This window comes from Topomyia yanbarensis, chromosome 3 (genome assembly GCF_030247195.1).
Source record: "Topomyia yanbarensis strain Yona2022 chromosome 3, ASM3024719v1, whole genome shotgun sequence".
Lineage (NCBI taxonomy): Eukaryota > Metazoa > Arthropoda > Insecta > Diptera > Culicidae > Topomyia > Topomyia yanbarensis.
This window is the reverse complement of record NC_080672.1, coordinates 159,747,955-159,798,982: the sequence shown is the minus strand read 5'-3', so window position 1 is coordinate 159,798,982 and position 51,028 is coordinate 159,747,955. Positions and strand designations below refer to the sequence as shown.

The following is a 51,028-nucleotide window of genomic DNA, read 5'->3' as shown; positions in this document are numbered from 1 at the left end:
GCGATTCATTGACTACTATATGCTGGGTACCCGGTCACTGCGGGATCAGCGGGAATGAGGAAGCCGACTCATTGGCAGCTTGTGGGAGACAGGCCCGAAGATTGCTGACCAAATTGGTCCCATCGACGGATATCATCTCCTACTTCAAAGCAGAAACCATGGCTCACTTTATTAACCACTGGAGGAGCCAACCCGGCCACCTCCAAAAAATCAAGGGAGGACCGGAACGATGGATCGACCGGAGTAACAGACTCGAACAGAGAGCCCTCTCCCGCCTACGAGTGGGGCACACCAAAATAACCCACGCACATACGATCACTCGAACTGACCCCCCCCCCCCCCCCCCCGTCTGCCAGGCATGCCAAACCAGACTCACCGTGGAACATCTTCTGGTAGATTGCCTAGAATTTCAAAACCTCCGAAACCTTCATCAACTACCGTCTTCAATCCGAGACATTCTGGCCAACGACCCGTCAAGCGAGGAGACAACTATTTCTTTCTTGAGAGACGCCGAGCTGCTCGAGAAATTGTAGGTACTTCCACGGACTGTTCGCCTCATCCGCTCTGCAGTATTCCAAACTCCAAAGCACGCCAGCGACCCAGAACGAACAACTTATCAGTCAACCTTTAGAATATCGCCAATGAAATTCACAATGAAATGTAATAATGTAGTGTAATATTATCTTCTCGGGTGAATGACCAAGTAGGTTAAAGCCCGTAATAAACAACCAACCAACCATAGTAACATCACTTACACTCTGATTTAATAGTCCCTACATGCCCACATATCATCAAAGGTTGTTCCTTACACATATCTTAACATGTTTTAACAGGTGAACATAGCTCTAATCGAACAGGTGAACATAGCTCTTTTTCAAAATGTGGAGAGGTCTACTGACCAGTGCCGGCAACCGAACACTTTCCCCTATCTTAACAAGACGAACAACGAACACTGAAGCTTTATCTACGATATATAAGAAGTTATGCTGAAAAGAAGGTTTTAAAAGGTCATTCACAAACAACGGTTAATGACTTCGAGTGTACTATAAATAGAGATTTTTTGCTGCAGTAAAATTGTTCACAAAAACAAGTTCTTTAACATTTCTGAAGACTCCATCCTATTGTTCATGCCTTGAAAAATTTTGTGGTAAAAATCTCACTTCAAGGGGAATTAATCACTATAGCTATATCAACAAAATGAAGGTCTTGGATTTTCATAAAATATCCTAGAAGACACCATTACTGTACGCTTTACCGTTTTCACATGAAAATTTCGCGCGTTTTTGGCGAAAAAAACCACTGTGCAGTTGCGTCAAGTATAACGATTCATTATGTACTTAGTTGAAATGGACATACAAGAATTTATTGATTGACTTTTTTAAAGAAATTATTGAATATACTGCCGCAAAACTTTATAGCTGAGCAATAAGCAAACTACTTGAAACACATCAAAATCAATTTGAAAGCTACAGAATGCATCATTATCTGTAATTTTTCGGAGAATTATTCTTTCGTTGTGCAGGATGCAGTTCAAGGCTTTCATTGGGTGAACGCTCAATGTACTATTCACCCTTAGGAGATTTACTTTTTCTCAGATGGATCAGGAAGCCAATACAAAAATAAAATGACGGCATTTAATTTGTGCATCATGCAAAAAGATTTTGGCATTGATGCCGAATGGAATTTTTTCACAACTTGTCTTGGAAAGGGTCTTGCTTTGGGAGGAGTATTGAAACGAAACGCTGCGAAAGCGAGTTTGCAAGGCAGCTCAAGAACTTTATTCATGGGCTCATGGGCTATTTCTAAATCAGATTTAAAAATACACTATCAGCTTTTTTCGGAATCCGAATACAATAAAATGTTAAATTGTTGCTAAAGTAAAGAAATGCCTTGTGAATAATAAAACGAATAAAGTTATATAAATGTTTTACTTCTCAAGCTTCTTCTGGAATTTTAATACAAAAATAAATAATGCCGAAATATGACCCTTTTAAAATCACCTGGATTTTTAATGAAGTAGAATTTCTAACCAAACATGACGCTCGGTAAAAATATTTTGAACGTGAGGAGAAAGCAGGATCTGCAAGTTTTTTTCTACGTAGTTAATGGACAGCCCCCAGGTTGAAACGAATGTTGCACCCAGCTTGTAAGTGACTCATGGATTTCTTTATTCACAGCTGCTGTGTCTCGCTGGAGATGTATGATGAACGGTTTCATAGTTTTCATGCATGTAGTAGATACATAGATTTTTTATTTTAAAAAAATTGTATCTCCGTATTTCATACGTATTTTATTCATGCAAAACCCAATATTTTTCAAAGTTTACCCTTTTTTCTTGAAACTACTGAAACTACTATTTAAAGACCTTTCTTTTGATCTATATCGGATAAAAATCGGTGCAGCGGTTCAAAAGTAAAAAAATTAACTTTTAAAAAATCACGATTTTTTTAACCAGTCTAACGTGGAAAGAGACACCCTAATGACGAAATAAAAAAATACGCGTTTAATTTTTTTCGGTAAGAAAAGATTTTACCAAATATTACATAATTCTGAGAGATCGTATAACTATTTTTCATGGAATGCAGAGCGAAAATCAAAGATTGTAAACACATTCACGTTTGGATTTATGGAGAGGGTACAACAATGTACGAAGGCAATTGCAATGAAAAAATTAGGGTCAAAGTTTTACAGCTTTTGATGATATCGGAACATCTCGATATTTGTATAGCTTGTTTAGTTCCCCTGATGGACGAATAGACAATTAGTAATTTCGCATTACTTGATTACATACTCGAGCTATTCACACTTCCAGGAGATTATGAATGCTATACAAGCCACATATTTGATCATGCTTCGACTAGCTGTGCTAGCTTAGTTATTCTGACCAAATTAACAACAAGCTAATCCAACTTATTTTTTCACCTAACATTACCTGCTTGGTTGCTAGCTACATAATCAGTCAGATGGTATCTTCGCCTTCATTTTATAACTTCATTAAGTACATGTCACAATTAGAATGGTTGAAATGATACAAGCATCACCCCAAATAGGTAAACCCCTACCTAAACCGGAAGAAACTAATCACAACGTAGTTGAAACTGGTTAAATGTGAAAAACGTCAATCATAGATTATTTCTTACGAAAAAGCAATACACAATTTTTGTAGTTTCCTACTATCCATTAACAAGACTTGTAGTAAATAGCCCACAGATCAACTCAGTTATAGTAATCGATTGACGATGAAAACGTTGGTAGAAGTGAACGAACGGTGCGGACTTGAAAAACACGATCATCATTCATTCACCTACCGTGTGATGCGTCATTGAATAATAGAATTGGATAGATTTATTATTTCTCGAAAATCTTTCGATCTGCAAATTTTATTGACAAACCGCAACAAATAAACTCGGTTGAGAGCAGTGACAATGACCCATAAAAAATACTACAGACCCAAATGCGGTTTTATCACAAATAGTCTGAAGGTTTTCGGACATCTCTCATAGCCTGTAGCACCGCGCATAGCAATCAGAGTACTAAAACCGGTATCTCGCATTTCATACACGGCTGATGCTAAGAGGATCGAGAGAAGCGGCATATTCACGAGTGTGGATATTTGTTTTAGTGCACTATACGAGATGGGACGAATAAGTAGACTTGATTTCCAACGATCATTACGACCGCTAGTAATACCGATCGTCCTTGCCCTCCTTGCTGGTAAGGTCAGTGCGGAAGAGGTTACTTGCCAGAAAGGAGGCATTTGTGTACCCAGCTATCTGTGCGAAAATGGAACAGTGAACACGTCTGGCACAGGGTTGATCGACATCCGCATCGGCGACGATTCCATTTGTCCAGAACCTCTGGTATGCTGTTATTCATTGGATAGTGCAAATTCGGTAGAACCCGATGATACCCAGTGCGAAGGAAAATGTGTTGTACCAGAACAGTGTTTAGATGCTTTCGGCGGATTAGGCGTCATAAATTTAAGATTCATGAGTAGTATGTGCCCAGAAAATCAGGTCTGCTGTAAAAATCTTGTGGTAGTGTGCGATGGATTTTGTATTTCTCCGGAACAATGTGTAGATGATGAAGGCGGCATTAATTTAAGGATTTCCGGCAAGGGTTGTCCTGATAATCAGATTTGCTGCAGCAGTACAAAATCGCCTCAATTGACCAGTTCTATCTGCAAGGGCAGTTGTGTTAATCCCCGACAATGTTCCAGTGCGGTATTTGCAGAAGGTTTAATCAATTTAAGGTTTTCCGATGGATGTTCAGACAATCAAGTATGCTGTCCTAGCGTTATTAAGAACGAATGTGATGGAGTTTGTACAACCTCTGATCAATGTGAAGATAATGCTAATGGGTTTAACTTGCGATTCGCTGACGAATATTGCCCCAGTAATCAAATATGCTGCACCAAACTTAAATCCCTACAGGGACTTCCCAATGAAAAACCACCAGAATGTAATGGAAAGTGTGTCTTACCCAGCCAGTGTCAACCCGGAAATATTGCACAAGATTTGATAAATTTAAGATTCTCTGATAGCGGTTGCCCGTTTAATCAAGTTTGTTGTCAGAGTCCAGAAAAAACTATATTTTGTGACGGAGTGTGTGTTCCTTATCAACTATGTGTTCAACTTCAGAGTCAAACTCAGCATAAAACTATTGACTTAAGATTCTCTGATCAAAGTTGCCCAGCGAATCAAGTATGCTGTCAGAACATAGAGACCGCTCCAAAATACTCGTGTGATGGAAACTGCGTTCCATTGGGTAGATGTCCTAAATTAAGAATGACCAGTTTAATAGATCTCCGATTTTCGAGTACGGAATGTCCTAGTAATCAAGTGTGTTGCAAAAAATCACAATCTGTGCCATTGTGCAGTGGTGTCTGCATAGCTCCGGAAGAATGTGCAGATACTGTAACAATTACTAACTATATTAGTTATATGATTGGTGACGATAGCTGCCCTGTTAACACTATGTGCTGTAAGAAACCGAAGCAAAATAATCATAGGTTTCTCAGTGTGACATCAACTGATATGATTATACCAGATAGTGTTAGTTGCACTTGCGTACCAATTCAACAGTGCCCAGATGTGACAACTGGTCAAAATCTGATAAATCTCAGAATCACAAAGTCAAAGTGTCCCATTAATCAGATCTGTTGTAAGAATCCAGCAAAATCAACATGTGAAGGAACGTGTACCGCTTTTGAGCAATGTCAAGAACCTATAGTCGGTATCAACTTAAGAACGCATGATCTAAGCTGCCCGGAAAACCAAATCTGCTGTAAACAAACTAGAACCCCTATACTCGCTGCTGAGCACAATGCAATCTCAACCTGCAACGGCACCTGCGTACTAATTCAACAATGTCCAGAGATATCATTATCAAAAGAAATAATTAATCTTAGATTTAATGAAGAGAGATGCCCTGTAGGTCAAGTATGCTGCAGTAATCCAAATATTCCGGGATATTGTGATGGGTCCTGCGTACCGAACAGTGAGTGCATCGATCAACCATTTATTGATGTAATCCATTCTGGATGCCCGGTGAATCAAATATGTTGCAGACATATCAAACCACTTCCTGTCGGCATGGGAATACCTTCTTCTTGCAAAGGAAGCTGCGTTCCTGTTCAAAGCTGTCCGTATTTTGATCGAAGCAAGAATCTGATTAACTTAAGACTGACTATAGATGGTTGCCCTAGCAACCAGATTTGCTGTCAAACTGCATTTCAGCCCAACGTTTGTGATGGAATGTGCACTTCGTATAAGAACTGTGACGATAATGTAACTGGTTCTCTGCTTATAGATTTACGTGACTCAGAGGGAATCTGTCCAAGCAGTCAAATTTGTTGTAAAAAATTGAAACAATTTAAAATTGAGCCATCGGCTGTTGATGTTACACAGAAGTTGCCGAAATGTGAAGGCCGGTGCGTTCCTTTTCAACAGTGCCCCGAATATACACTTGACAAAAACACTGTTAACCTCAGAAATGCAGCTGAAAATTGTCCACCGAACGAAATCTGTTGAAACTCCAGTAAAGCAATTTCAACCTGCATGGGTGTATGTGTACGAAGCAATCAATGCGCCGATTCCCTACTTGAAATTAACCTTCGCAACACAGAAAGCGTTTGCCCAATAGGCGAGTTGTGCTGCCAGAATCTCAAAAGTATTGATTCACCCGAGATCGCACCGGCGATCGTTAGTCACCAACCCCCTAAAATAGCATGTATCGGATTGTGTGTCTCTAAGGAACATTGTCCCGGCCCTAGCGAAATCAATCTCAGGCTGAACAATCAAATGTGTCCTTCTAACCAAGTTTGCTGTAAAAATCCACAATTTTTGGCTCCATCAACGGATAAATTACATCTTCCAATGCCTTGGGGTCCGGTAGTACCACCAAGCGGTGATTTTGTCAATAGCCAAAAGTCGACTGAGAAACAGTTTTTTGAGTGTACTCTGCAAAATGACCCCAGAACATCCTATATCAATAAAGCCGATGTTCCGTGGCTCGTTACCATCTGGAGTAATCGAAAATCTATGAGCATTGATGGGAATCAATATGAGTGTGTGGGTACGATGCTACGAGCTGATATGATTCTCACCGCTGCCGATTGCGTTGCTGATGCGAGTCCGGAGTTGTTATATGCCCGAGTCGGTGATTTCAATCTTCAACCTATTAATACGCTCTCAAAGCGAAGGGTGCGATATGATTCCTTTATTGATGTATTCTCCACAACAACAATTAACAATTCTTATTTAATTTCACAGGAATTTTATATCGAAAGAATTGCGATTCATCCGGATTATGATGTGCGCTCTGGACATGCCAATGTGGCTGTACTTCATTTGGGTAAAAATGCAACTAACAAGGGTACTGTATGTCTGTCACAATACGGGGATCACTACTCAGATGCCGATTGTTTTCTAATCGGATGGAACAAATTATCAGTTACTTCGAAGGTCATAGCGGATGCAATCCCCGAAAAACACTTCGTTAAGCTAAATCAAAATAGCAGTTGCCCGGAAAGCGTGATCTGCACCGATCAACATCACACAGCAGAAAAATGCGACAATTTTCAAGGATCGCCGCTCGTCTGTTTCGCGAATGGAGGTCGAAGTTGGAAACAGGTTGGACTTGTTTCCAAAACCAGCAATTGGTGTGATAGTGCTGCAGTTCCAAGCTCATTCATAGCGATCGGTTCGCATGAAATGTGGATTCGTGAACAAATTGCTCCGAGTTTCCAACAGATGGCGGAAGTGCCGAAACCGTCCAGGGTCTATTTGCCGGTTTCAGTGTGACAGTGCGATGAAAAAATCCAAATATTTACGCTTAACGCTTAACATATATACAATAAACCTATAATTAACTGTTATGTGATTGTTTCTGTCTGATAATATTTTAGTTTGGTACAAGAGTTTTATAAACGTTTGCTCAAGAGGCGTATGGAGTGACGTTTTTGAATTATTGTTTTTTTTTCGATTATAGAAGTTTTTACCTTAGGGTCATTCGACTCTTTTTTGGGTTAGGATACATTTTTATAAAAATCGCCAAACCTATTCGCGAGCTTGAAAATAGCACCTAGGTGAGCTGTGTAAGAATTATTGTCTTTCTTGAAGCTTAACTTTGAACAACATTCTTTAACGTCTATCTTTGTGGTAGTATCCGTTATTTATAAAGAAACAGGCCAGCGCGCGCGGGAGGGGGGGGGCGGGGTGGGGGCTCAACCCCCCCCCCCCTCCACGAGCGTTTTGAATTACTTTTAAAAATTTATTATTTTCCTGTCCAAGAAAAAATATACTGCAAACCGTTTGGACACATAAAATGTCATTTGAGTTCTCTGAAGGATCAGTTAACGTTTCGACAAGCTTCGATATTAGCAAAAGTAATGAGTAGATAGCAGATGTCGGTCAGTGGGCTAGCAACAGCAGCTAAGGGGGAAAAACACGAAGTTGGAGAAAATCGGAATATCGTTGTCTAGAGAACTTTTACCTCCGATGATTATCCTGTTAGAGTGGCAGCGAAACGGATCGCGAAAATGGGCATCGGTATAGGGTGAAATACAGCCGCCAAGAAGTTCTCAGCACCAGCTAGCAGATAAATAGGAACGACTAGCACCAAGAAGGATAAGAAACCCGGCGAAGGTGGCTGTAAACAGATGTAAATCGTAATGGTCGACACCCCCGGAACGGTTCATGTACCAACAAGGTACGATATTTGCAGCAGACCTGAGCAGGTGAGATATATCGCGAAGGTTTGACAGCAAGTAAAGAAATGTTGCTATGGATAAAAACATGACGATTCACACAAAATAAACAAGAACACAATCCTCACTAAAGCAGTACTTAACGGTTGCCCCGGATGAATGAGGATTACGGGATACAAGAGGTTTAAGTTTAGTCTGTTGGCTTAACAACTACTGCAAACCAATCCGAATCCACCACGAGCCAGCAGGCAACGCACAGTGGTCGGAAATGCCAAAAAGGTCACTATAGGCCAAACCATTGAAAATATTCATAGGGTATCTTTGGAGGAATTGTTCGTAAGAATATTCCCCACAATCTGATAAAAAATAAACTGAGGCATGGCTTACTATATTTTTATACTGACGAGGTAGAAAGTTGGTGTCTTCGACAAAGTTTTAGAAACGCTCATAATGAAGAATTTTGTTCAACAAATTGAGCTTGTATGACATGTCCAGAGCTAGTAGGTGCTGAGGTCTATCCAGCGATTCCGGGTGGAGTGTAGCTTCCGGTTCTCTGGCGCCCCAACTACCCACTACTAGCCATTCGACGCGGTCAACTTGGTCTAAGGCCCGGTGGTGGATCTAGCCTACTCACCCGTTAAGGTTGAAAAAAGATTCAAAAACCTGGCTTGTAGTGTATTGGCACTGTGTGGGACTCACGACTCACGTTCGTGCCGATCCACGTAAAGCACTCCTTACTCTTTTTACGCCCTTCTTCCCATGGAACTATGTCAAGGTATTACTTCATGGGGAGCTCGTCGTGCTTTCGTCTCACCTCTTTCTTCTGCTCTATCTCGGAGTCTCACTTGGTCCATGAAATGGCTCGACCTTTGAGCTTTGATTTAACACTCGACTCTTTTCTTACTTCTTGGTGCTATTATGTCTATTACGTCGCCGTTTAGCTTTCGTTACCGTGAGCCGTTTAGGTGCTGATTCCTTGAACCATTTAGCTCCTGTTTCCGTGAGTCATTCAGTTCCCGACGTTATCACGAACTACTATGTATGTATGTGTGTATGCGTCTGTGTGTATGTTGCCGCAAATGTCGCTCAATTTTCTCAGAGATGGCTGAATCGATTTTCACAAACAAATTAAAGGTACAACGTTCCCATCGACTGTTATTGAATTTCAAATGGATCCGACTTCTGGTTTAGAAATTACACAAGCATATGAAAAATCGCATCACTGATCATTCATTCGCAATTCACAAGTAAACATATTTCAGTTGTGAAGCGCCCAACTTGCATAAAAACGATGCATAGCAACCAGCTGTCATGAATGTACGCATGGCAAAGCTGAAACAATATTTACACAAGCAAATCGGTTGCTATTAAATAAATTTTAAATTTTGGTCTGTGTATTCCCAATACGGGAAGCATCGCTTGAGAAGCTTTTCGCGAGTGGTTCGCGACGAACTTTTAACGCCCTTTTAGGAATCAGAACAAAACTGTAGTACTCGTGTACGGAACACTCCGTACAACTTTTTTCTACAATTAGACTAGAAATCACATGAGCACAGGTATTGACACGAAATGTTTCTCATTTCAACGGGGGAGGGGTTCTCAACGGGTGTTGAATCCACCACCAAAGAATAAAGGTTAATGACACCTTTGTCTTACGGTGAACATCGGACGACGATGCGTACTGATTCAGCCACTTCTTGCTCTACTAGCTATCGGCAACTTGTGATGTGCACTGATTCACCTGTGTCTTGCTTTACTAGCGATTAGAAATGGACAAAACAGTTCACTTCGAAGAAACATTGCCGTTCGAACAGTTCTGTACAAAGAACTAGTTTCGTTCAGCTGATGTTTACTTGTATCTAGCGAATGGTTCTCAAAACATTCGAATCTGCGAGATGCAATACAATTTCTGAGCGACAGTTCTCACAGAACCATTGCTGCCTTAACTGTTATATTTTTATGCTGAACGGGTTCACCAAGGGTGGCGAGTTCTTTATGATGTTTAATGACAGAAGTAGAGAGTGATATCAATAGTTTTATTTAGCTTGTGTGTCTTTCTTAGCTCGGATCCATACTGGGAGTGCACCGAGAAAGCTGTGTGGGACAACCTACACTTGTATTTATCAAAACAACCTGCTCTATCTCAAACTTTAGAGCATCCATTTGTTCTAGGAATTTGATCAACGATAGTCGTAGTACAATACTGTATACTTAGATTTTCGAGTTTTGATGAAATTTTTTTCTCGACCGTTGCAAACGCTGCCTTAAGGGACAACACAAAAAGGAATACAAACGGTCGCATATGGTCGTTGTCCCCTAACGCGACTGAAGGGTTTGTTGAAGCTCAAACAAAGCGATGAATATTACCTCTAAACCTGTAAATAACTCAAAATAAAGATTTGAAATGCCAAACCAGATGTATTTCTGGTTTCACCTTCATGTGCATTTGACAAATGATATTTTGAAATCAAATTAATCTGGATTGAAAACAGGACACACCACATACCACAGTGTGGCCCGGTATAGAAGAGATTGTAGACCACAACGCCACTTTCTAATGGTTCGAAAAAGGTGGTTTCAAGTAGTTTTGATAAGTTTATTACATTATTGACATAGGAAAATATATGAAAAAAACTGTTTATTAGGGTGACTCAACAATTTTTTATTTTGTAGACCAAATAAGTTTTTTTTTTCAAATAATTCCGATGCGCTGACTTTGTTTTTGTTGACATTATAAAATCTTATAATGAAAATAAAATTGACTGTTGATTATTGTTGCGTTAAAAATAAAAATTTAGATATATTACAGTACAAAAAAATCATTGAAAAATTTCGCACTATTGCGGTCTTACGGGTCAGCTGGCCGGCTTTCCATTGTATTTCCTAATTGGTAGAAAACTAGAAAATTTCGTGATGTGGTATCTTTTATTTGCGAATTCTGAGAAATGCGTATCCTCAAGATAAAATTTTGACTTTAACGTGCTTTACAAATATTAAAAGCTGCGTTAAGTTACGATGTTTGGTTCATGTAGAAGAAAACCAATTCCGAAAAGACAAACCGTAGTTTGTTCCAAGTGGTCATTAATTATCCCGTCAATTTGACAAAATATTTTATGAGGACGAGTGAGTGTTATTCCCTATAACCAAATTCCTCCGTGCGCTCACTTGTTTAGCATTCTAATGCGTTCCATTCTATATCTTTGAAACCAGTTCGAACTCTCTTCTAAAATTATTAATTTATCTATCGTTTATCTATTGATAGATGCAATAAAAAACACGATTATTTTTCGATATTATAAGGTAGGCCTCCCCCTTAATGGCATATTCCCCTCCCTGCACCCCTTAGGCTCCGCATACCACTGCGTGTTGTTGCTGAAATAGGTTGGCTTATATCTTTTATGCTTATATCCTGCTCTGTAGGCTCTCAATGTAGGGGAGCGATTTGTTTGGTGGAAGCTGTGGGTGATATTGTGTTTTCGAGCATACCAAGTAAATTTTCCAAATTTTAAATACGTTGCGTTATTTAGGGTGATTTTCAATCTATTTGCCGAATGATTATATTTTTCGATAGCGTGTGAAAAGAGCTTTCAGTATCCGTATAGATATTACATCTATCCACATACAAAAGTTATTTTTTGAATAGTTTTTAATAAAATATGCGGTTGGGGTAAGTTGGCGGTGCTGCACGCGGGGCAAGTTGGCGGTACTATTTACAGTGCAAAAAAAGTCATCAAAAATTTTTATTTCTCGAATTCACTCCAAAGTATGAAAATCTTTTTCTTGTGTATCTCGTCAATGCAGGAGACATTTATTCCGGCCAGTCGCATAAAAAATTTCGAAAATTTGCTTTTGAATAGGGAGTACACTGATAATATAAATTCGTAAATACAATGAAATTGATCGTACAATACACGAATTCATTCGTCGTTTTCTGCAACGAAGTATTTTCGTGCATTCTAAATAGTAGGTTTCGTTCATTTCATGAAAAAGAATGGCCGCTTGGTCAACGAAATCATTCGTAAATTTTACACGTTTAATGTATACTGCACGAATGTTATCGTTGATAACGACATTATTTTTCGTGAATGAAACGAAATGTTTTGTTTATTTTAATAAACGTGTGTGTATATTACGAACGATTTCGTTTGTCGCACGAATTAATTTCGTTTATCTTAGAAAAGTGTTCGTATTTATTATCCTCTTATTGTTTTCAGTCGATCTTTTGGGATCGATATTTGACAACATAGATTTCTTTTTATTTAAAAAAATCGATGCGGCCAAATCGATTTTATTGTGGTACGAAGAAATGGCCGCTTGATGAACGAAAGCTTTCGTAAATTTTACTTATTTAGTTTACATTGCACGAATGTAATCGTTGATAACGACATTATTTTTCGTGAACGAAACGAAATGTTTCGTGTATTTTAATAAATGTTTATGTATATGATGAACGATTTCGTTGGTCGCATGATTTCGTTTCGTTCATCTTAGGAAAGTTTTCGTATTCATTAGCATATTATTTTTTCAATCGATATTTTAGGATCGATGTTTGACAACAACGATTCTTTCAACCAACTAGAAGGATCGATCTGGCAAAATCGATTTTAATTCAACCTGCTCCCTTCTATTGAGGACTAAAAAGATTGTGGTGTGAAGTAATGGCCGCTTGATGAACGAATGTTTTCGTGAATTTTACATATTTAGTGTACATTACATGAATGTTATTGTTGAAAACGGCATTATTTATCGGGAATGAAACGAAATGTTTCGTTTATTTTAATAAACAGTAGTGTAAATTACAAACGATTTCGTTGGTCGCACGAATTCATTTTGTACATCCTAGAAACGTTTTCGTATTATTAGCCTCTCATTGTTTTCAGTCAATCATTTGGGATCGATGTTTGACAACATCGATTTTTTTTTTATTTAAAAAAATCGATGCGGCCAAATCGATTTTACTGTGGTACGAAGAAATGGCCGCTTGATGAACGAAAATTTTCGTGAATTTTACTTATTTAGGTTACATTGTACGAATGTAATCGTTGATAACGACATTATTTTTCGTGAACGAAACGAAATGTTTCGTGTATTTTAATAAACGTTTATGTATATTACAAACGATTTCGTTTGTCGCGTTCGATGTTTTAGGATCAATGTTTGACAGCACCGATTTTTTATTAATTAAAAAGATCGATCTGTCAAATTCGACTCTATTTCAACCTGCTCATCATTATTGAGTACTAGAAAGATTGTGGTGTGAAGAAATGGACGCTTGATGAACAAAAGCTTTAGTAACTTTTACTTATCTAGTGTACATGGCACGAATGTTATCGTTGATAACGACATTATTTTTTGTGAATGAAATGAAATCATTCGTTTATTTCAATAAATGTTTGTGTATATTACGAACGACTTCGTTGGTCGCACGAATTCATTTCGTTCATCTTAGAAAAGTTTTCGTATTTATTGTCTTCTTATTTTTTCATTCGATCTTTTGGGATCGCTGTTTGACAACACCGATTTTTTTAGTTAAATAACAAATCTGGCAAAATCGATTTTATTGTGATATGAAGAAATGGTCGCTTGATGAACGAAAGTTTTCGTGAATTTTACTTATTTAGTGTATATTGCACGAATGTTTTCGTTGAAAACGACATTAATTTTCGTGAATGAAACGAAATGTTTTGTTTATTTTAATAAACGTCTATGTATATTACGAACAATCCCGTTGGTCGCACGAATTCATTTCGTTCATCTAAGAGAAGTTTTCGTATTTAATAGCATATTCTTTTGACATTGCTCCGGCAGAGAAAAACTCAAAATTATTCATACAAAACCATCGAGCAGTTTGCGATGGCTCAACTGAATCCGTACTGCTCCAGATTCTGGATCATCTAGAAGCGGAAGAGGTTTAGAAAATCTTCCTGAAACCGGCGGACACGGATACGGCTACTAAATAGTCAGACCGAGACCGTCGTGATCATCAACAATTATATGACGTATAGCAACAATGACTCCATATTGAAGCTCTGTTGACGTTGACGGTTCGACGAATGGTGCTCGTAAATATTATAAAGATATTCGTATATAGCACCGAAAAATTCGTTTGCCGAACGAAGCTGTTTCGTAATAAGCCAACGAAAGTCGTTTCGTGATTTTCACGAAAAACTCGTAATAAAAAATAAATGTGTTTCAATAGAACTACGAACGATGCATGAATATGTACGAAAAATTCGTATATTTTATGAAAATTATCTGTTCGAAACTAATGCATAGCAATTTACCAATATATTCCATCAGTGTACGCGTCAAAGTCAAAACCGGGGTATTGAAACTGAAATATAATAGCAAATGTCGGTTGATATACAGTTTTCTTGAAAAGACATTCAGAACGTTCCAAAAGGACCCATCAAGTAATTGAATCTTCATTTAATTGCTTAGTTTTTGGAGTACCCACACATACCGTCAACTTACCCCGGGGCCGGGGTAAGTTGGCGGGTTTTCTGCGTCACATATTTTTGTCTCTAAAAATGGAGACAATACATCAAACACTTAAAAAAAATCAGAGATGTTGCCAACAGTCTGCTCTTTCATGCCTCGGGTTCTATTTTGCAAGATTTCCCTACATCAAAGCGGTAAAAATTGAAAACTGAAAACACCGCCAACTAACCGCGGTTTCCCCTAACTCTGCAGAAGGATTTATCGTAGTGTAACGGAAAGCGTTAGGGGACAACACTTCAGTGCACCCCTGTGAAAGAACGATTTCAAAGCTTGTTATATACAAATAGCACATTTTTAGAAAGGTAATGATGAGTACTAATAGCTTCTGAAAAGACTTCATATATAGCGTGCTTCATTTTCGTGAAAAATAGAAAAACATTATTTTTACGTTAGGGGACAACGCAAAATGGTCAATTTTCGCCCACCTTTTATCCGGCGATCCATTCACTCAATAAATCTGCACCCAAAGATGAAATATTTGTACAATATGTAAACAATAAATTGGCATTTAAGATTACTCCAAATTAATTTTATTACAAATCTGCAGGTGTGGTACAGAAAAATAAATTCAATTATTCATTGACGACCGTCATAAAATTCTTTTAAAAAATTCTATATACCTATGATTTGGGAGCCTTAAACCTATACCAATATATTTCAGAACAACTTTTACTTATATTAGCAGATTTAATTCCATGGGGTAGGCGATACAAGTGCGTGGAATTTGTCTATATATGTTTCTTAAATTTTTTTTCTAAAACTATTTTTATAATTGTTTTGATCCCATCAGTTAATTTAAAAAGTTTGGTATAAAAAATCCTTTCCTCGTAGAAAATATTCCGTAAATCACAAATTTGCGTCAAATGATGTATTTTTTTTATCAAATTTTGTATGGACTTATCTACTCGAGTAATTACTTTTTTATAGAACTTATATATCATTCCATTTCTTATGAAGTAGTGAATAGATTTTACATGAATCGAAATATCGGTTATTTCTAAAATTTACACGAAATTGGGGAGACTTGACCAAGTGGCAATAAGCTGAATAAAGATACAAGATTTCCAATATTTACTATTCCGTGGTACTTACTGTTAATGCTAATCACATCACAAAAAATCCCACTTTAAATACCAGTCTATATCTTTATAGTACTAGTAAACAAAATTAGCAGTTATATGGTTATTTTCGTGATGTGGAACATGCAATGTAAGTAGTACACTTAATCCATAAAAGGAAATGCATTAAGAAAATCAATATTTATGAAAAGCAACTCTTTTATATTTTTACTGGTACCTAAGGATGTTGACAATATGGAAAAAAATATATTACTGCATGTTTTACACCATTATTGTTTGTTCCGATTTTTCAAAATTCTCTTGCTCAAGTCTCCTCAGGCCTTGGTCAAGTCTCCCTACAATGGGGAGACTTGACCTGAAAAAAGATCACTGAAAAACTTTCATAACTTTTGCAAAAGTATATTAAAAATTCTGAAAAAAAATCATGAACACGCATAATACTTTTGCACATCACATTTCAACGAGTTTTGAAGGATTTAAAACTTTTTTAGAGATTTACCAAGGTTTAATTGAAAACCTGGTCAAGCCTCCCCGTGTTTCCCTACACCATGGAAGTGATAAAAACGGGTCTTTACTTATTTATTATTCACTGTGTCCCTCATTAAGGGGGGGAGGCGTAAAAGGTTCCAGCGTAAAAAAATCAGTTTTTGTCAAATTATTTTAGAAAGATGGGTGAAGCGAATTGATCGAAACTTTTGTACATTATACTACATCATTTCAATAACATTCTGTAATTTTTTCATGCAAAAATATCAACTAGCGACTCGGTGACGAAGCTTTTTGTAGAACGTCTCTGGAAAAAAAACATGATTTGCGGTGATACCTGCCATTCTAAAACTACTTAACCGATTTCCTTTTTTTTCCTGAACTATATTACAAAAGCTTATTGCAACTTTCCCAAATAAGGTTGAGAAAATTATAAGGTATTCGAAAATCATTAATAGATTTTTAGGGCAGCGTGCACCCAATGCACTAACGCAAGTGACGGAAGATTACCAAAAAGTTTCGTGAAAAAAAAAATTCCAGTAATGATGATGAGTTTTCCTAACGGGTTTCCAAAGTTTTTTGTTCTTTGGCATGCAAATCAAAGATACTACTGGTTAGTCACTTTTAGTATAAGTCGATATCGAAGTAAAGTTTGAACTATGCACGCATGCACTTCAGAGGAAGCGTGATATCAAGAGCTGAAATTTCATTGCTTAGTTCTCAGTCGCGTTGAAAATTTGAGTAAACTCTATTGAGAGTATGAACTCCAAATCAAATTCAAATTTTTTTTTTTTGATTTTTTGGCCTAGCACAACATATATAATCGCTTTAGGAAAATTCAGTATTTCCTATACAATGCATTGACTGTAGACTAGAGTTGTATAAAAAAACATGCAAAGTGCGGAATTTCAAACCTTGCACATGAATATGATAGTTTGGGTTGCTAATAAGCTTCCCTGAAAATTTCAGCTCATTTGGTACACTGGAAGTGGTTCTGCAAATGGCTCAAAGTTTGTATGGAAAAAATTGACCAAATATATGGAGAAACGCATCAGTTTCACATTTTCAGACCTAGGTGGCGCTGTAATCGATTAATGTTTTTCGTGAGAAAAATTAAGAATTTTCTTGTAACAACAAATCGACACGTGAAGATTGCAAGTCAATCCAACAAAAACTGACAAAGTTATAAGCGCGCAAAGTTAAGGGTGTCATGTGCTGTAGTTGGGGTGGCTCTGTCGAAAGTGAAAAAGCGGCTTATGGTGAACGAACGATTTGCATGAGGTGGTTAACTACATGAATTTCAACTTTTAATAACACGAAATGCTGACCATTTGGAAGAGCAAAATCTTCGGCAAACTAGATCAGAATGTCAAGGGCTTTCCGATGAAGAACAGGCTAATGCAGAATTATCCCACCAGGTGGCGCTAGGGAGTAAGCAAATGACCTATAGTTAACTTATATATTGGGTCATATCTCATGATCCGAAATACCTAGCGGGGTGGACATTTCGACAAAGTAAATCATAAGATCCAGGGCTTTTCGACGGAACATATTTTAATTTAGAGTTCTTACACTGGGTGGCGCTAGAGTACCTGAGAATTTCCTATTCATTTGATATTGGGTCCTATCTCGTGAGTGGAAACACTTGACGGAATAAAGTCTTCGGCAAAGTAAACTATATAATCAAGGGCTTGCCAACGGAGAACAATTTTATTCGAAACTCTTCCCCTGGGGCGCTAACTCATATAAAAATGTCCTATTCTGTTTTCATTAGGTTATGCTAAGTGAAAAAAAAGCTAGAGCTTGCGTGTCTTCAGTAAATTTGTTCTACAACTTTATCGAAGACAGTCAAGCTCTATCTCGAACTGATGAAAAGTTCAATTTTAAAGCTTGATAGAAAATTAGAACCACCCTAGCTTTTTTGAACGAAAATAAGGGCGTTGCAAAGTAAAATAACTTTCCTGGACATTTTGTAAAGCTAAGTAAATACTTTTAACAAAAAGTTAAAATTCCTGCTAAATTTACATCCTGGATCACTGTGTAATGTACCGCAGAAGACTAAAGCGTTTACCACATGATCCTTCTTGGGAAGGGATTTATACGAAACACAAAGGTGAATAGGGTATTATTCGTTAAAATGGCGTGAATCCCTCACCCCCTCCTTGCCCCTTTGCCAACGGGTTGGACTCGCCTCGTCGCCTATGCACAAATTTAAATTTGTTATATTCATATTTAAAACTACAAGTTATATTTTAGTTGACGCGTTTAAAATATTTAGGTGAAAATAATCTGTTTTGATAAAAAGTTACCCCCGATAACGGTATGTTTATGCCATAGTATGTGCTCACAAGCAATTTGAATCGAATGACACTACATGTTGTTGTGTTAGAGACCGTTATTACCTAGACTAGCGATGATCACATTGGTTTATCACAGATAAGCACAATTGCTTTTGTGCCGCTGAATTGTCAGTCTATATAATCGTTGCTTGTCTAAGTAATAACGGTCTTCAACAACGGTTTGGGTGTCACCTGATATAAATCGACGACCAGCAGTATTTTGCGTGATGGCGTCTTGATAGTGTGAAATTTAAGTATAAAATGTCTTATCAACAATTAACGGACGAAACATTTCCGACAAGCCTCCTGATGGAGTTCGACATGTTGGACGACGAAATTCCCATCAGCCCACCAAGAATTCTTGAGGTGGATAAGACAAATACTGCTAATGGTTAGTATCAGTCAATCTTATTTTCAACCCACGATTTTCTACATAAGAAGTTTTCAAAACATTGATTCTCTTGCTGATTTATTTCATTCGTACAGAGATGCTGTCTTCGGAAGTCACCTCGCATACTTCTGGATCTAACACTTCTAGTGGAAACTACAGCTTTTCTACAGAAAATGAAAATGGCAGCGGCTCTAGCAGTTCGAGTAATCCCACAACCAAGTATCGGTCCTACACCAGTAAGCGTGCTACTACGACGAAAGATTCGAACAAAATAGCTACAAAGACGTCGACCAAATCCGCGAATCACCAGAAAAAATCCAAGTCGCTAGAGAACCTTGTAAACAAGACCGCTTTGCTTGTACAAAATAGCTCAACGAAAAATCCAAAGTATAGTCATGTGAAAAGTAAGGTAAAGCAGTTTATCGATGAGACGACCAAAAAACAAGATCGCAAACCATTTATACGTCACAAATCCATGCCGGAATGCAGCCCCGAGCATCCGCTGGAAGAGGTATATTGCATTCGATTGTGCATTTGACAAAGGTAGTTTATAAAGTTTATTGTATTTTAGTGTGATGAAATCGATCCAATAACCTACTCTGAGCTGAAAATTAGGCTTAAACAAAAAACCGAGGAGTTAAATAATTTGCAACGACATCTAATTTTTAATGAAGCGCAATTAGAGGATAATTTTTCCAAAATAGGTGATTTGAAACATAAGATTGAAGCAATGCGTTTGGAGAATTCTAGACGAGAAATGGAACGCCAACGTGAACGAGAACTGGAGAAGGAACGAGAAAGACAACTATTCTTGGAACCCTATTTACGATACAGCAATCCAACACTAAACAAAACTTTCGCCTCGATGAGCACGCAGACCAGTCCAGATACACTTATGGTGTTCAATATAAGTGCTTTGAATAGTGACGATGACGATAGTTTTGAAGGGTTGATGTCCGCGTCGGCTTCTTCAGGTCCAAACGTCAAACGTACACTTCAGTTTGCATTAGAGCAGGAGCAAAACGAACAGCATGAGAATAACACAAATGAAAACGTTAGTCCTGATTCGGCAACGCATCCCGAAAGATCGACAGATTACCCGCCTATGTTGCCGTCGTCTGATCTAGGCCAATCATCGCCAAGAGACGCAGAAAATCGTGCGCTATCAACACAAGATTATGTACAAGTTTGCAATGATTGTGCTAGCAGGAAAGAGAAAACAAAAAAGAAGAAAAACCGGCTGGCCAGTTTCTTCTGCATTAAAAAAAATAATGAATAAGCTTGTAATTTAATGTTTTTATCATCTTTGTACAACAGAATAATTAGCATAGCGACAGCTTACAAGACCTAACAATTATATTAATACATTTTAAGAATCATGATTTTTGTATGTGTAACTTGTGTTTGTTCTAATAAAATAATGTCATCTTGTTTGATTTTTAATTCTCATCAATGGAAACTAAAACATGTAGCTTAAAAAATTAACCTTCAAACAGGTAGCCGACATTTTCCTTCCGATCCTGAATCATTCTGGAAATTCAACACTGCTAAATTTCAATGTGATAAACAGTAACATTGGGAACACCGAGTTCAAGGTGTGTTTTGAATAGATCGAAATTAATCGAAGGCTTATCATTTTGAAACAGATTTACATCGCAGCATTATGAACAGCTTTACTGCTTTGCACATAGACTTCTGAATAACGCTGGGCGTCATGCACAGTCTTCCCAACTACTCATCAGGTACTTTACACAGGTTGTCTACCATTTAAAACCTGTGTAAAGTACGTACATTCCGCTAAGACCTCCGTTCGCGTATATATTGTACTAATCAGGTTTGCCACATGGAAATCTGTGTTTTTTCGTGAAAAATCTGAAAATCACAGGAGAAAAATCCTGTATCAAAAATCTGTATTCATAAGTTATCTAGAAACTTACCAAAAAAAACATTGTTTTGAAAATGAAAAATTAATTATGATAACCGATCACAAATATAACAATCAGATTCATTTTTCAGGAATTAGTAGCGTCTGGTTCAAATGGCATGTTCCCCATGTTGATCGGAGATTTATACCTTCATCATTTCCTGATGGGAAGGATTGGGGAAGTGGTAAGGTTAGGTGAAAGGAAAATAACGACACAGAACAATTAAAACATAGCATTCTGCACCACCGGAGGGATGCTGAACGATCTGCAGGTACTACAATAGCAGGAATCAAACTTTCAAACCCCGGAGGGATTTGGAATTTTTGGTTAAGCAGTGAGCGGATATATCAACACCCCCGAGGGGATATTGAGATAACAGAACGATAACACCCCCAAAGAGATATTGTCATTCAAATACGGCTAAAACTATAGCTATTTACCACACTAGGTTAGGAACAATAGCATATCTTTCAGTTTCAGCTCTCTGTACATAGGTTAATCTACGTATGGAGAACCAAAAATCAGGATACGCAATTGCATTACTACAGAGCAGTTGCATAGAAAATGATATGATGTTCCGTAATCGGATTCACAAAGATCACATGAATAATACTCAGCGCGCTGAATAGTAGCAATGTGATAATTGAGTTTGCAATGTTCAGTCTGTGCCCGGACTAGAATACTGCTGGTGTGCTTGGAAAAATGCAACGAATTCTTTGACATTTTCGGACTCACATCCGACAGAGAAGTCTTTGTATGAACACAACTTTGCAAGCTACGCCAATGGTTGGCATGTTCGGATGTAGCCCAAGAGCGAATCTTGTGCTTTATCCAACACACCAATAAATAATGAAATTTAAACGACATGTATATCAATACGAATGTAAACATACAAAGCTTGAATCAAAAATTTAATTGAACATTAAGTTGAATTTTATGCGCTCAATGGGAGCATCAAAAAGCAAATACATTAAAGTACATTGTCTACTTTTATCCCATTTAATGAAGCTGTAATTTTCAATCAACGTGTAAAATTATAGGAAAATTCGTTGAAAAAAGCACGATAAGCTGTGGTGGAACTTGATTGTATATTTATATTCATGCTCCAAATATGTGCATGAAAATAAATTTAAAATTACAAAATATTTTCGTCTGTGAACTTATCGACAGTGGTAGAACTGGTTCTGGACCAACGAAGTCGTCCGCCTATTCATTTCCAGTAATACCGGAATGACCGGGTATCCAAAAATGCTAAGTTTTTCGATTTGAGTTCGACATGCGGTTACTAATTTCGATCTCGAATCTGTGCTTTCAGGGCAGCCTGGCTGTCAGAGCAAAAATAGATTCTTTTACCACAAATTCCCTGTTGATGTGCTGATTGTACGCCACACAGAATCGACCCTCCAAAAAAGAGTCATCAGTATAACAAACTACGTATTCTTCAAGTTGTCGCTCCATCTAGCCAGACAGCCATTACTCGCGAAGAGGAATTCTCACATTGAAGGTTCTAAAAGGAAAACTACATGTGAGTGTATGGTCACTGGGAACAAGTGTATACTCATCCCAAGTAACCATTTGGGGCCACAATCTTGTGTGGCTAGGGGCACGATCTTTTGGGTTACTGTTCCAGAGCCCAGTAACCTTAAGACGATATGTACAAGAAAGTGCTTCTTGTTTCAGAAACACAAGTAGAAGGCACTTTAAGTAATGTATTTTTACACATGTTGAGCACTATAAGTAATATATTTTTTAATATGAGCTTTTAGCTCGAGTTCACCAAAAGAGGTTTGAAGTTTCTATGGTAATATATATGGAAGCTCGAAAATAAAAAATAAATAAAATAAAAAAATTCACAGTAACTCTGTATACCTCAAAAACTTTTGCCATATACCTTATTTTGTAACGAACAGCTTTGTTGAAGGTTGCATATTGATTGGAGGTTCCCGAACAAAGTTATTTAGCTTTGAAAACAGACCGATTTTTTTGAAATTGCCTATTTTAAGCATGTGCAAGAAAGAGAGGCAACACATGACTTTATATGAGAATATCTTTATACTGCAAAGTCGGATCAATTTGCAGTCTTCGGCAATGTTAATCCTTACATCTGAAGCTATATATCTGCAGATTATGGGATGCACAAGATGATACTAGTATTTTTTAACAATTTTATTGCTTCTCTTCCCGGTTTTTCATATATTTTACAATACAAACTTGAAAACTCTTGTGAGTGAACTAGAGTTTTCAGAAAAAGCTTATATTTGACAAATGGTATGCGAAACCAATTACCTTGTGATTTAACAGTGTTCTGAAAAAAAATATCAAAATTGTTGCCAGTCTAATATACATTTTTATTTGAATAATTCTATGTGTATTCTACTACATGGCGGTTATGTCTCTGACATTATCCACCCATCTTTTTCTTATTTTTGCACCTAGCTATTACACCAAAAATGAATTTTGGCGCGATGGAAGATTATGGCTTACCTTTTGTACAAAATCTGATAACCCTCCAAATGTACCACAAACTGCGTTCAAATGAGGATTTCTGGGATAATTTGAAGCAGAGAGTATATGCCAATAATTTTCGACCTAAAACTAACAAACATGGTAATCAAAATTAAGAAAGAAATTAAGAAAATGCCAACATCAATTTTTTCGATTCCTTTGTCCAAATTTTTATTCCCGCATACGTTAATAGAAATAGAATTTTTAAAGGGGGTGGGCGTAGCGTAGTTGGTAAGTCGATTTTCCTTGTACGTAGCGCACCTAGGTTCGAGTCCCGACCTCGCACATAGGGTTAGAAATTTTTCGTAAGAGATTTTTTTAACCCAAAGAGGCGAATGACCTTAAGGTTAAAACCTCTATTAACGAAATAAAAAAAAAAAGAATTTTTAAAAGTGGTGATATATCTGATATAGAAGTTTTGGAGATTTGTTCACAAAGACAAACATGGACCCTCATCATTGTAAATATTCAAGTGTTTTCGTAAGCCCATTCATTTTCCATGTTCTATAAACAGTCGTGATTCGCCGATTGATCACTTTTCAACTTGACTGCCTTTTAGTTGGACCAGTTGAACCATTGTCCAACTAAAAAGTATCCTTTAGAGAGTTTTTGACATCTGTCAGTTGGTACATATCACATTCGTCAGTAGGACAGATTGTGGTTACTGTGTTACACTCCGATGACCAGTACTGCCCTGGTCTGGCAGTTAAGAGAATGCGGCACTGGTCATCGTATGTACAAGCCCCAATCAACGAGGATTCTTAGTGTCAGTAGGATCGTAACACAATTCTGTACACAAGTACACTGTAAGTCGAAAATGAAGGTAAAACTCCGCTACGGAATATGGTGCCATGGCTTTGCGTTTTTTACCAGAGTCGCTGTGATTAATTCAAAGATGAGTGCAAATTTACTTTTTGTTAAGCATTAAAAACAGAACACTTGTACAAGAAGGGAAGAACCTTGTCAAAGGCGTTTAGAACTATTTATGGCCTTCAAAGTGACATACATTCGACGCCTTTTCTCATGATATCTGTTAACAAAGAGGTTTGGTTCACATCTCTTTAGGACTCTAAATCAGCGTGAGACTCAATAATATGGGTATTCCATTCTTTTGGGCAAAATCCCCATAGCTCGTGATTTCATGACGTCTACCAGCTCCGCCCGAGAAGAAGCGACCCGTCACGTTTTCGGATGGTATAGGAAAACCTGTTTATTGCCATACTATTAGTCTCAGTGAACGCTTATAGCTTCAGACGATTTGTTGACGCCATCAGCCAGTTAGTGATTTACTTCCAACCAAGTTCAGCACACGTCCGAGCGTTGGGATGAGCAGATCAGTGTTGATAGTGGCACTCGTGTTTCTTATCGGAGAACATTTCGCGCGTGGACAGGTAGGTTCGAAATTCGCCGATGAAGTTGTTTCGGCTTTAAAGTTATGCATGACTTGAAAATGGGAAAAAAAACTTATTCATCGTGTATGTGCTAGAGAAGTTTATTGTTTTGCGATTATAAATATTCATGAACTATTTTTTGATTATTCACTTGAATCGATTTAGCACCTTATCGATTCTTTTATTTCAGGAATGCATAGGAAAGTGCGTAAAAAAAGATGAATGCATGCTAGTGGGTAGCACTGATGTAGTTGTGGTACCTACACTTCCTATTACTCCAGTAGGTTCCATTGGTGTAGATTTTATCGACCTCAGGTATGTAATAACTCTCATCACTCGTGAGTAGAACAGGAATCGATATCAAGTTTTATTTTCAGATTGGACGAAGGTTGCGATCGATTGGAAACCTGTTGCAATGAGCGTGATATCATCCCCAGCATGCCTAAGGATCAAAGTTCTTTCGAGCAGTGTGGGGTTCGGAATTTGAACGGAATCGGTTATAGGCTAGTGGGAAATAAAGCGGGTGTATCGGAATATGGTAATATGGCGGTTGTTTAACTATAAACAAACCCTTCGACAGATTAACTGGTTTACAGGTGAATTCCCGTGGACACTAATGGTGTTGAGATCGCAGATGGTAGTCGACATAGTAAAAGAAGTCTACGTATGTGGAGCTTCGCTGATTGCCCCGAATTTAGCGATAACGGCAGCACATTGCGTGACGAGTTATAAAACCGAAAAGTTCTACGTCAGAGCGGGTGAATGGGATACGAATACAGACAAAGAACTGTTTGCAACCCAGGTACTCTACTGAACGTAAACTTAATGTTCCTATTTAACTGTGTAACTTCTATTACAGACCCGTGATATAATAGATGTAATAATCCACGAAAATTACAATAAGTACCACCACAACAATATTGCGCTACTCAAAATCGACACACCCTTTAATGCAGATAAAAATATTCAAACTATTTGCCTTCCTCCACCAAACGCTAGTTTCAATGGTCAAGAATGTTTCACCGGTGCTTGGGGGAAGGACAAATTTGACCAAGGGAAGCTACAAAATATCCTCAGGAGGGTTGAAGTTCCAGTTGTTCCTCATGAGGAATGCCAGAATGCATTTAGGTCCACTAGGTTAGGGCCACACTTTGTGCTGGATGATAGTTACATCTGTGCCGGCGGTGAGGAAAATGTAGACGTTTGTACTGGAGATGGTGGTGCTCCGCTTGTTTGTGCCATAGCCGAGGACAGCTCGCGATACTATCAGGTGGGAATCGTTGCCTGGGGCATTGGATGCGGCCAAAAAGGGATTCCAGGAGCATATACAGATGTTGCTAGATTTGTTCCGTGGATTTACAACAATATGGATGCTCTGGGTGTGAATAGAAAGACTTCTACATTTTCTTAATGTGTATACTGCCTATGATCGCAAATCAGTCTCATAAAGATATATAGAAAATGGGACAATTTTGCGATCATGGGTAGTATAGTTCTGATAAATTAAAGAGGTAGGTACCTATTTATGAACAATGTGAAATATGTATTATTCTTTGCATTTTCAGTATTTGACCATTTGTTCGATTTATTAGCAACAGACAGGTTATTTTGTTCATATTTTGACGTGAATTTAGGTTCATATTTATATTTAATTGCAACGCCTTAATACGTGACCTTAACAGAGTCAATTTTATAAATTATCAATAAATAAAATGAAAATATAACTGTGTCTGTTGATTCGGCGCCAATTTTCTGCAGCGTGTTAGATCAATAGAGATGTCTTAGTGACTTAGTGATCATACCATATGCTGGGGATGCTCTTCGTTTGTGAAATTAGATGATAATTCTTGATGATGTTTGCAAATTGTTTGAGACCAGTAATTGTTTTAATTCATATCTTTGACAAAGCTCATTGCCTTAGTTTATTGAATTTGCTTCAATTTTTCACAACTTGAAAATAAATAAAAACAAATGATATTGAGTGTGCGTACACTCAACTTTTTATTTCGTGCTCTTCGTGGAGACCTTTTTCGTAGAAACATTTACCTGCTCGCCTACTGTATTTACTGGTTGAAAAGTATTTACTGACTTTTGATGATATTTTAGTTGTCTTCAACAAAATTTTATAAAACCTGATAAAGCATATGAATTTTCTTCATCAGTCAGCTGCAAATAATCGATTTTTTTCCTTTCAATTTTTAGAATTATTAGAAAATATTCTTACAGAGTATCAGAGTATAGCCGATTAACATCTCATGCCTATGAGTTTCCTTTAATTTGATTATTTTACTTCTAAAACCCTTAAAGCCCATTTTATGAAACCCATGTTTTTTTCGAAATTCTGCGCCCGATTAAAAAAAAAACTATAAATGTATAGATGATAACAGTTTTAGCCTTCGCCTTGAAAGGTTGTGTTTGCTGATTGGTTGTAGCAACCAAGGCTGTGCAAGCCGTGAATAGGCTAGAAGTTTGTGTACCGTGTCAGTATTTGATGCCGTGTTGGTGCGGAGACAGGCAGGATTGTTTGTTGCGAGAGCGGTCGTTTGGTGGTGGTACCACGCGATAAGCGAGTGTTGGTGCGAAGGCAACGAAGTCTCAGGTAAGCGGCGCCCCACCTTGGTGGTAGTAGTGGTTGCGCTGCATACAACCGGCGCTTGCGACGGAGTGAGACAGAGCTGCATCTGGTTGGTGAAGCGGCTCGCTTCATCATCATTCATTCATCCGTATTAGTGCAGATACGGGATTTTGAGTATTTGTGTACCTAGCCACGCTGCGTAGTAGGGGAATACCTCTGGACCCACAGGTAAGCGGCGGCCCCACCTTGGTGGTGGTAGTGGTTACGCTGCATACAGTCGGCGCTAAGTGAGACAGAGCTTCTTGTTGGTGAAGCGTCTCGTTTCATCATCACTTATTCATCTGTGCTAGTGCAGAAACGGGCTTTTGTGTATTTGTGTACCTAGCCACGCTGCATAGTAAGGAAATACCCCTGGACCCACAGGTAAACAGCGGCTCCATCTTGGTAGTGGTGGTTGCGCTGTGTTCAACCCGAGCGTGACAGAGGGAGACAGCGAGAATCTGCAACTCTTCGAAGGACAGGTAGATTTTAATATAATTTTGCTAGTGTTAGTATTTAATTTACTTACTGTGTATGGTAGGCGAGATGGAGGATAGTGAGATGGAATCCTCCATTTCACAAGAGCAAAACTCTTCTGATCCCCCTCCCTCAACTCCCCTTAGAATAAAATTATACCCCCAAGGGTCTTCTGGACCTTGGCAGGTTTTCTTCAGGCGGAAAGGAAAGCCATTAAACCTTGTGCAAATTGCACGGGATCTGACTTCACGATTTTCTGCTGTAACAGAGATCGTGAAAGTAAATAAAGATAAACTTCGAGTTAGCATTGATAACATTAGACAAGCTAACGAGATAGTAGCATGCGAACTCTTCACGCGTGAATATAAAGTTTATATACTTTCGCGCGATATAGAATGCGATGGAGTCATCTCCGAACCCAGCCTCACTGCCGAGGATATACTTAAGCATGGTGTTGGTTGTTTCAAGAACACCCTGCTTAATAAAGTAAAAATACTCGATGTTAAGCAATTGTACTCAGTATCAATTGAAGAAGAGAAAAAAGTTTACCGACCATCCTATTCATTTCGTGTAACTTTCGCTGGGTCTGCTTTGCCTAGCCATGTTCTCATTAATAAAATTCGTCTCCCCGTTCGCCTTTTCATCCCTCGTGTGATGAATTGCCTCAATTGTAAACAGCTTGGCCACACAGCCACTTACTGTTCCAATAAGGTACGGTGTGGCAAATGTGGGGGGCCTCATCAAGAGGATACATGCAATAAAAACTTAGAAAAATGTTTACATTGCGGAGAAACTTCACACGAGCTCCTTGCATGTCCCATATATAAAATGCGGGAGGAGAAAATTAAACGATCCTTGAAGGAGAGATCTAAGCGCTCTTATGCAGAAATACTGAAAAATGCTACTCCTGAACCCACGGTCCCAGAAAACAGATACGCTATTCTATTGCCGAAAGAGTCTGACTCTGACGAAGCGTCCGAAGGTACATCATTTGTTTTACCTAGAGGATCCAGGAAAAGAAAACAATCCTCTTTTCCCAAACTGCCAAGCAAGGGCCTTAAAATTTCTCCTCCAACAAATAAATTGCGGCCAAAGCTAAAGAATTCCGATGCAATACCGAAGCCAGTCCCTCCCGGTTTTGGTAATGTACAATCCAAACAGAACACCATTACTGGAAATAATAAAACTTCAACTTCCTCCGAGCCTCAACCGGGGATAGGTTTATTGAAATTTTCTGAAATTGTTGATTGGATTTTCAAAGCATTCAATATTTCTGAACCACTAAAAAGTATACTTTCAGCGTTCCTCCCAACAATTAGAACATTTTTAGAGCAGCTGATTGCTCAATGGCCCATCCTTGCAGCGATTGTATCTTTCAATGGGTAATTCACCTCCTCCAATGAAAGATTCCATCACTGTTTTACAGTGGAATTGCAGAAGTATCATACCTAAAATTGACTCCTTAAAAATTTTGCTGCATAATTTGAAATGCGATGCTTTTGCTTTATGTGAAACATGGCTTACCTCAAACATTAATTTCAACTTGAATGATTTCAACATTATTCGCCTAGACCGAGACACCCCATATGGAGGAGTGCTTCTAGGAATTAAAAAGTGCTATCCTTTCTATAGAACTAACATCCCCTTGTTTGCGGGCATTGAGGCTGTAGCTGTCCAAACGAATATTAAAGGCAAAGACATGTCTATCGCTTCTATATATATACCTCCCAAAGCTCAAATTGGACAACGTAAGATTTTTGAGGTAGTGGAATCCATGGCTGCTCCGCGGCTGATACTGGGAGACTTCAACTCGCACGGAGTATTGTGGGGTTCCCTCTTCAATGATAATCGATCCTCTTTGATATACAATGTTTGTGACGAGCTCAATATGACAGTTTTAAATACAGGCGAAGCAACACGCATTCCCAGACCACCCGCACGACCAAGTGCATTAGATCTATCTCTATGCTCGACATCACTTCGGTTAGATTGCACGTGGAAGGTTGTACCTGATCCTCACGGTAGCGATCATTTGCCAGTCGTTATTTCAATTAACAGTGAATTAGGCCTCACGAATTCAATCAATGTACCTTATGACTTGACACGAAATATTGATTGGAAAAAATACCAATCTTTAATTTCCACTTCTCTTGTTTCGACGGAAGAGCTACCACCTACCGAAGAATATGAATTTCTAGCGGGTTTGATTATTGAAGCAGCAGAACAAACCCAAACGAAATGCAAACCTGGCATGATAATGAACTGCCGGCCTCCTAATCCCTGGTGGGACAAAGAGTGCTCGGATGCATATGAAGCTAAACAAGTTGCTTACAAAGAAATTATGAAACGGAAAGGGTGTACACGTGCAAACTTTGAAAATTATTCGATTTTACAAAACAAATTTGACAGTCTCCGTCGTGCCAAAAAGTCTAGTTATTGGAGACGTTTCGTTGATGGCTTGTCAAGAGAAACATCAATGAGTACTCTTTGGAACACAGCCAGAAGAATGAGGAATCGAAACGTAACTAATGAAAGCGAAGATTTTTCGAATCGCTGGATATTTAATTTTGCCAAGAAAGTTTGTCCAGATTCTGCTCCTGCGCAGAAAATCATTCGCGATGCTCCCACAAGTAACGATTCCATAGATTCGCCTTTGACAATGATGGAATTTTCAATTGCACTCCTCTCATGCAACAATAATGCTCCGGGTCCAGACAGAATTAAATTCAACTTGGTGAAAAATCTGCCTGACCTAGCAAAAAGACGCTTGTTGAATTTATTCAATAAGCTTCTTGAGCAGAACATAGTCCCGCACGACTGGAGACAAGTGAGAGTTATCGCCATTCCAAAACCGGGAAAACCAGCCTCTGACCATAACTCGTATCGACCGATTGCAATGCTATCCTGCATCAGGAAATTGTTGGAAAAAATTATCCTACGACGTCTCGACAATTGGGTTGAGGCGAACGGCTTGCTATCAGATACCCAGTTTGGTTTTCGGAGGGGAAAGGGAACGAATGATTGTCTGGCGCTACTTTCGTCAGAAATCCAACTAGCTTACGCAAAAAAAGAACAAATGGCGTCTGTGTTCTTAGACATAAAAGGAGCATTCGACTCTGTTTCCATTGATGTTCTCTCAGAGAAACTACATCAATGTGGTCTTTCACCAATATTAAATAATTATTTATACAACTTATTGTCAGAAAAACACATGCATTTTGCATATGGCGATTTGGCAACATTCAGAATAAGTTACATGGGTCTCCCACAAGGTTCTTGTTTAAGCCCCCTTCTCTACAATTTTTACGTGAATGACATTGATAATTGTATTGTCAGCCCATGCACTCTAAGGCAACTTGCAGATGATGGCGTGATTTCTGTCACAGGACCAAAAGCCATAAATTTACAACAACCACTGCAAGATAGTTTGGATAATTTATCAAGTTGGGCTTTGAAGTTAGGCATCGATTTCTCTACGGAGAAAACAGAGTTGGTTGTTTTTTCAAGGAAGCGTGATCCAGCTCAGCTTCAGCTTCAGTTGGTTGGTAGAACGATAGCCCAAGTCATGACCTTTAAATATCTCGGAATTTGGTTCGATTCTAAAGGTACATGGGGAGGCCACATTAGGTATCTGATAAAGAAGTGCCAACAAAGGATAAATTTTCTCCGAACAATAACCGGATCTTGGTGGGGTGCTCATCCAAGTGACGTGATAAGATTGTATCAAACAACGATACTTTCAGTAATGGAATATGGGTGCTTCTGTTTCCGTTCAGCTGCAAACACTCACATTATTAAATTGGAACGAATACAGTATCGTTGTTTACGAATCGCCTTAGGTTCCATGCAATCGACACATACGATGAGTCTTGAAGTTCTAGCGGGAGTTCTTCCCTTAAAAGATCGATTCTGGGATCTCTCCTCTCGTTTACTTATACGATGTGAGGTTATGAATCCACTTGTAATTGAAAATTTCGAAAGACTTGTCGAGCTTCAATCCCAAACCAGATTCATGACAGTGTACTTCAATCACATGTCACAAGAAATAACGCCTTCTAGTTATGTTCTGACATGTGTTAATATATTAGATACTCCCGATTCCACTTTATTTTTCGACACGTCCATGCAAGAGGAAATTCGTGGAATCCCGGATCACCAGCGCTCTCTGGAGATCCCTAAAATATTCATAAGTAAATACCAACACATTGACTGCCATAAAATGTTCTACACTGATGGGTCACGAATCAATGAGGGCACTGGCTTCGGTATTTTCAACCATAACACCGCGATCTCTTTCAAGCTTGCAGAACCTGCCTCTGTTTACACAGCCGAACTAGCAGCAGTTCACCATAGTCTGGAAATCATTGATACTTTACTTCCGAGCCATTATTTCATCCTCACAGATAGCCTCAGCACAATTAAGGCACTACACTCATTAAAGCTTGATAATCACGCTCCGTTCTTTTTGAAGAAGATACGAGAATACTTAACCAAATTAACAAATAAATCTTATCAAATTACCTTAGTGTGGATTCCCGCTCATTGCTCCATACCGGGTAATGAGAGAGCGGATAATTTAGCCAAAATAGGGGCGCTGGACGGTGACATCTATGAAAGACCTATTGCCTTCAATGAATTTTATAGCGCTTCTCGTCAGAGGACGCTTACTAGTTGGCAAACATCATGGGACAATGGAGATCTGGGACGGTGGTTGCACTCAATTATCCCTAAAGTATCAACGAAGGCATGGTTCAAAGGGTTGGATGTAAGTCGAAACTTCATTCGTGTGATGTCTAGACTCATGTCCAACCATTATACGTTGAATGCGCATCTCCGCCGTATTGGGATCGCAGAAGATAATCAATGTGCTTGCGGAGAGGGTTACGAAGACATTGAACATGTTGTTTGGTCTTGCACTGAATATCGTGAAGCCAGATCCCAATTAATAGACTCCTTACGAGCCAGAAGAAAACCACCCTATGTACCTGTTCGTGATATCCTCGCTTTACGAGATCTTACATACATGAGCCATATTTATCATTTCCTGAAATCAATAAATATTCAAATATAATTATCCCCACAATGTTTCTAGTTTTTTCCCTTGCTACCCACAAACAATTTAGATTTCTTCGCAGTTAGTTAAGTTAGATAAAACGATATAAATAAAGAAAAAAAACAAAGATTACAGAAAAACTATCAATAGGTTTACAATGAAATTCAAGAAAATAGATTATAATTAAAAACATTCAAAATGATGATTATCCTCAGTGTTAGCATTAGAAAGTGATTTTTTTTATAACGTGATAGTCTTAAGAACCTTTGTAACATGTTATGTAAAAAAAAACCCCGGCGTAAAAAAGCTTTTGCAAATGCCGTGTCAAATAAACGTTTTATGAAAAAAAAAAAAAATAAATGTATAGAAGTCAAATTTTTTTTAGATAATTTATTTGTGCACAGACTGAACAAAAAACTATATATAAAAAATCTCGTTTTGTAATGACATAAACTGTAAATTAAAACTTATTGCTAAAAAGACCGAAAAATCGAATATTTTATTATAATATTTTATTAATCTTTATTAATCCGCCATTTTTATTTATTTTGACATTCAAAAACTTTTTTCTTTGAGTAAATATATATTTAAAAATACTAAAAGATATTTTGCTTCTCTTGTTTTTTTTCATGTTAAAAACCACCTTTTATGAGGAACCACTTATGAGGAGGTCCCCTGAAGGGGGTAATCCCATTTTTAAATTCTCTTTTTCGTTGAACAATCTTTCTACCGCAACGTTGTAAAACAGTCTACTTGTCTATTATCTACCGGCGATATATTCATTAGGATGGGGCAAAATGATCGTTTTTTCAGCACAGCACTTTTTTGGTTCCATTTGGGGTCCCAAACAACTGTGCAAAATTTGGGGTCGATTGGATTTGACCCGGCGGAGCGCATTGCGTTTGAAATTTGTATGGAAATTAGTAAGGGAAAACCTACTTTTTTGCATTTTCGATTTTACAGACTACAATTCTTCCTGCAGTATACCAGCAATTAGATAGAAGTGTAGACAAGGACATGCTGAATAACTTTGCCGAAGGATGCATGGTACTAGAATGTCTCTACAACAAGTTATAGCTGTTCAAAGTTTGATAGATCGAATTAATTGCCAAAAATCTTTTTTTTGCGAACACTGCGGGTGTACCAATGATATTTCATATAACATACCAAAATAACATCATATACTTTAGATTTACCATATTAGTGTGTTTGGATGAATTATTCAAAAGCCTTAGCTCAATTTCATGGGAATAGGTAGTTTAGCAATAGGGTGTAGTGACTTTTAAATATGGAAATTTGAACTGAAATAACTGAAATCTTATCAAGTTGGAATGTTCAGATGAATTATTTTACAACATTTACACAATCCACAAAAGCTTCAGTTAATCAGAAATTTTTACTTTAGGTGATCGAACAACATCGAAAAGAGCATCCTATCAAATCATAGTGCGTATTAAACTGAAATATAATCGATGCATGCCTCTGACATATCAACTCAACATCAGTTGATTGAGTCTGCAACTTTACTTCCATTGATATAAAGTCAATGCAGAGGGATACAGTATGTTTCGTTTCATCGTTACTATTATGCATAGGACATTGGGCAAATGTTTTAAAATAATTTATTAAAATAAAAACAAGCATTTTTTTTATTTCGGTATATTTAGCATTAGAGTAGTTAGAATAGATCATTACCAACGTTTTGCAAAATAGAGGCCATACACTAATTACGTAAGGGCATATGGGGGAAGGGGGAGTTTCAAAATATCTTACAAATTCTTATCTGAGGGGGAGGGAGGGTTTGTTCTTTCTTACGTAATATTATAAAATGAAATCAATAAGAAAAATTTTCTTCTATATCAAACAAAATTAGCATATATTGTACATCATGGCCAAGGGAGGGTGGACCTGGAATTGAAGTGTTTTGCAACAGCAGGATATGATTGTTAAATTAATTATGTAACTTTGTTAATTGTTGCCATCGTGAGGATCGTCTTAATTGTCGATGGTGTTAGAGCAGTCACATCATTTCTTGACGCTTGGTGGCACATTGTTCTGTTCGGGAAGTGGGGTCACAGTATGCCTTACAAGTTAAGAAGTGCTGACACTCTTCGTGTTGATGGTCCAATATCCTTCTATTCATACTTTTTGTTCAAACCGCAAGGTATTCGGAAAATGTTCTGTCATGCGATTGTGACAGATCTTGTGGGCCAAATATTTCCAGAGTGTGAACTGCATTTTACTTCAACAAAATTCGAAGATGTCGGAGCTATGCGTACGATAATCGTCACAGATGGAGCTCAGAATAAATTCATGCCAGAACAGGTTATAAATTCTTTTGAGCTCTGCATCACCAGAAAATAGATTCAAAGGAAGTGGAATATAGCGAAGCAGATTATATGGACCAGATTGACTTTTCTAAATATCACCCAATAGTTGTTCTACTTGGATGCAAATAAAATTACTACAGATGATTGCAGTTAAATTTTGTCATGAATTTTCTTGAAATAATTTATAAGTATCGTTTTCGCTATCTTATTTAATGAAATACCAATATGATTTTTTAATTACGAAAATCATGATAAGATAGGGGGGAGGGGTAGTTCGTCAAAATTTTACGAAATCTTATCTGGGGGGAGGGGGAGGTTGGAATGTTCTAAAAATGCCTTACGTAATTAGTGTACGGTCCCATAGTATTACTTCATTAATTAAATTATGTAATTTTGGGAGAGACTCTTTCGTATCAGCTGATTCAGTAGAAAGCGATTTCATTTTTAATAATGTTTACCCGTGTGTCACAAATTTAGATCAAAGTTTTCAGTTATTGTTACATGATGTAGAAAATATTGAAGAATATTAAAAAATATAGTTCGATTAAAAAGTTGAAAAAATCCATATTTTGTCCAAATTTTTGTTCTAGACACCCAACAGTGCGCTGTTTGTACGTAGGACATGATCGAAAATCATGCACTCCATCATCAAATACACTTATCATTATCTTCGTGGAAAGTATCATCATCTGCCACTTTTATTTATTTATTTCGTCACGCATATATAGACTACATATTGCGATTTTTACTTATTTACTGTTAATTATTTCTACGGTTGAGATGAAATTTTTTTCTCGACATGGAGCGGTCAATTGGTCGGTGTTAAGTCAGCCCGGACTAAGTCGCTAAATCTTAAAAAGTGAGATAATGATAGCACTGGAAAAAGAATTTCTTCGGCTTCATTCGAATTATGTCAGAATTTTAATATTTTACAATTAGCATAAATGATGGCAAAAATAGATTTCGGATTTTAGGATGCTGCAATTGAAACTTTAAACCAATTATATCACAATTTTCATTATAATGACGCCATTAATCACAATGGTTTCGATTAGGTTAGGTCTTTTAAGGAAAAAGGGAGAAGAAAACAAATTTCACACTGTAAGGTGGATTTTTGTTATGAAAAAGATGTTATACATCTATTATTTAAGCTTCCCATGAATTATAAACGCAAAATAATACAGGAAATAGTTAAAAATAATTTTGTGTGCTTTGGCTTAGTTACCCCACAGTGTAGCACCGGGATAAAATTGTGTGCTCCGTCTAGAAACGCTCGAATCGCTCTTATCCAGCAGTGCAAATGAATAGCTTTTGATCCACAAGAAGGCTTAGTCCTTGTTCTAAGTCGGAACGTAAATTTCATTCCATTCAATTAATTTAGTTACAGGTTTTGTGCCCTTCACTCGAACATGCTGTTTCACCCAACCTTCTTCTTAGTGGTTTTGACCGAAATGTTTCTCCTTAGGGGACAATATAGCATAATGCTTATTAGTTTCGATTTCATTAGTTCTCGTCAGCTTGATTAGAACTCCTTTTCTTGCGGGACATCCCGCTTGATTGGATTGGAGCTAGCATCAATCCGCATTCTGATGAGACAAATTATATAACTAATTTAAGAAGAAACATCTTTCGTTAATCCGGGGGTGATCTGAATGAGGAGAAATCTTTTCTCCCCTAGAGTGCCTCGTAAGGGTTCCTTTGAGAGTACGATAACTACTTCTAAAATAATTCAATTCAATGGTGCTACCTTAAAACCGAAGCAAGTTGCTCCCAGACTTGGAGATTTGAGTTCCACCAAGAAGTGCCCACTTCTTCAAGGGACACCAGAAACTTTTTATTTAAACAGTGATTTTTGAAGTTATCGTTTGTCAAGTTGTATTCAAAGCAAAGTACTTCGCCTTGCTTCCATATATACATTCCCCGCGGAGCTGCGGTAAGGCACCGAACGCAGAGTAACATTACGGAATTCTTACCTGCACCTCGTTTAGTTATAGAAGAATTTAACTCCCACAGTACGGAGATTGTCTTCACTATAATAACGAATCAACATGAATCCAAGATCTTCGCAACAATTTCAACATGATCATTTTAAGGAAACCATGCAGAACCGTATGGCAACGACTAGTATCAATGTGACTTCAATCCTAGTCATTCAGGTATATTTGTATAGCTCTGCGGTGACACTTAAATTCCAATATACAATATAGCTCAACCATTCCCAATATTGTAAAAATAACTAAATATCATCAGTAAACAATTTCATACAAACTAAAGGAAAAACGTATTTATCGTAATATCATACATAGGGGATTAGGCTTTTGTTATACATACGTGTTATATTTTCATACACGAGAAGAACATAAAGCCAAGTTTCCAAATTATAAAATCACTAACGGAATGCCCTTAAAGGATGATGATGGTGGTCCCACCTCATACCCCCACAAAGGTGTGAGCTGAACGAGTTATCTAGAAGATAATTAATATTTTAAATCATGACAAGACCAGTTAACAAAAAAAACGGACTGGTTCAATTTACAGACATAGCCTTTCCTTCAAAAGAACGTAACCAGATATATTTCGAATATTCCATCAACAACCAGGGTCCATCAAGAAAATTTCCATTCCGGGAAGATACTTGATAGAATCGGGAATTGAACCCAATAGCTTCCATTTCTGATAATTCTCTGTAAGACTCCTCCCGCCTGACCAAGACATCGGTACTACCACCTGCTAAGGTGAGAAGTGACGAGCCTAGTGGCAGTGCAGAGTCTAATCGAGTTATATCATCCACATCAGGCCCCTTTATTGAAAGTTGCGTACCACTAACCCAAGGCAACCCAGGGATATTCCTTTCCGGGAATACCCTGGATTGATCAGGAATTGAACCCGATATCTTGTTTTATCAGAAGAAATCACCAAGCCCCCCACTCAACGAACCAACTCCGTTATTGCCGCTATGGCAGCAATAACCGAAATTAACTCTATTGTCGAGCAAAGCCAACAAAGCAACTCCATCATCAAATCAGACCCTGATCACAACAAAAGTCTAAAAGCTTCAATTCAACCCGATGAGCTCTTAGTACTGGTCACCATGTTCGATTTCAAGTTAGTCTCTATCTGTTTATCGCGCGCGTGGCTCAGACTTCTGTAGACATCTCATTATTTTTAAAAACTATAATAAACAATTAACAAAAATCCATCATCATCATAGCGAATATAATAACTTAGTGTGACTAAATGCAAATAATAGAAGAGAAAAAAAAATACAATCTTCGTGGTATTACATAGTTATTCAAATAACTCCAAAATATGAAAATTCAACAAATCTGTCTACAAAGCAGATTTTACGTGTGAAATACATAGTGTTTTGAACTCCGCTAATGTTGCCGCACTTCTAATATGTCTAGGCATCGAATTGAAAAAACTTATTCCTTTGTACAACAAGGAGTTCTGTGATCTACTAAATAAAAAGTTAGGTGTTCTTGCATCAGACGCGTTTCTAGTGTTGTACCTATGCACATCACTTCCTCTTTCAATTCGATCACACAAATATCGAGGTAGCATTCCATTAATAATTTTAAAAATGAACACCATTGTTAAGTAATAAATTCTTTGCTTCACAGAGAGCCATTGTAATGCGCTTAGCATGAAACTAGAGGAAGTGTATCTGTTACATTTTAAAATTAATCGCATGATTCTATTTTGCAATCGCTGTAACCTCAATATTTGTGTTTGATTGGCAAGAAACAAAATGGACGGGCAGAAGTCAATATGTGGTGAAACAATAGATTTATATAATAAAATTTTACTACTAATTGTTAAATCATTTTTCAGACGACACAATATACCATACTTTTTAGCAATCTTTTTGATGACATTGTCTATGTGAGACTTAAAGGTTAACTTATCATCAATGATTATTCCAAGATATTTTAATTCACTAACGCGATCAATAGTCTCACCATTTATTTTAACGTTAACGTCAGGCCTAGTATTAGCCGAAGAGATAATCATATATTTAGTTTTAGCAACATTTAACTTTAATTGTTTAAATTTTAACCAACGAGCAAGGGAATGCAAATCTTCGTTCAAATGCGCCACGGCTTCATCTATATCCTTAGCTGCAATGAACAGAACAGTGTCGTCAGCAAACAAATTTAGGTCACAAAATCGTAAAACTCGCCTAATGTCATTTATATACATAATAAATAAAATAGGACCCAAGACACTACCTTGCGGCACTCCAAGAGGATTGTCGAGAGGACTAGATACAAAATCGTTAAAACTAGTTTTCTGAGTTCTATCACATAGATAGTTTTCAAACCACTTATGTGCTATCCCTCCGATACCAAATCGCTCTAAAGTTTTCAAAAGTAAAGGTCTCGAAATTGTCTCAAAAGCGCGTTTCAGATCCAAAAATACAGCAAATATAGTCTCTTTAACCTCGATTTTCTCTTTCCATTTTGCTAACACTAGATTCAAAGCGGTTTCGCAAGAGTGTCCCTCTCGGTATCCCGATTGCTCCGGAATTAGCAAATTATTATTATTCAAATAACTCATCAGCTGGCCCTTAACAACAAGTTCTAAAATTTTCTCTAATGTGTGCAACATGTTAATGGGGCGGTACTCTTCGGCTTTATCCGTCCCAGTAACTTTGGGAATAGGAATCACAAGTGACTCCTTCCAAACTGTCGGCACGTGCCCAGTTTGTAGCGATTCATTTACAAGATCCAGCAGATCGTGTCCGATGACATGAAAGCAATCCTGTATCACTTTTGCATTGACATTATCGATACCAGCCGATTTTCCCAAAGAAAAACAAATATCTTTCAATTGTTCAAAAGTGATTGGGTGAAATCCGTCAAATCTACAGTTAGTATTAATCGGCTGTGTTATTTCCACAGGTTCACTGACCAGCTCAATACTTTGATTGATCAGTTGGACACTGTTAACGAAATAACTGTTCAATTTTTCAGCTATTATTTGTTCAGATTGTTCTTCTATCCCGTTAAAAGTTATGGACTGCGAGGAACTACGTTTAGGTTTAATTAAATTCTTTAGGATTTTCCATAACTCTTTGCTGTTGTTTTGATGTTGATCGATCTTCCTTTGAATATATTCACATTTGGTCTTCTTCAAGGCCCGTGAATAAATATTTCGCGCGTGTGTGTACCCATTCCAAAGACGTTCACTATTAGTTCTGCAAAATTTCTTGTACTTTTTATCCCTTTTACGTTTAAGACGCAAAAGATCTAAAGAGTACCAGCTGTTCGATTTATTTGAATTAACAAACTTTTGAGAAACTAAACTATTTGTACACTCTTTTAACACGTTAGTTAGAACAGCTGCCTTGTTATCCAAATTTCCATTCAATTCCGTAAAATCCATGCTTCTCGAAACCAGTTGAGACATAGCTTGTTTCGAATATCTTTTCCAGCACTTGATTTTAACTTTATCCTCTTCATGGTTAGGTTCATTCTCCAGTAAAATTGAAATTGTCTCATGGTCTGAAATTTTACAATCGGCCTCTACATACGAATGAACCCCATCAAAATTGGAATACACGTGATCTATCAATGTTCTACTGTGTCTGGAAATTCTTGTAAACTCACTAACCGTTTGCTTGAAATTGAAAAACTCTGCCAACTGCTTCAACTGATTCGAATTTTGATCATTGAGCCAATCAATATTGAAATCGCCCGAAATTACATTAAGTTTACTTAAGTCAACGAAATTCTCCCACCAGTTTTCTAAAATTTCTAAAAACCGTCGATCGCTTGAACTAGGAGAATGGTATACTACTGCAAAATTTCCCATCTGCATGCCTCTTTCAACTGATATACCCAAGAACCAATTATTATCAACTGCTTCGTTTAACCGAACGTTGAATTTAATCGATTCTTTGGCGTAAATAGCAACTCCACCGGTATGTCTGGAATGAGATAGGCAAAAAGCAACTTTATAACCCGGAATGCTATACTGATCAAATGCATCAGCATCAACAATATGTGTTTCTGATATTAAAACCAACAATGGACGTTTGTTTTCTACAAGATGTCGCATTGCGACAAAGTTTGTAGATAACCCAGCTATATTTAAATACAATGTTTCAGACAACCTCTCGTTTGTTAGTTGCTATTCACTTGACCAAACGTTGCTTTTTTTCAATTCTAGCAGTCTCCGATATACTGAACACTGCTTACTAAATGCCGCATGATTTACGTCCAAATTCATTTTACGTTCATTATTCTTTTTAATACAATTAACGCATTTAAAATCCGTTGACGAGCATTCAGATGTTCTATGTGCTCCATTACATCTGGAGCATGTTTCTTTATTCACGCATCCCGTGCTCTTATGACCATATTCTCCACAGTTGAAGCAGCGCAGCACGTTAAAGGCCTCAAAAACAGAACACCTATCCCAACCAATGTTTACCGCACGGGCTGACATCAGGCTGCTATAAGTGTCCTTATCAACTTCAATTATAACATTGTATTTGTTATATTTGAAGCGTGGATTTTGGAAATTGGCAACAACTTTAACATATTCAAACGGAATACCCTCATTCTGACTCTTCAATAAGTCAATGAAGACTTCTTCAGAGTATCGATCACTCATCCCCATTATTTTTATCTTCGGTTTACCGGGTATCGGTATAACAGCATTATACTTTTCACCCAGATTGCTTACAATGTTTTCTTTCACCGACTCAATATTATCCCGAGTTGCACACTCCACAATAATCGAGCCATCTTTACTGTTTTTAAAGTTGCTAATTTTGTGCACCTTTGGATCTAATTTATTTTTTAATTCATTCCTCGTGTCGTCACTCGATTGCAACGGCTCGACTGGTTTAATCACAATGACCGGGCGAGCCTTACGTTTCGTTTGACTTCTAGTTCTAATTTTATTCGTCCCTGTAGCTCCCGACAAAACATTCGCATAAGTAATTCTACTATTTTTATCAAAAACCTCGTCATTATTTCCATCATCGTCTATTTCAATTAACATCGGTTCATCTTCTTTATTCGTCAAAATTTTTCGTTTTCTACTGGGATTCCCGTCCGATTCAGAATGAACCTTCGTATTACTAAAATTCCTCTTTCTGTTCATTCCAACTAATTCAATTTCACGCTTAACATTTTCATTAAAACAACTTTTAAAATCTTCCAACTTTTTGGCAACACTGTTTTCCAAGCCAGCCAATTTACTCTCGAGAGAGTTGTTGAAAGACCTGATCAGTTTTTCTATTCCGTTTTCTACTGCGATGTTTATCTGTGCATCGATGTTTTTTCGGGCATCAGTGAGAGATTCAGAAATGGAAGCGAATTGTTCCATTTTCTTATCCAACTCAATGATTATCGAACTGACATCCTGCACACCAGAAGACTGGGTTGATAAACATTTTGCACATTTGTAGCAAAGACTTGCATTATCAGCCACCCAATTTACCATGGCCTTTGTTAACCCGGAACATTTTTGATGGTATTTATCGCCGCAAAAAAGGCATAGTACAAGACCTTCGGCGAGACTCACCGTGCCCGTACACTTTGCACACAGGCCACTCATTATAGGCAAATTAAACAACAGCTGGAGAAGCGGGACAAAACAAAAAAATATAACACTGCGTCACCTCGCTGCTGGGAAACGTACAAAGCCAGCCGATGCAGCGAAATGAAATCCGAAAATCACAGAACAATAATAGTCTGTATGACTACACACTATACTTATCTGAATGATATTCCGATTAGCGATTAGCGCCCACAAAGTTTTCAACGAAAAGCAAAGTATTTCTCACAAATTTAAGCGATTGCTTCCTGCACTATGTACACACAAGTTACCATATTCACTTTCACAAAAGCAAAAAAGAACTGGATGATGTCTTTAGTAGATTATCAAGTAGATTATTCAACATAAACAGAGGCAACAAAAAACGATTGAGTTCAATGGGTAGACCAATCTTCTTCACATTTTGCGAAACCTGCTAACCATGAAAGCTTTTTCGACAGCACAAATGCTACTAGTAGAGATACTGATTTTACCTCAAATTACTTTTTGATGCGATCTGGCCTATACCAAAAAGCGTTTTTTTGCTCGTTTTGTCTAAGAGCAATCAATGAATTCAGATGTAGTAGGTTGGTTAAAAAAAGTACATTGTACAAATCTTGCATACGGTTATCTGGAAGTACAAATTACGATAAATTATTCAGCAATTAAAACTATAAATTATGTTGATGTGATCAAGTTTTAACAAAATAAGCTAAAATAATTATGCTATGGGGACGATGACGAAAAACACGGAGTAGTGCGAGAGCTAAGGATTGGGAAAAAATCTATCGAAACAGATTTAAGACCAACAGAGCTGCACAAGAATGCATGTCCAGGTTAGCGCAATTGTACATAAGCGTCTGGTGGGGTTAATGGACAGAGCTACGAGCGGAGATGATCAACCTAAACGGATTTATGTCACGGCGTGTCGGTCAGTTTGTGCGGAAATATGCCTACCGAAGGTATGCTGGTTCGCGTTCTGACGAGTCTATCGATTGGGTTGGTGCTGTTTGCGGCCCCTGAAACATCACAAATGGAAGAACGTCCGTGCGCAAGCTGCATTTGTGTTACGCATTTCTTATGTACGCATGGAACAATAAATGAATCAGGAGAAGAGCTACTGGATGTACGGTTCGGCGAAACAGAATGTCCTAAAAATATGGTTTGCTGTAATACTCGCAATGCTAGCTCAACAGACTTAGAGGTCTGTGAGGGATGCATTTTGTCATTTCAATGTTTGGAGGAAAGTGTAGGCAACGGTTCCAACTTGAGTAGCAATACGTCAAAATGTCCAAACAATGAAGTGTATTGTAAAAACGCGCGAGTGGCAATATCGCCTGTGCTAAACGACTCAACTAGTTGCCAAGGGAGATGTGTTCTGCCTCATCTGTGCTCCAGTTATAATATAACAGCTACCGGAGAAAAAATCATTAACCTAAGGATTACCGAAACAGATTGTAGAAATGATGCGTTGTGTTGTCAGTATGCAGAAGATGCGACACCCTTACTTGAACTGCCCAATATTTGTGAAGGGATATGTGTACATGAATCTCAATGCAACAGTGAAACTTTAAATGCTGGTGGGGAAGATTTGCTGGATTTAAGATCCTACGAAAATGTCTGCCCTGACGATTTAGTTTGCTGCAATGAAATACCAAAAAAAATAACAAATAATATCCAAGAGCAATCATGCCGATGTGTTAAGTTGTATGAATGTTTGGACGACGTTTTCGATACCTTAAGATTCTATTTAAAATTCTCAGGAGATGAATGTACCGGTGACCAAATTTGTTGTGTGAATCCTAGATCGAATAATCACACCAAAGTTGAATGCAAAGGAACCTGCGTCCCCTTCAACCAGTGCCAATATGCTTTGTACAATATAGATCCTCTGAATCTTAGAGTAACCGACAATTGCCCAAAAGATCAAATTTGTTGCGAAAAAGTTCAAACAACTGAACCCTGCGCAGGAAAATGCCTTCCAGTACATGAATGTTCTTCTTCATCGACCATTACAGTAGGCTACGGAATAATTAATCTAAGATCAGAATATAGTACATGTCCTGAAGATTTAGTTTGCTGCCTCGATTCTGTGGAAATGCCATCAATTGCAACTGCTGAAGAAGAATGCAAATGTGTTCCATACAATGAATGTGGTGATGCAAATATGACTATGGATTGGAGTGGCATAGATCTAAGGTTAACAGTCCGAGATTGTCCGATAAATCAAATTTGTTGCAAGACTTTCATTCCTGTCTCGATAAAACCCATCTGTAACGGTATTTGTGTTCCTCGACAGAAGTGTGCCATTGGAATAAGTGGAGACTTGTTGGACCTTCGATCAGAAGAAGACTGCCCAAATGATTTGTTTTGTTGTGAGTTGTCTGATTTGATCAAACCTATCCTCACAATTCCTCCTAACAATGGTTGTACAGGAATGTGTGTGTCAATCTCGATGTGTCTAGATGATGCTGAAGGTGCGGAAGGTTATGATAGGATAAACCTGAGAACCTTTGACAGTTGCGCTGAAGACCAAGTATGTTGCCATCATGTTTTGTACATGCCTGAGATTGAAAAATCACCAGTCATCTGTCAAGGAATCTGTATACCAAGTGTGAAATGTAATGATATATTAACTGGCAATGAGTTTAACGTAGACCTTCGTCGTCATATAGCAAGCGATGGCTGTCCGCATAGTTTGGTGTGTTGTGCGAACCCGTTGAGAACGCCGGCCTCTGAAGTGACATGGACTCAATGGATAACGGATATCAACAATATGAAAGTTGGTGATGAGAGTAAATTTTTGCAAACATGTGTTTCCACAGTCAATGACAGTTCTAAGCATGAATATTCTTGGTTGGTAACGGTTTGGAACAAACAGGGAAAAAATGGCGCAATACCTAATCAATACCGTTGTATTGGAACACTAGTCAAAGCTGATGTCGTGCTTGTTCCGGCTGATTGTATACGCGATGTGCCAGACTCGTGGCTTTATGTAAGACACATGGAGAACGACTTGACTTTGTCGAGCAGGGGAGTGGTAAGAGGCATAGAATATAAAAAATATTAGGGCCTTTTATTCTACTGGTGGGCTTGACATTTTGCGTATTTCCCAAAAGGAATTGAAAACTGGCGATTGGGGCATTGAAAACAAACAATAAATTCTCAAAGTTCCTTTTTATCAGTTCGTTTATTTGATAGGCACATTTGCCAATTACTTTTTTACATTTTAAATACCTTAAAACTGCAATTTTACAGTTATCTTAAACTAGGAATACAATTAGCTATATAAGAAAGAAAGCATTAATTTTTTATGAAATATTTTACAGCTATCTGAATACTAGGAGTACAGGCCAGATTCGATTATCCGTAGGGTGCAAAAAAAATTCGCTTCGGATAATCGAATCATCCGGATAATCGAATCAAAACAAAAGTTTTCATGCAATATATTTGTTATATATTCAAAACCAGTATTTAAAGTACATGCATCTATGTTTGACTAATGGAACATTTTTTTGATCAAGCCGTTTTAATAACGAATATCAATCGCTTTATATTCTATAAAGTGATAGTAAGACGCGCAAGAAAAATAAATTATATAGCCAAGTTATTTTATTTTAAAGTATTGTGTTTGATTGATTGGGATACTTATGTTTGGTCTCCCGAGTAGAAATGTACAGTAACAAAACCATGATTTTCACTGTGACAGTACAGTAATTTTACAATAATTTACAGTAAGTTTTAGTGTTATGCTACAATACAAAAACAATAAACTTTAACGTTTTTACAGTAAATTGCAATGTAAAATAGACTTTTACAGTGAAAAAGGGGGTGGTTATGTATCTTAACATTAAAAAAATCAATGTTTCTCCATACAAATACAATCCATGAATGCACTGTATCAGTTTTTTGCTGAACAGTGAAATTTATTGTTACATGAAAATTTATTGTAAATCTACTGTGAGAACTTGGCATCGAACAATGTTGAAACAGTAATAACTATAATATTTATTGTTTTATGATTGTTTGTAGGGTAAATGCTATTGTAAAATTCTATCCGGGCTAATATTCATGACGCATAAAACTAAATTCTCTGCGTGAAACTTCAGTTTACTTAATGCTGGTTTCGGTAAATTCAGACAGAAATAATAACTGACACTACTTAGTAATGACACTTTTATTAGTCGTGTAAGGGCTTCTAAAGACCAGCATTGGACGATTTTAAAACATGGATTTCCAAGAAGATGAATTTTGCACACGTTACAAGTCAAAAACCAAGGATCGTGCGTTGTTCAATCAGCAGCAGCATCATCATTGTCGTCATGCGTTCTAGGGTTTTTGAGAGCTACTCAGAAACTAGCTGATTCTTGGTTCTTGGAAATTTTTAGCTATAAATATGTTCAAACGCATTAAGTGATTCAGTTTGTTATACATCGTCGCACAGTAAACTTTTTTCTCTTGTTTGCTTGGTGGAAACATCATCCAGAATCTTCATTTGGCCATTGTTCGGCGTTCTACGTAGCCGAGTCACTTAAAGGACGTTCAGTGCATCTACTTCGTAACGAATTATTAGCGCTGTTCTTTTTAAAGCGGTTCAAAGTGCTGCCTAAAGTGAAGATCCTATTTTATTAGTCCCCGTGTTTGTCCGCCTCCGAATTTGTCAGATTTTTGACTCGATTTTGTCAGCAACATTTAAGACAAAGTCTTGTGGTTTGATTCTCCTATGTTACATGTTGGGATTAAAGCAAAAGCCTATTACTTAAGTGAGCTAAGAATTCAAAATGTCGATGTTCTTAAAGTGATTAAAATGTTTCGATTTTTTTAACTGATGCGATAATAGACTGATTCCGAAGAGTTGAGTGGGGTTCTATATCATACTTTGGATAGTCCCAATCAATATGAAACATATATGTTCAGATCTGGTCAATCTTCAATACATAATGGGGATGACAAAATCGGTCATTGTATTCATTCTAAAAATTACAGAAAACATCACAAATTTTAAAATTTTGTTCCTCTAGTAATTATAGCTGGTACACTCAAGTTTTTTTTAAGCGGTTTTTTTACGCGGTTTTTTACGCGGATTTTGAAATTTACGCGGTTTTCATTTACGCGGCATGTATCCCCCGCGTAAAAAAACCTGAGTGTATCTACAGGAAATTATAGTTTGTAGCCAATCTATTAGGTGCATAAAATTTTATAGGACATTGCACTGAATTGAAAGATTTGTTGATTATATGAAACATCTTTATTTTTCCAAATTATTGTAATTTTAACGAGAGTTTAAAATTTTGTGCTTCCAGGAATTGTAGCTGATATCAATTTCTATCGATTTTTGTATTTAATTATCGGGAAAATTTTTTTTTTGTGGAAGATACGATATTTCTGTATATCTACGTATTTTTGTGAATATTTTTTGAGAACATAAAATTCTGGTTTTCCAGAAATTGTAGCTAGTATCAATTGTAATTGTTTGGTGTACGAAAATATGCAAGTCATCGCATAGAATTATATGTTAAATAATTAAAATTTCTGTATTTCTACGAAGTTATCATTATTTTTTAGAAAATAGTTATTCTTTCAGAAACTGTAGTTAGTAGCAAATAATAAATTATAAATGTGTAATGTAGCTTGAGTAAAAATAATGTGTTGATAATCGGAAATTGTTGAAATGTGTTGATAATCGAATTTTTTTTTATGGATAATCGAATCATTTTCTACGGATAATCGAGTTACGGATAATCGAGTCTACGGATAATCGAGACTACGGATAATCGAATATGGCCTGTTCTGTTATATTTACAGTAAAGGGAACAATTGTTTTTTATTAAGACGAAGTGGGCGAGGTCAGTCTACAAAAGGTTTTAACCAAGATATATTAAAACTAGGAAAATACAATCAAATTTGCTTTTTGTAACGGAAGCTTATGCTTGGCAAAATATTAATGGGAGGTTTTGGACGAAAATAAACAAAGTTTGTTAATTTTGTTGTGAAATAATTACTTCCGGTTTGATGGTTAAATACGTTCATTGTTCAAGACTTTGTAACTCGATAAAATTAAAAATGGTGTCTTCGTGGTAATCTGAAATCAAAAATAATTATAATTTCTTAAAGGTTCCTAGAACTAGTATTAACATTTTTTATTTATAATTTCATTCCAATTCATTTTCTTGCGGAAATTACGCTTGATTGCAGGTTTGCTCAGGAACGCAAGTAGGGTTTCTGGTTTTGGATCTAGCGTCTGCTAATTATATGCATATAGCATGACTAAACTACTTTGTTTGGAAGTTAACCCTAGTAACAATTGTGGTTTTATGATAGTTTTGTAGCCATTGATAAAACTTAGATTGCACTTGTAGCGTGCTATAAAACTTCAATTGTTACTTGGGAAATGCTTTAAACAGCGTGTGTTGACAGAATAAAACAAATCTAAGAAAGTAAACAACATATCCTTAAACAAAAATATTAACGTCAAATTGGACATCGCGTTAGGCCTTTCGTTTGTAACTAGTTTCGTTAAGATCGGTACGGCCATTGTTAAGCTAATTACATGACATAAGTGCACATGAATACAAATGTACACACATACACACACAGCTACAAAAGTGTGGAAAAAATGCCCGAAGGGCGAACGCGGACTGTTCAAAATGCAATTCGAAATCGAGATAACAGTAGAGCCCTTAAATAGTAACACTCAAACGATTAATGTACGATTAATGTTTAATTCGGCGGTTTAAACCTGTGTTGAAGATGTGCTCCTTATGTTATACTAAACTGTCTAAACAGGGAACTGGGGAGTACACAAGCCACAACCCCTCTTGTTTTCATTTTCCGACTACATCTATGTTATTCAGCAAGTCATTCTGAACATTTCATTCAAAGGTACCAAGTCTCTGCGATGAATATATTCTCATTTATTCAAGTTTAAATAGTCGGTGTTGTGGTGTACTGACAATGTTGGAAGAAATAATTAATTTCCGCATTTGGATTGAACCATTAGTTTTAAAATCGATGTAACTATTTTTTGAAAACTCGTAGCTAGTTACCGTCTTCGACAAAGTTGTTAACCAAGGTTTGAAGTAACGTTTTATAAAGCTGGTTATTCATATTGAGTGAAATAGCGATATTTATTAACTTAAATGCAAAATAATTGATTTCCCCATATAAAATCCCATACAAACTTTAAACGCAATGCGCAAACCCGGGAAGCAACCGACCGCTCCTAAACTTTGCACAGGCATTTGGGACCACAAAAGGAACTCAAAAAGTGCTGTGCTGAAAAATGTCATTTTCGAGCCACTCTAATGATCACCGGTTAGAATACGCAATGCTTCCAGGTGGGCTGAGAATCAGCCAAACACCTATGGTTAAAGATTCGGATATTTCACAAAATTTATTGATCTATACACCCAATTCTGATTAGGGTTTGTTTATTTGCATACTAAGCCTAAACTAATTGTTTCTTTCTAGGCGATCCCGACAGCGAAAACAATTATCCACCCCGATTATAACAACGAACGTAACACATACACGAATATTGGTCTGCTTTTTCTGTCAGAACGCAGTGAGCGCAACTATCCAGTTCAATGCACATTTCAATACGACGAACAGATCAACGAACATAACTGCTTTCTTATCAGCTGGAATAATTCAGACTTTCGAGAGGATAGTCTCACTGCTCTGCCGAAAATACATCGAATTGACCTGCAAATCACATCATGCCAGGCAAACTTTGTTTGTCCATCCAGCAAAGAGTATGCTAAAAATTGTGATAATATGCTAGGATCACCTCTGATGTGTCTCGATCGATCAGGTGGTTACTGGAAACAGGCGGGATTGGTGACGATGCGAAACGCTCGCTGCAATTCAGAAGGTATTCCGACATCGATCTTGAAGATCAGTGTATTGCAACCATGGATCAAAGAGCAACTAACACCCACTTTCGAGCAGAGGCCTAGCGACCATGAACCAACCAATATGTATTTACCAGTTACTTGAAAGATGATTCAACAGCTTAGCTCACCATACTACTACGAAAAGTTGTTTGTTTTTCTGTAATATAAATCAAATATTAGCTTCGAACATCTTGTTATTTGAATTATTCTGAAAACTGCTTCGTGTAACTGATCATGTCTACACGAATTATGTTACTACTCTCTTTGTGCACAAGATACGAT

At 37.4% G+C, this 51,028-nt stretch overlaps 4 protein-coding genes across 5 annotated transcripts; all 4 read left to right on the top strand.

Moving 5' to 3' along the window:
* The first annotated feature begins 3,631 nt into the window (after positions 1 to 3,631).
* LOC131691255 (uncharacterized) lies at positions 3,632 to 6,034 on the top strand. The gene has a single exon (XM_058977522.1). It carries the CDS (start codon positions 3,636 to 3,638, stop codon positions 6,030 to 6,032), a length of 2,397 nt encoding a protein of 798 aa, XP_058833505.1. The 5' UTR covers positions 3,632 to 3,635; the 3' UTR covers positions 6,033 to 6,034.
* On the top strand, positions 6,034 to 7,356 carry LOC131691256 (phenoloxidase-activating factor 2-like). Its single transcript, XM_058977523.1, has 2 exons — positions 6,034 to 6,704; positions 6,774 to 7,356. The coding sequence occupies exons 1-2, from the start codon at positions 6,060 to 6,062 to the stop codon at positions 7,302 to 7,304; spliced, it is 1,176 nt and encodes a 391-aa protein (XP_058833506.1). The 5' UTR covers positions 6,034 to 6,059; the 3' UTR covers positions 7,305 to 7,356.
* Positions 7,357 to 18,678: 11,322 nt separating this feature from the next.
* On the top strand, positions 18,679 to 20,448 carry LOC131693039 (uncharacterized). Its single transcript, XM_058980511.1, has 3 exons — positions 18,679 to 19,005; positions 19,101 to 19,516; positions 19,577 to 20,448. The coding sequence occupies exons 1-3, from the start codon at positions 18,876 to 18,878 to the stop codon at positions 20,282 to 20,284; spliced, it is 1,254 nt and encodes a 417-aa protein (XP_058836494.1). The 5' UTR covers positions 18,679 to 18,875; the 3' UTR covers positions 20,285 to 20,448.
* A 3,938-nt stretch (positions 20,449 to 24,386) lies between these two features.
* Positions 24,387 to 50,458, top strand: LOC131689050 (phenoloxidase-activating factor 2-like). 2 transcript variants are annotated; one of them, XM_058973799.1, is made up of 6 exons: positions 24,387 to 24,826; positions 25,017 to 25,141; positions 25,204 to 25,364; positions 25,423 to 25,628; positions 25,686 to 26,337; positions 26,392 to 26,550. In XM_058973799.1, exons 1-5 carry the CDS (start codon positions 24,761 to 24,763, stop codon positions 26,235 to 26,237), a joined length of 1,110 nt encoding a protein of 369 aa, XP_058829782.1. In that variant the 5' UTR covers positions 24,387 to 24,760; the 3' UTR covers positions 26,238 to 26,337; positions 26,392 to 26,550. The 2 variants fall into 2 exon arrangements, with proteins under 2 accessions (XP_058829782.1, XP_058829784.1); XM_058973801.1 differs by lacking the exon at positions 26,392 to 26,550 and adding an exon at positions 50,322 to 50,458 and having other exon boundaries at positions 24,388 to 24,826.
* Positions 50,459 to 51,028: the final 570 nt, after the last annotated feature.

Coding starts and splice junctions, on each gene's coding strand:
- LOC131691256 (XM_058977523.1), top strand. CDS start 6,060: ATGGGTGTATGTGTACGAAGCAATCAATGCGCCGATTCCCTACTTGAA. Junction 6,705..6,773: donor ATACGCTCTCAAAGCGAAGG/GTGCGATATGAT, acceptor TTAATTTCACAG/GAATTTTATATCGAAAGAAT.
- LOC131691255 (XM_058977522.1), top strand. CDS start 3,636: ATGGGACGAATAAGTAGACTTGATTTCCAACGATCATTACGACCGCTA.
- LOC131693039 (XM_058980511.1), top strand. CDS start 18,876: ATGTCTTATCAACAATTAACGGACGAAACATTTCCGACAAGCCTCCTG. Junction 19,006..19,100: donor TAAGACAAATACTGCTAATG/GTTAGTATCAGT, acceptor TCATTCGTACAG/AGATGCTGTCTTCGGAAGTC. Junction 19,517..19,576: donor CCGAGCATCCGCTGGAAGAG/GTATATTGCATT, acceptor ATTGTATTTTAG/TGTGATGAAATCGATCCAAT.
- LOC131689050 (XM_058973801.1), top strand. CDS start 24,761: ATGAGCAGATCAGTGTTGATAGTGGCACTCGTGTTTCTTATCGGAGAA. Junction 24,827..25,016: donor AACATTTCGCGCGTGGACAG/GTAGGTTCGAAA, acceptor CTTTTATTTCAG/GAATGCATAGGAAAGTGCGT. Junction 25,365..25,422: donor AGCGGGTGTATCGGAATATG/GTAATATGGCGG, acceptor ACTGGTTTACAG/GTGAATTCCCGTGGACACTA.